Raw genomic sequence first — 70,000 nt, forward strand, 5'->3', positions numbered from 1 at the left:
AAAAGTGGCTTTTTCTTTGCAATTCTTCCCATAAGGCCTAAAGAGTCTTCTCTTTACTGTTGTACATGAAACTGGAGTTGAGCGGGTAGAATTCAATGAAGCTGTCAGCTGAGGACATGTGAGGTGTCTATTTCTCAAACTAGAGACTCTGATGTACTTATCCTCTTGTTTAGTTGTACATCTGGCCTTCCACATCTCTTTCTGTCCTTGTTAGAGCCAGTTGTCCTTTATCTTTGAAGACTGTAGTGTACACTTTTGTATGAAATCTTCAGTTTTTTGGCAATTTCAAGCATTGTATAGCCTTCATTCCTCAAAACAATGATTGACTGATGAGTTACTAGAGAAAGCGGTTTCTTTTTTGTCATTTTTGACCTAATATTGACCTTAAGACATGCCAGTCTATTGCATACTGTGGCAACTCAGAAACAAACACAAAGACAATGTTAAGCTTCATTTAACGAACCAAATAGCTTTCAACTGTGTTTGATATAATCGGAAGTGATTTTCCAGTACCAAATTAGTAATTTAGCATGATTACTCAAGGATAAAGTGATGGAGTGATGGCTGCTGGAAATGGGGTCTGTCTAGATTTGATCAAAAATGACTTTTTTCAAATAGTGATGGTGCTGTTTTACATCAGTAATGTCCTGACTATACTTTGTGATCAGTTGAATGCCACTTTGGTGAATTAAAGTACAAATTTCCTTCTGAAACTGCTAAATCTGTACATTATTCCAAACTTTCGTCCACCAGTGTGTGTACAGTTATGCTCAAAAGTTTGCATACCCTTGGAGAATTGATAATATACTGTCTGTACCATTTTAAAGAAAACATGAGTGAGCAGGCTAAACACATTTCTTTTATTTCTTATGGGATTCATATTCAACTGTAGGTTATAACAGAATGGCACAATCATAAAACAAAACATGGCAACAAAGAAAAAAATGAAATGACCCCTGTTCAAAAGTCTGCATACCCTTAGTTCTTAATACAGTGTATTGCCCCCTTTAGCATCAATGACAGCGTGCAGTCTTTTGTAATAGTTGTCTATGAGGTCCCAAATTCTTGCAGGTGGTATAGCTGACCTTTCGTCTTGGCAAAATGCCTCCAGGTCATGCAAAGTCTTTGGTCGTCTTGCATGAACTGCACGTTTGAGATCTCCCCAGAGAGGCTCGATGATATTAAGGTCAGGAAACTGTGATGACCACTCCAGAACCTTCACCTTTTTCTGCTGTAACCACTGGAGGGTCAACTTGGCCTTGTGCTTAGGGTCATTGTCATGCTGGAAAGTCCAAGATCGTCCCATGCACAGCTTTCGTGCAGAAGAATGCAAATTGTCTGCCAGTATTTTCTGATAACATGCTGCATTCATCTTGCCATCAATTTTCACAAGATTCCCCGTGCCTTTAGAGCTCACACACCCCCAAAACATCAGTGAGCCACCATCATGCTTCACAGTGGGGATGGTATTCTTTTCACTATAGGCCTTGTTGACCCCTCTCCAAACATAGCGCTTATGGTTGTGACCATAAAGCTCTATTTGGGTGTCATCACTCCAAATTACAGTGTGCCAGAAGCTGCGAGGCATGTCAAGGTGTTGTCGGGCATATTGTAACCGGGCTTTTTTGTGGCATTGGCGCAGTAAAGGCTTCTTTCTGGCAACTCGACCATGCAGCTCATTTTAGTTCAAGTATCATCGTATTGTGCTCCTTGAAGCAACCACACCGTCTTTTTCCAGAGCAGCCTGTATTTCTCCTGAGGTTACCTGTGGGTTTTTCTTTGTATCCTGAACAATTCTTCTGGCCATTGTGGCTGAAATCTTTCTTGGTCTACCTGACCTTGGCTTGGTATCAAGAGATCCCCGAATTTTCCACTTCTTAATAAGTGATTGAACAGTACTGACTGGCATTTTCAAGGTTTTGGATATCTTTTTATATCCTTTTCCATCTTTATAAAGTTCCATTACCTTGTTACGCAGGTCTTATGACAGTTCTTTTCTGCTCCCCATGGCTCAGTATCTAGCCTACTCAGTGCATCCACGTGAGAGCTAACAAACTCATTGACTATTTATACACAGACACTAATTGCATTTTAAAAAGCCACAGGTGTGGGAAATTAACCTTTAATTGCCATTTAAACCTGTGTGTGTCACCTTGTGTGTCTGTAACAAGGCCAAACATTCAAGGGTTTGTAAACTTTTGATCAGGGCCATTTGGGTGATTTCTGTTATCATTATGATTTAAAAAGGAGCCAAACAACTATGTGATAATAAACGGCTTCATATGATCACTATCCTTAAATAAAAGACAGTTTTTTTGCATGATCAGTCATATTTTCAAAATCAATGCCAAAATTTCTGCCAGGGTATGCAAACTTTTGAGCACAACTGTGTATTTTATATATATATATATATATATATATACTGTATATACATATATATATATATATACACATATATACACACACACATATATATACATATATATATATACATACATATATATACATATATACACACACACACACATACACTCTGTATATACATGTAATGTAAATATACATATTTTTCCCCACATTAAAACAATGAACATCACTCAAAATGTACTAAAACGTGAATCATTTTAATTGAAGCATGATGTTCATATTACATTATTACTAAAGATAAATCATGATTATGACAAATCCAGTCTTCAAATTTTAAAGATGGCTTCTAAAATCAAACAGAGACCTAAAAAGAGATCAGAGCTAGTCTTGATTTGGTTATGAGAAACAGTCTTTTAATATAATATGGGTAAATGGATTTGCAAATGATTTTGCACTTGAAAAACAACACAGAAACACTGATAAACAAATTTTACATCCAGCAAGCTGCAGGAACAATCATCATGCTCAACTTCACATAAAAAAAAACAAACAAACAAAAAAAAAAAAAAAACAGTGATGCCTACATTTAAGAAACATCAAATCATGACATTTCAACATGAGTACCTCTATTTCTCTATGTCTGCAAAGCAAATAAAGCAAATAAAGCAAAAAAAAAAAAAAAAAAAGTGCACATGCGTGAAGAAAATACTTAAACGTTTCAAAATCGGTAATCACTCAACAGTGGACAACCTCTATGGAATAATTAGAGTGAACGATCCTCTCTGCCCATGTTTGGATGACTTCCACCTCTGGTTGCGGCGATCTGAATCCTAATACGATTGGTTTAGCGTTCCATGACACTGGACAATGTACTACATTATTTCCAATTTAGTCATCTGATCCAGGAAAGCTAACGTGTTTTTAGCCAGATAGCACATTATGTGCTGTGTGCACATTGTGCTTTGTGTGGATTTTCTAATGATATGTGCATCCGATTACGTTGTGTGTGGGCTCATTTTAAAGATAATCACCTCCTCTAAGTAATGGTATGTGATATTTTTTGTTCTGTTTATTTTTCGTGAAGTTATAAGCAAAAACGTGGCATATAAGCAACACCTGTTTACATGTAACGTATGTCAAAGACAAATACTTTGCTGTTACTTTGCTATATTTTTGTTTGTGAGTAAAACAGATAAGCTAGTTGTATTCTACTCTTCGAGAGCTTTTCAATGACATATGACACATGGCTATTTGATCAGTATGCTATTTTTACCAATTACAATCTTTCACTTTTGCTTTAAAGTTTACTTCAGTTTTGGTTTTGCATGGTTTGGGCTCTATTGTTAATTTTTCAAATGTATATTTTCATGGTTTACCAAGTTAGAAGGTTTCCTGTATAATTTACAGCATTAACTGAGATGGAATTTCTTTCATATGTAAGCAAAATGGACATTATAATTGAAATATACCCAAATTAATCAGAATCTAGTTGAATGGGGTTAAAATCAGAATATAAACGAAAACTTGTGAATTGGAACTGAACAAAATCCAGATACCTAGTCCTGCATTTAATGCAACCATGTATGCAAGTATGGTTTTATGAATGATGAAAACAAATTCGTTCTGCCCTTGTTTCATGAATAAGGCCCAAAAAAGTGATGGATCTCCAAACTCTACAAGCATTTAGTGGAAAGCCAGTCAGTTCAAAATGCATTACCAGATAAATGCAAAACAAGCCTTTCCCTAACCATATAACTTTGTTAAAGTTAGAAAGTGGGTATAAGTTGTAAAGCTTGTGGTTAACTTATGATCTGTGAGCTCAGCATTACAGTGAGGATTTCTTATCATTGCCCAACACTTCAGCCTTGTCAAGACTGCCTCAATTTTTGTTAAAAATGTATAATGGTCAACAAAGCAAGCTAGGAACAGAATAATTTAGACATCAAATTAACGTCGTCAATGTAGTCACGGCCATACACACACACTGTATCACCAAACCATTCAAGCACACTAGACTCTTAATACAGAGTGGCACAGACAGAGGAAGATAAACAGGACTGCCTATGGAGAGGGCATGTACATTGGCATCGGGGGCATCCAGGCAAATACTGATGCAATGAGCACACCTCATTGCCAGGCACATCTCACACGGCACATACGAGAAGAACGTACTCAACTCACGTGCTGAAGTGCCGCAATATCACTCAAAAACAGCGCTTGACCAAAGGATGAGTGAGAGAATTCAGCAGTTAAAAGCCAATTTTCCCCCTTGTCATTGAGTAACCCAGCTTGGCTTCATTGTTGATAAAGGACAAGATGCCTAGGTAAGTCTCGATCAGGAGTGGGCACTCAAGAATCAACACGCCATTGGCTCATCACGGGATGGGGTATTCTTTATGAGCTTTCCTCACAGCCTGGACGAACTGCATTTTGAAGTTCTCAGGCTGAAACATGAGACAGTGGTGTCACTGGAGGATTTATTAGGAAATCTTTAAAGATAAGGAAATCTTCTATATGCTGAAGAATGCGATGCAATTTCAAATCAAACAGCCAAAATAGGGCTAGGGTTATCCTAACGTGAAAAAATACTAATTGTAAAGTGTAAGTCAATATCAAATGTACTGAAACAAATGTACTGCTAAACCAATTATTAATGCAACTTGAACAAAGCATTATGGGTCATTCCGTGTCAACTAAACCAGAGGTCCCCAGCTAAATTGTATTTTTTTCAAAAACATTAAAGAAATACATAAATGATGATGAAAACCAAAAAGGTAAATCAAATATTTACTGAGAAATCAATTATTTTATAGAGGTGGATTCACATAAAATCTTAGAAGCGATATGATCCGTGTGGTTGAAAAACAGTTCAATATTTAATTCCTTTTTTACTATACATTCTCTTCCCTGCCCAGTAGGTGGCGATATGCACAAAGAATGTGAATCCCCAAAAACAAAAGAAGAAGAATGTGAAAGTGAAAGTGGAGATTTATAGTAAAAAAGGACTTTAATATTGATCTGTTTCTCACCCACACCCATCATATCTGAAGATATGGATTTAACCACTGGAGTCGTATCGATTACTTTGCTTTTTGGACTTTCAAAAGTTCTTGCCACCATTCACTTGCATTGTATGGACCTACAGAGTGGAGATATTTTTCTAAAAATCGTTGTGTTCAGCAGAAGAAAGTCAGTCATACTCATCTGGGATGGCATGAGGGTGAGTAAATGATGAGAGAATTTTCATTTTTGGGTGAACTATCACTTTAATATACATGCAAATACTAAGAAATATCATGAAAATTTTAATAAAAGTAAACTTTTTTTAGTAATGGACCAACCTATCTCTCTATAAAAATAAAACAATGAAGCTGGCACCTTCTAAGTTTATTATTATTTATCTTTTTTCACCTGTAATTTTGCTCCAAAACCATAGGTGAAAATTGTCATTTTGACCCTCCTCTACATAACAATGGATAAATATTGATCCATGGCATTTAATATTTTGGCTTTGAATACAATCTCTATGTATCTTCATTTACAAAAAGTCAAAAACAAAACTTTCACCTGCGGAAGTTTCTAAAGTTTGGTTGATTTGACATGGAATAATCCCCAAATCTTTCAAATTAAGCTTCCTCTTACAAACTTCCTGAAACTCTGCTCTAGTTAATATAATTTATTTTTTCCACTATAATTTGATATGGCTAAACGTCAGTTTTTACATTGCACAAGCAGAGCAAATACATTGCACAAATTAAAAAATCTTCAACATTGTAGAATGTTAAAATGCTTAACACCCCATTCACACATCGCTTGAAGTCACTAGTCTCTGTACTGTGAAGTCGCTAGTGGGCGTTCCTACTGCTGTCACTCTCACGTTATTGGTGCACTGCACGTCCGGCCATATCTTTTGAAAATATGATCACAGATGACCATTGTTCAAAGGTGTCCAGGTTTGTTCCTGGCAGGCAACAGGTGCCCTAACCCCACCCCTGCCCCTAATCCTAACCATATGGAGCCTGTAAGGCTGAGTAGCCTCTTTAAGTAGGGTTGCGTGGTATATCGGTACTAACGAGATATCCCAATACTAAAATTTTTCAAACAATAAGATAACATCTTGTTGCTAATTTGGGTACCATACTCCAGTTTAGTGCTATTAGCAAACTTTTACAGGATGTGACATTTTTTAGATTAAATCAATGACAATTTGACAAATAATCCAATTCAGAACTCGAAATGGCCAAATGTGATCAATGAACAGCAGAAGGATGTCATTTAATTAAATAATATACAGTCTGCATGCGCTGCACGCTTCAGAATGTTGGAGAGCTGCCACTGTGCTCTCCGTTATACTTCGCAAAGTCTTTCTAGCAAGTCAGTCCATTCGGCGGCCATCTTTGGAATGCTCTCAGGCAGCTATTTTTCTATGTAAACAAGCAGCATACAAGAGCAGCTCCTATCAACTTGAATGGGGAAAGACTGAAATCTCCAAAATGGTTGGTCAAAATTACCATCAAAGAACATATTAAAAATCAGCAGTAAAATCTGACAACACTGGTATCATAAATTGTGCTTCTTTACCTCAGATAACACTAAACAAACACATTTTTCCCTGCTAGAATAGCTAATGCACTTGCACATTCTCAGGTTGATTCCATCTCTAGTGACATTTTAGCTTGTGAGTATTTCAGCATTTCATTTGGAATGCGGAGCATATTTAAAAACTACCTTCAAAACATACAGGAAAACTCAAATGTCCCTCAAAATAAAAGTTCCGTCAAAATAAAAGCTCTCTTTAAATGTATGTGTAAAATTAAATACATCAGAAAAATATTACTACTGTACAGAAAAATTTATTATTCAAAGTAATAGCAATAACACTACTAATATTAATAATTTAGTAACATATTTTATTATGATAATTACTATCATTATTAATCATTAATTTTACTATAATAATAATAATAATAATAATTAAACTTTACATGTGTGTTTAGATGGTATTTTGTCAAGCTCAAATTTCTGATGCAATACAATATAACCCTGAGGGGATATTTCACCCAAAAATGAAAATTCTCTCACTCTCATGCCATCCCAGATGTGTTTGACTTTCTTTCTTCTGCTGAGCACAAACAAAGATTTTTAGAAGAACATTTCAGCTCTGTATGTCCATACAATGCAAGTGAATGGTGGCCAGAACTTTGAAGGTCCAAAAAGCATATAAAAGCAGCATGAAGGTAATCCATAAGACTCCAAAGGTTAAATCCATATATTCAGAAGCAATATGATAGGTGTGGGTGAGAAACAGATCAACATTTAAGTCCTTTTTTACTATAATCTCCACTTTCACTTCCACATTCTTCTTTTGTTTTTCGTGACTTGCATTATTCGTGCATATCACCACCTACTGGGCAGGGAGGAGAATTTATATTATAAAAGGAATATTGATCCATTTCTCACCCACACTCATCATATCACTTCTAAAGATATGGATTTAACCACTGGAGTCGTATGGATTACTTTTATGCTGCCTTTATGTTTTTTGGACCTTCAAAGTTTTGGTACCCATTCCCTTGGATTGTATGGACAGAGCAAAAATATTCTTTTAAAAATCTTTGTTTGTGTTCTGCAGAAGAAAGAAAGTCACACATATCTGGGATGGCATGAGGGTGAGTAAATGATGAGAGAACTTTCATTTTGGGGTGAACTATCCCTTTAAAGAGAGTAAAATGTGGCTGGATAACCCTTACAAAAAGGTACTGTGGCAGTACCATGTATCACTTTGATATATATACCATAGTATTGGCATTATTACCATAATTATATCATATTCATGTGACATGGTATTTACATGGTACTCCAAGATTACTTAAAAGGTATCATGGTAAAAAAGTTTATAAACCATGGTAGCATCAACTGAAGGAAATTCAATGCATTTGAAATAGCAAGCAATGTTTAAATTAATACCAACAATAATACGGTGCTCCAGCCTGGGGATGTATTAAAAAAAGAGAGACTCACTCTGCTAGGAGCCACACACTAAGAACTTCACCATCTTCTGAAGGCAAGGCAACTGTGCGTATATCATTAACTGCCTGCTCTATGGTTCCTGGCTGAAACAAGAGCAAAACATTTTAGAAACTTAAACTAGCATGAATGTTAAAGAAGCTGAAAACATTGTGGTTAGAACGTAATGAAGCCAGTATCTACTGTTTAGTTAAAGGAATATCCCGTGTTGAATACAAGTTAAGCTTAATCGACAGCATTTGTGGCATAAAGTTGCGTGCCACAAAAAAATAAAAATAAAAATAAATAAATCCGGCTTGTCACTTTTCTAAAAAAAATAAAAATAAAATCCATTCCAGTAAGTCATTTACAATGGAAGTGAATGGGGCCAATACGTAAATGTTCTGAAGTACGTTCTAGATGTACTTCAGAAGTATAGCCACAAGACTTAAACTATATGCATGTTAAAATGCTTTTAGTGTGATAAAATCACATACTAACCTTTTCTGTGTAATGTTATATCCAATCTAACAATTTCATTGCTATGACGATGTAATGGCATAAACCCTAATACCCAAAACGCAGTGGGTCAGAAGTTTAAATACACTTTGTTAGCATTTGGTAACATTGCCTTTAAATTGTTTAACTTGGGTCAAACATTTTGGGTAGCCTTCCACAAGCTTCTCACAATAAGTTGCTGGAATTTTGGCCCATTCCTCCAGACAGAATTGGTGTAACTGAGTCAGGTTTGTAGGCCTCCTTGCTTGCACACGCTTTTTCAGTTCTGCCCAAAAATTTTCTATTGGATTGAGGTCAGGGCTTTGTGATGGCCACTCCAATACCTTGACTTTGTTGACCTTAAGCCATTTTGCCACAACTTTAGAGGTATGCTTGGGGTCATTGTCCATTTGGAAAACCCATTTGTGACTGAGCTTTAACTCCCTGGCTGATGTCTTGAGATGTTGCTTCAATATATCCACATCATTTTCCTTCCTCATGATGCCATCTATTTTGTGAAGTGCACCAATCCCTCCTGCAGCAAAGCACCCCCACAACATAATGCTGCCACCCCCATGCTTCAAGGTTGGGATGGTGTTCTTCGGCTTGCAAGCCTCACCCTTTTTCCTCCAAACATAACAATGGTCATTATGGCCAAACAGTTCAATATTTGTTTCATCAGACCAGAGGACATTTCTCCAAAAAGTAAGATCTTTGTCCCCATGTACACTTGCAAGCTGTAGTCTGGCTTTTTTATGGCGGTTTTGGAGCAGTGGCTTCTTCCTTCCTGAGCAGTCTCTTCCTTGCTGAGCAACCTTACAGGCTATGTCAGTATAGGACTTGTTTTACTGTGGATATAGATACTTGTCTACCCGTTTCCTCCAGCATCTTCACAAGGTCCTTTGCTGTTGTTCTGGGATTGATTTGCACTTTTCACACCAAACTCTGTCTCCTAGAGATGAAAGTAATGCGTCTCCTTCCTGAGCGGTATGATGGCTGCGTGGTCCCATGGTGTTTATACTTGCGTACTATTGTTTGTATAGATGAACGGGGTACCTTCAGGGGTTTGGAAATTGCTCCCAAGGATGAATCAGACTTGTGGAGGTTCACATATTTTTTTTCTGAGGTCTTTGCTGATTTCTTTTGATTTTCCCATGATGTCAAGCAAAGAGGCACTGAGTTTGAAGGTAGGACTTAAAATACATCCACAGGTACACCTCCAATTCAGTACACCTCCTATCAGAAGCTAATTGTCTAAAGGCTTGACATCATTTTCTGGAATTTTCCAAGCTGCTTAAAGGCACAGTTAACTGTGTATGTAAACTTCTGACCCACTGGAATTGTGATATTGTCAATTAAAAGTGAAACAATCTGTCTGTAAACAATTTTTGGAAAAATTACTTGTGTCATGCACATAGTAGATGTTATAAATGACTTGCCAAAACTATAGTTTGCTAATATTAAATCTGTGGAGTGGTTAAAAATGAGTTTGAATGACTTCAACTGTATAAGCTTCACATTTCTGCCTTTAAAGGTGCACTCATTAAAAAAAAAGTTTAACTCCTAAAGACATGACTTGTTATTTTGCAGTACATGTGGGAAATCATGACCACTCACATTAAAATGAAGACTCCAGTCATATCAGTTACCTTATAAAAGCAGTTTTATTCTACTTGGAGAGGGTCTGCACATGGGGACTGCCATGTTAGAATCACATGACCAGCCAAATACTACTGGCTTAATCTCAGTAACCGTCCTGTTATTTGACACTTCCACTCATTGAGTAAAGTAATCATGGCTGACTGTGAATACTACATTTCTACAATGGCATTTGAAACTGAAAGCTGTTGATTTTAAATGATGCTGCATCCAAGCTGCTAGGTGTCAGTAGCTGAGTTTCCATCAAAATGTTTCACATTTTTAATGCACATTTCTGAACATTCGACTAAAGAAAATACGAAACACCAGGCGTTTCCATGAACTGTAAATGTGCATTATCTTGAGAGATCCCACCTTTTTGTCATGGAGCAGCTGAACGACCTCTTTGCTACGAGGAGAGTTGTATTTGCTGTAATAAAGCAATTTTACATTATGTTTTTAAACCATAAAAAACCTGCCAGGAGACGTCGCAGAATAAGTGCAATAGCTCACATAATGAGGGCTCAAATGGCTATTCCCATTTGCAGACAGCCTCTATATACCTGGGAGCACCCGCGCTCAAAACAGTTCTGAGGACCCATTTTAATGACGATCTGTGGGTGAAGCATTTTCAACTAACCAGGGCTACGTTTGAAGAACTTAGCCTTTCGTTGAGCCAGTCATGTCAAGCTCTCGCACACCTATGCCATCCGCATTGCCATTGCGCTTTACAAATAGTCAGGACATGTCATCATTCATGCAAATAAGCCGTTTCCATCACTTTAATGTGCATGTTAACTAACACAAAACTCTAGAAAATCCACCTCCTCCAAGCGCAATACATTTTATGTGAATTTTGAGAGTTTATTCACATATCAAGCGTTTCCATTCAGGATTTCTTATCAAAATAGTTGGATGGAAAAGCAGTCATAGTAAGTCCAAGATGACACAAAGACAAAAGTTACTGAGGCCCCAAAATTCGGCCCCATTCACTCCCATAGAAAGTAGAGGTCGACCGATATGGTTTTTTTTAATGGCCGATGCCAATGCCGATATCCAGAGAGCAGGGTGACCGATGTGCTCATACAATATCACAAATTTAATATAGTAAATATCATAAACATAAAAACTCTTATTTAGCACTACATTTACTCAATTACACAACTTTTTCACTTAAAAAAAAAAGTATCTAATATATATATATATATATATATATATATATATATATATATATATATATATATTGCATTTGAAATAGCAGATAGCCGTTTCTTCTGATTTCTGTTTAGTCATTAAATTTGAGTCATTTATTTGCACATGAAGAATATATATTAATATATTAGGAAGAGTTAAAGAATCTTAATCAATCAATACCTAATATACTACTACTACTATTACTACTAATGCTAATATTGCTCTCCGGACCCACGCTGTCATTCAACTGCAGCATCTTACCGAGAAGTCGATGAAAAGCTCCAGATATCTAAAAGCAGCGATTCCGCTCGGCTTCAGCAGTCGTGTTGAAAACTTGTGCCCACCTTTCGATTTAAAGAAATATAGGTCTCTGCGGAACAGTAATGGGTGTTTTCATATCTGTAGGTGTTTTCAAACCGGGATGGGCGTTTCTTAACAATCCAATAAAAGTAGGGAATCTCAGTGTGGTAATAAGTGGGTGTTTCCAAACTGGGATGGGCGTTTCTCAACTATCCAATGAAAGTAGGGGATCTCAGTGTGGTAATCAGTGGGCTTTTCCAAACCGGGATGGGTGTTTCTCAACTATCCAATGAAAGTAGGGGATGTAAGTGTGGTAATCAGTGGGTGTTTCCAAACCGGTATGGGCGTTTCTCAACTATCCAATAAAAGTAGGGAATCTCAATGTGGTAATCAGTGGGCGCTTCCAAACCAGGATGGGCGTTTCTCAACAATCCAGTGAAAGTAGGGGATCTCAGTGTGGTAATAAGTGCGTGTTTACAAACTGGGATTGGCGTTTCTCAACTATCCAATGAAAGTAGGGGATCTCAGTGTGGTAATCAGTGGGCGTTTCCAAACTGGGATGGGCGTTTATCAACTATCCAATGAAAGTTGGGGATCTCAGTGAGGTAATCAGTGGGCGTTTCCAAACCGGGATGGGCATTTCTCAACTATCCAATAAAAGTAGGGAATCTCAGTGTGGTAATCAGTGGGTGTTTCCAAAATGGGATGGGCATTTCTCAACTATCCAATGAAAGTAGGGAATCTCAGTGTGGTAATCTGTGGGCTTTTCCAAACCGGGATGGGCGTTTCTCAACTATCCAATGAAAGTAGGGAATCTCAGTGTGGTAATCTGTGGGCTTTTCCAAACTGGGATGGGCGTTTCTCAACTATCCAATGAAAGTAGTGAGTCTTAGTGTGGTAATCAGTGGGCGTTTCCAAACCGGCATGGGCGTTTCTCAACTATCCAATGAAAGTAGGGAATCTCAGTATGGTAATCTGTGGGCTTTTCCAAACTGGGATGGCCGTTTCTCAACTATCCAATGAAAGTAGGGGATCTCAGTGTGGTAATCAGTGAGCGTTTCCCAACCGGGATGGGCGTTTCTCAACTATCCAATGAAAGTAGGGAATCTCAGTGTGGGAATCTGTGGGCTTTTCCAGACCGGGATGGGCATTTCTCAACTATCCAATGAAAGTAGGGGATCTTAGTGTGGTAATCAGTGGGCGTTTCCAAACCGGTATGGGCGTTTCTCAACTATCCAATAAAAATAGGGAATCTCAGTGTGGTAATCAGTGGGCATTTCCAAACTGGGATGGGCGTTTCTCAACTATCCAATGAAAGTAGGGGATCTCAGTGAGGTAATCAGTGGGCGTTTCCAAACCGGTATGGGCGTTTCTCAACTATCCAATAAAAGTAGGGAATCTCAGTGTGGTAATCAGTGGCCGTTTCCAAACCGGGATGGGCATTTCTCAACTATCCAATGAAAGTAGGGAATCTCAGAGTGGTAATCTGTGGGCTTTTCCAAACCGGGATGGGCGTTTCTCAACTATCCAATGAAAGTAGGGAATCTCACTGTGGTAATCTGTGGGCTTTTCCAAACTGGGATGGGAGTTTCTCAACTATCCAATGAAAGTAGTGAATCTTAGTGTGGTAATCAGTGGGCGTTTCCAAACTGGGATGGGCGTTTCTCAACTATCCAATGAAAGTAGGGGATCTCAGTGTGGTAATCAGTGGGCGTTTCCAAACCGGTATGGGCGTTTCTCAACTATCCAATAAAAGTAGGGAATCTCAGTGTGGTAATCAGTGGGCGTTTCCAAACCGGCATGGGCGTTTCTCAACTATCCAATGAAAGTAGGGAATCTCAGTGTGGTAATCAGTGGGCGTTTCCAAACCGGCATGGGCGTTTCTCAACTATCCAATGAAAGTAGGGAATCTCAATGTGGTAATCTGTGGGCTTTTCCAAACCGGGATGGGCGTTTCTCAACTATCCAGTGAAAGTAGGAGATCTCAGTGTTGTAATCAGTAGGCGTTTCAAAACCGGTATGGGCGTTTCTCAACTATCCAATAAAAATAGGGAATCTCAGTGTGGTAATCAGTGGGTGTTTCCAAACCAGGATGGGCGTTTCTCAACTATCCAATAAAAGTAGGGCATCTCAGTGTGGTAATCAGTGGGCGTTTCCAAACCGGGATGGGCGTTTCTCAACTATCCAATGAAAGTAGCAGATCTCAGTGTGGTAATCAGTGGGCATTTCCAAACCGGGATGGGCGTTTCTCAACTATCCAATGAAAGTAGGGAATCTCAGTGTGGTAATCAGTGGGCGTTTCCAAACCGGGATGGGCGTTTCTCAACTATCCAATGAAAGTAGGGAATCTCAGTGTGGGAATCTGTGGGCTTTTCCAAACTGGGATGGGCGTTTCTCAACTATCCAATGAAAGTAGTGAATCTCAATGTGGTAATCTGTGGGCTTTTCCAAACCGGGATGGGCATTTCTCAACTATCCAATGAAAGTAGGGGATCTTAGTGTGGTAATCAGTGGGCGTTTCCAAACCGGTATGGGCGTTTCTCAACTATCCAATAAAAATAGGGAGTCTCAGTGTGGTAATCAGTGGCCGTTTCCAAACCGGGATGGACATTTCTCAACTATCCAATGAAAGTAGGGAATCTCAGTGAGGTAATCAGTGGGCGTTTCCAAACCGGTATGGGCGTTTCTCAACTATCCAATAAAAGTAGGGAATCTCAGTGTGGTAATCAGTGGCCGTTTCCAAACCGGGATGGGCATTTCTCAACTATCCAATGAAAGTAGGGAATCTCAGAGTGGTAATCTGTGGGCGTTTCCAAACCGGGATGGGCGTTTCTCAACTATCCAATGAAAGTATGGGATCTCAGTGTGGTAATCAGTGGGCATTTCCAAACCGGTATGGGCGTTTCTCAACTATCCAATAAAAGTAGGGAATCTCAGTGTGGTAATCAGTGGGCGTTTCCCAACCGGGATGGGCGTTTCTCAACTATCCAATGAAAGTAGGGAATCTCAAAGGTTTGAAAACGCCCACTGATTGGGAAAAGCCCATTTTTGTTCTGCAGAGCTATAAGTCTAAATTTAAAGGGACCTTTCTGTTTATGAGTTCCCAGCAGCATTCACGATTTGCTCACCCCAATTATTATCATGATTTACTTACCCTCATGTCATTCCAAATACGTATGCCTTTCTTTCCTCAGCAGAACATAAAAAGAGAAATTTGGACGAATGTTCCCACTGCTTTTTGCCATATAATAAAAGCGCAGGGCAGGTTGCACCAGCTAAAGTTTGAACAAATGAGAATGGCTTCTGATGATAATCCAATTCATTTTGCGCCACAGCACCATCTAGTGGGGACATACTGATTTTACAGCACACTAAAATCTCTTTGAATGTTCCTAAACAGGTCTAACCTGCACGTATACCCATACAAACACATATTTATTTAAAGGAACAAACGCCATTCATATAAAAAGCACACAGGTTTTTATTGCATATCAATTTCATGTATAAATTCTTCATAGCATTGGAAAGATTACATTTGGTATACATGTCTATTCTACAGAATTAACATCAGAATCATGTCTTTTCCATGAAATTGCTCTAAAGTACATCTTCAGTAATCACAAGCATCAAAAAAGAACTTCAGAATTTTCAGTATTATTCTACAATCCTTAAAATTTTGTCATTATTTCTCTCCCACAAGCATATTGTTCAGTTCAATAGCCATCTGCCCATTGTATTTAAGGCAGTAAACAGAACTTAAAGTCAAACCAACTAACCTAACCACATGTACAATAAGTGCATCTACAAATTCATATTTTTTTTTATTCTTTTTTTTTTTTTTTCATTTCTTTTTAATTTAAGATACACATTTCACAAATGGACACCATTATGACCTCTAAAACACAAGTCATGCACAATATCTTTTAATAAACATAACAGAAGCAATATACAACTCAGATCCAAATGAAACAAGCACCATCTATTTTCCAACCCATGTTTTAAGTGAATTTTCGGACTTATGCAATGTCATCATCATCATCATCATCATCATCATTATTATTATTTTGAAATTCTATAGTCTTTTTTTTAATTTTTTTATTTTTTTTTTTATAAAGAAACCATGTAATCTATGTTTTTTTATTTGATTTTTTTATATATATAATACATTTGTTTTTTTATGTAACACTGGGTCATGAATAACATCCCAGTTCATTGTTTGACCATTTGTCCATTTAGATTTTAAAAAAGTGGGTCAATTTCTTCTCCATCTACAGCGCTTGCTAAGTACAGTAGTATGTGACATGACTTTCTCCATACTCAGAATTCCATTAAATCCCCAGCATTTCTATGCATCACACAAGGCTTTTTACTCAAAGGCCTGAGTAAATCATATCGTAGGACGATACGGTATGAAACAGGGTACAAAGAGACAGAGCGCCACCTGGTTTTTACACTGTGTGATCCAGAAAATTCCTATAGGCCAGTAAAATGCATCTCATGTGGTGTCTGCAGTGGAAATAGAATATTCCTATTGTTCCTAAATGACAAGTTCTTCTGACAAAACTTGAACATTCTTTGCTGTTTTTTTTTTTTTTTTTACCTATGATCTAAAGTGCTTGTTAAAACCAGCCTTGCCTCAAAAGTTACATTTAAAATCCTAAAATAAGAGCTCAGATGAAACGGAAAGTATGAACAAGGCATGTATGTGTTAGGTATGACAAAGGTGAGCTCTAATTAAATCCTTATTTTAGAGTATGTGGTGTTCTCTGGGTGGTGTTTAAAGTCTTTAAAAATCCCAACAGAAGGTAGTGAGGAGAGTAGTAGTAAAGGTATAAATTCCTGATCAAAAATAGTCCCAAACAGACATTCACGAGAAGGTAACTTTAGCAGAAATTTTGCCTGGTAACCTACTTATTAAATCTACTCTACACATTCATGATATGCATTCAGTTGTTTACGATTCATCTGCTGGCTTCACAGTTCAGAGGAGTTGGATGAGGACTCAAACGGATCTATCAGGGTATCTCTCAGAAAGCTTTATGTTCTTGTGAACTTAACTGTCGCTTCTCACCATTTGATGACGATCCCTTTGTAGTCCTCTCAGGCCACTTTCACAATAATCAGTTTTCGTTTGAAAACGCATTGGTTTCGAGAACGCTCTCCCGTTACCGCACACTTCAGAAAACTGAGTTTTCAAATGAAAACAGATTAGTGTGGATGTGGCCTCAATTGTGGTGTCTTTTCTTTGAAGGTTAAAATGAAGTTGATACAAATGCCTATTGGTTATTATGATATTTACCACCAGCTGACCTTAATGGCTCTTCCCAGATATAAAACCAGATATACTGCACTGCATTTTCTTTATGAAGACATTTGATGTTTGACTTTGAGGGATAACATGTGTAAAAAGGTCAACATATAATGCCCCTCTATTTGAGTTACCTGATGTTTTAATCAAAACACTGGATTCAAGAATGTCAACCATTTTTTTAAAAATCACATATTCCCGATGTCTTAATGGATGTATCAAAAACCAGACTTCATAGACACATTTGATGCCTAAAGATTACGTGGTCATAAATGAAACACATGATTTGGTAATTCAGATTTTGGCAAACTTGTTGCTCTATGATGAAAAATTCAGAATCTCCATGATATTTCAGTCATTTCATTCCTTCAAAAGAGTGGGTAGAACATTTTTTTTCTTCATTTTTTTTCCATTATTCCAAAAAAATCAAACAAGAAAAAGTAAATAAATAAAAGACAAACACTCATCAATGCTAAGAAATCAACAACAAAGAAAATACTACTAACAGTGGAGGCGATCACTTGGGGTCGAAAAATGATTGTCAAAGAAAAGGGGGTTATTTGGCACACAACACTCTGCTACAATCTGTTAACTTATTTTGTACATCATACAACAACATTGTACAAATTTGGTCCTTCACTAAAGAATTATATTAACATTTAAGCACAGATGTGCCTGAAAAGAAACAATACTGTTTACTGAGGAGCAAATCACATATAAAGTATAATATTACTGAATTCAAGACGGAGGAGGAAAGGTATTCCAATTGCCTCCACTGGAGAATAATTTAACTTTAAAAAACAAACTTTCAGTTTGGACTAAAGGCCCGTATACAGCTAAAATACTAACCATAACAATACTTACAATGTCAATGACGCTATACACTTTGAACAACCATGCTGCGTAATGTATCGTATGAACATTTGCCTGCTCTTACGGTTGAAGGGACGAGACAAAATTGTGCGGTTTAATTAAAAAAATCACAAGGTATCCCAGTGACTTCCAGCATTGACATTTTGATGGTGGCGCTCGAATGGAGGTTAGCCTCAGGGGGAAGTTAGCATGCTAGTTATGGGCTTAAGTGCTTCTATTGCCATTAAAATGAATGTTTATTTGTATTCTAATGATCTAAGACTTCAGCTGTGAGTTTATATAAATGAAACCTTTGAACAAGAACAACTTGAGGATGGAATGCTGTATAGAAACTGTTGAAATGTCCACTACCCAACACAGCTCGGGCTTCTACAGGAACATGGATGCTTCATTTACATGAAAAAACATACAAGCCTTGAGAGCAGTCTCTGTTAAATGCATATAATTGAAAATGAGGTGATTTTGAGTCATTCAAATGCAGTATCTCCTCTAGATATGAGCTGCTATTGAGAGAACATCACTATTGTGGCTAGTTGCAGACAGAAAATTTGTTGTATGGCTGGGAATAGATGATTTCATTCTTGTTTTACTGCTTTGGAATACAATCTCCCATCTGTGACTGGATCCTGTGTCTGTTTCACCCAACAGTACGGTCTGCTATCTCTACAGCCCTTCCCTCCTTACACACATAGTGGTGGTTCTACTGTGGCACCGTTGGACTTCACAAGCTCTATCTTCCTCTCTATCTTCCTCCACTCACTTCTCACTTTTCTTTTGCCTTGTTCGTGTTCTCAGATGTTGTTGAGGGGGTGAAAGGAGCTTGTTTCTGAAGACCCTCCTCCTACGTTGAGCCAAGCATCCAAGGAGTTCTGGGAGGGTGCATGTAGATTGTTGTTCTCAGACAAAGAGAGCATCATTGCATAAGCCTGGGTAAAGAAAAGGAGGATCAGTCAATCTCACATATCATTTATTTTCTTTAGTATTATAATGTATGTGTACTGACATATAAACACTACCGGTCAAAAGTTTTGAAACACTTACTCATTCTTTATTATTATTATTTTTTACATTTTAGAATAATAGTAAAGTCATCAAAACTATGGAATAACATAAATGGAACTATGGGAATTATGTTGTGACTAAACAAAATCCAAAATAAATCAGAACTGTGTTATATTTTAGCATCTTCAAAGTAGTCACTCTTTGTCTAGAATTTGCAGACATGTACTCTTGACATTTTCTCAAACAACTTCTTGAGGTATCACCCTGGGATGCTTTTTAAACAGTATTGAAGGAGTTCCCATCTATGTTGGGCACTTATTGGCTGTTTTTCTTTATTATTTGGTCCAAGTCATCAATTTCAAAAACTTTTTTTTTTTAATTTTTATTAAATTTTAGTTTTATAATGAAATAAATTAATATGGTGGCACAATTATATTTTTGTCTTCAAAACTAATTTCAAACATTTAAGCATACGCCTTCAGATCAAAAGATTTTTAAGATCATGAGAAACATTTCAGTCAAGTGTTTTGAAACTTTTGACCGGTAGTGTATATTAAGGGCAGGGGCATAGATTCCAGGGGCGATGGGGTGGAGGTAACCCCCTAATAATCAAAACAACAAGTACAACCCCTCAAAGTTCAAGCCAAATCTATGCCCTTGATTAAGGTACAGTAAACACTGTAATACAAACAGTCCTTCAACCAAACATAATGGGAGACTCATAGGCAGACTGTAGTTGGACAATATTAAACACAAAACCAATAATTGGGATTGCACATATAAAACATGTAACAACTCCACATGAAATGTTGAGATCTGACAACCCGATCTTATCACAAGTCGCAATAATATTACGAGATGGTGAAATCATAAGACATAGAACGAGTTTCTGCTTAAAAAACGTAAAACTTTTATTCCCAAGACAAAAATATACGAGCCAATGAACAATGTAAACACATTGTTTCCTCATTTTAACCCCTAACCTAAACGTAATCATAAAGTCTAACCCTTACCCAAACCCTAAACCTAACCATAATTTTAATTGGAAAATAACTTTTGTGTACCATGGAAGAAAGAAAACAGGGCTTGGATCGAGACGGGGGAAGAGTATTATAGGTTACTGACATACATCAGTCATTTGTATTGTATGAATAAATGTAATGAAATGTGTAACCAGATTTGTTCACAAAGGTTTCGTTTCTTAAAACAAAGTGTTGCATAGGAGGCTAGCTAAAATGTCATGCCTGTATTGTATCGGTTTTAAATTCTGTTTGTTGACTGATTGGTCTCAATGGGAATAAATGCGGTACCTTTTCAAGTCAAGTCATGCAATATCTTACAATTTCGCCTTCTCGTATGAATTATTACATGTTGTTGGACCAGAGGACAATTTTAAAGATAATAAACTTTATATGATAAAGAAAACTAATACTGTTAGTTCTGTTAATGTCATTCAATTAATATTGAGTAGTAGAGCAGTGAAAATAATATTTATAAAAAATATTAGGTGACAAAATAAAAATGACAGTGATTAGGTTATGCAAAAGTTGAATGTGTTCCCACCTGTTTTTCGGCATGGACTATTGCCAAACCTCTATGTTTTTTACTTGAAGTACACCCCTAAGATTGTATGGAACGTTAACCTTTCAAAAATTATAATGAATTTCAAAAAATCTTCACATGTTTGCAAATACTTATATTGTTATTTTTTCATTCTTATTACATTTTATTTAATATAGCAACTTGACTAAAAGCGTCCATTAGGCACATGAGTACATAGAACAACAATTAAAAATAGCGCAGACAGAAGTAGGCCAATTATAGGGTTACGTTCAATATGGAAATAAAACAAACAATATTCTGACATCTAATGCCACTTTTAGTATTGTCTGAATGCTTAACTTGTCTGCTGCCACAATATACTCTATGTGTATGGTTAAATGTGTTTAAATTGTTAGAATTATAATATTTGTTATATATAATCTTAAATGTATAATTAATTAATTTATTATATACTAAATTATCTTTATTTGTCAGCTTTGTCATTAAATATGTGATTAATTATGATTAATTCAATTAATTAATCGGCACATCATGTAATTAGATAATTTTTTTAATTTAATTTACATCCTTATATATATATATATATATATATATATATATATATATATATATATATATATATATATATATATATATATATATATATACACTGATCAGCTACAACATTAAAACCACCTGCCTAATATTGTGTAGGTCCCCCTCGTGCCACCAAAACAGCACCAACCCACATCTCAGAATAGCATTCTTCTCACCACAATTGTACAGAGTGGTTATCTGAGTTACCGCAGACTTTGACCTCTCTCATCAACAAGGCATTTCCATACACAGAACTGCCGCTCACTGGATGTTTTTTGTTTTTAGCACCATTCTGTGTAAATTCTAGAGACTGTTGTGTGTGAAAATCCCAGGAGATCAGCAGTTACAGAAATACTCAAACCAGCCCGTTTGGCATCATCAAACATCCATGCGATTATCTAATCAGCCAATCGTGTGGCAGCAGTGCAGTGCATAAAATCATTCAGATACGGGTCAGGAGCTTCAGTTAATGTTCACATCAACCATCAAAATGGGGAAAAAATGTGATCTCAGTGATTTGGAGCATGGCATGATTGTTGGTGCCAAATGGGCAGGTTTGAATATTTCTGTAACTGCTGATCTCCTGGGATTTTCACACAACAGTCTCTAGAATTTACTCAGAATGAAGCCAAAAACATGCAGTGAGTGGCAGTTCTGTGGACGGAAATGCCTTGTTGATGAGAGAGGTCAACAGAGAATGGCCAGACTGGTTCGAACTGACAAAATCTATGGTAACTCAGCTAACCGCTCTGTAAAACTGTGGTGAGAGAATATGAAATGATTTTCCTGGTTGGGAAACCTGGACTATTGTAAGAAATCCTGAGCTTTTTATAGGGAGTTGTCCATATTCAAAAACATGCTCCTTAATATTATCTGTCCCATTCTCTATGTTTGAGTAATACGCAAAATATGAGCTTACGTCAAGGCATAGCAAAGGTTCTATAGAGCAGGTACAGTCACATACCTGGGTTTTAGCCTGCCTGAATAGAGTTTCTTTCAGTGCCTCCGGCTCTACTGAGGTGCTAAAAATGTCTTTAATGTCATAGGGCTCCTCGCCAGCTTTATGGAATTCCAGGCTTTTGGGGAAATCAGCCAGAGGTTCCAGATCTAATAGGCCTGCATCCTCCTCAATACACCTGTACCAGGAAGGGGAGGGGGAAAGGGCCAGGGGTGTGGACAGGGGAGGGGACCCTCAGTTAGCCCAACCACAACTTGAGTTTAAATATCGGAACTGGATGCATTTGAGGAGCATGCAGTGAATGATATTGTGAGGGGGCATGGAAAATGGGTGGTCATCGTATTGACGGATGAGAGCACAAAACAAATGGAATAGGGGACATTCATGGTCAAGGACTCACTCTGCATCGCTCCATCGCTCTGTCCATGCAAAATTAAACAAGATCCCTTTTTGTCCAGCTTAAACCAGCTTTGGTGGTTTGAAAAGGTTTTGGGCACTTGTCATCAGGTCAGGCTGGAAGACCTGCTGGCTGATCAGCTAAACCATCTGAACACCAGCTTGGCCAGCCTGGGAGACCAGCTTAAATCACCTTAGACCTCCAAACATTTTAGGCTGGATTAAACTGTTATCAACAGGACTTCCTTTGCCTTTAATAAAGTGATGCCACAAAATATTGATCATGGAAACATCTGTTTTTTCTTCATCAGTGGTGAGGACAGAGTAACAGTCAATGAAAATGCAACAACTTCAACAACTGAACACTTTCAATCCCTTTATCCTACGGAGTTGGATGGGTGCAAAGTTGTAGAATACTGTTGCACTGCCCATTTCACTTTGTTCTAGCAAACCAAATTTTGTGTTTTAACACACGTTTTAACACACATGTACAAGGACAGATGATTAATTGCTGGTTAGTTGTGCTAGTTAATGTAAGAGGAATGACAGACATAGGCATCACAGAACAAGTGGCAAACACTATGGTACACATTTCATCTTGAACTGATTCCAAAAAAGTTGGACATTGGCACTCATTTTGATCAATAATTCTTTTTTGGGTTTGAATGAAAGCTATTTAAAATGGACAATCCTGTTGTTGGCCTGTTGTTCTTGTGCTACCTGATAATGATGATAATGTGTGTGATTAGGGCTGGGTATTGATACAGATTTATCGATTTCATTCGATTCTGATTCACAAGCTCTCGATTTGATTCAATTCCGATTTCGATTCATATGGTAAATGTCAATTAAATTGTCCATTTTGCTTACATATTAAATAAATTCTCTCTCAGAAATGCTGTTAATTATACAGAGGACCTTCTAACTTGGTAAATTACAAAAACATAAATTTTACAAATTATATTTTATTCATTTTTCCTAGTTTTGGTCACATTTTAGCTTTTTAAAAATGTACAAATTTCATGTATTACATCAATAAATATGACTTCTTGAAATTGCATATATTGCATGTGTATATTTTGTTACATGTTCATTGGTTACATGCATAATTTGTACTATTTACAAGTATTTACATTGACATGTAGAAAAGTGCTTTTTTAGAGATAAAACAGTACTGTCTCTTTAAGAATAGTGGCAGTTTAGCTAAATGTTCTATTTTAGTTGTTTTTGAACAACTCACTGTAAAGAACAAAAAGAGTATTGAAAGAGACATTACTTAACAACAAACTTCTTTGCTACTCAATCATGGTGAGTGAAATCTGAAAATTGACCTGCCAGTGGCTAATCACAGTAATTTTTAGTTAAACAGCACAAAATTTGGTCGAATATGCGAGTGATTTACTCGTATCGTAGAGAGTTGCACATAAAGTAAAAGATCAATCTTGAGATTTTAAGAACCGATATCGTGATCGTTTAAATTAAGTTGCTATATTTTTACCCAGCCCTTGGTGTAATATCTATGCTTATACCGTGCAATACACATCTTCTTAAATGAACACTCAGTCAAAGTTTAATCCTTTCCACACTGTGACAATTGAACTTTATGATAAATCTTGTAAAATGGTTGAGTGTTCCTTTAAGTCAATGTAGCTCTATTTTAGTTCTTCTCAAATTAAAAATAGTGTTTTGTTGACCTGCGCGTGTGTTCGTAAGACATTGGGAGAGGGGTCGGTTCCTCTTCGTCCTCGTAAGTGCCCTGCACCATAGTGGCGGGAGAAGCCGTCTCGTCCTGTGACTTTTCTGTCAATGAGCCTTCCTCATCTTCATCATCTCCCTCCATCTCCTCTTCCTCATCCTCCAGTTTGGAGGCAGTGTGAGTGTGACATTGAGGATGCTCTTCCTCTGTCAGCTCCGTCCTGTAATGACCACATGAACATGGGTCAGTGCACATGAGTCATGCTGACTTGTGGCAACATGTTTGCTACATTACAAGATATTACAAGAATCGTTACACGTATCGCGGCAGTTCTGATGTGAAATGTCCACTGTGTGGCGCTAAAAGCGAGTTAAATGTAACAACAGATGAGGTTTTTAAGGTCAGTGCTCTATTGTGTTTTAAATTAACAAAACCTACCTTCCTACCCATAACCATAAATTTAAACCTAACCAAAAGTGTCATAAAAAGCAGTGGTGAGATGAAAAATGCAATTGCTAAACTTTATTATAATTACTACACACATTTTGTGGTGCTTCTATGACACTTTCGGCTCACGTGTCGACTCGCGTGCTCTTCAGGACTCGTACCCCAATCATTTAAAATGAAACTGCTGCGATGAAAACAATGAGCTACGTAAAAATCATTTTGCAAAAATGTAGGTATAGTAACATGCTTCTAGATACCAGGTAACTGTTGTGATTGGCCAACCTCTGTATTCGAAATGAGTAAAAACGCCTGAATACTAATTTGCCTAGTGTGCTCGTAGTTCTGATGACAATACTTGTTTTGCTTAGTTTCAATAAATGATCTGGGAGGACTGGGGAGGGAGCTTTGCATTGTGAACTTTACTGCCATATGACTACAGCAAAGAATTTTTGCTGCATTGCATCACATCCCTCTCAGACAAAATGCTCTATATATCCTGTGTCTTTCAGTGTATATTTTTGTTTTTGTGTCACTTGTGTTTTTTCCTACTATCAATTGCTACCAACTCAAGAATAAAACTTCAATCTAAGCAGGTTAGCAGTAACACAAATGTGCATTGAATATGTGGTTACATATCTTGGGAATTCTTGTACATATTCCTAACTAATGTAAGATTTCTAGCAAGACCTCATAACTTTGACGGTCTCTGGCGTTGGGCTTTTATGCCCTCAATAAACGCCACAGAATATGCACTTTTAGACAATTATGACAACATACAACACCTTCCCAAAATATTGGATGAAAAATAAGCTATTTTCACCCTCAGATTCCACTGCGGTAATTCTTTCATCATAATCTCACTGCCAAATATCAGTGCTGTGCCGCTCTCTGGGTTGCCATCCATCATTTTGGATTGGCCCGAGCTTGAAAACACAGATCCACGAATGACAAACACACAGGTTTCGCAATTAATGACAGACGTTTCTTGCAAATGCGGCAATGATGAATTGGCTAATTTCGGAGAGGCGAGACAGAGCGAGCGAGACAGGTCAGGAACAATCATCATGGTTTGTCTCAGTGCCATTGAGTTCCAGAGAAAACGTTGTTCTGTGAAGCAGCTATCAGCACCACGCCATTCCACTACTTTGCTTTTTCCAAACGTTTCGGCTACTTGCAAGTTTATGATGTAATTGGACGTACCCCACCAAAGTCATTTTCTCTTCACCGCTCTGAAACAAACTTCTATTAAGGCAGACGAATGTCGAGTGCACCGGGAGGGGTGGAGGGAGGTCGGTCGTAAGGTGGGTGGTTAAGCTATGCGAGGTGTAGACTTACAAAAAAAAAAGGACAAGAAGAACTGCTTGTTTCCCATTTTCCATCATGCTTAAATATCCCATAATCAAATTTGCCCTGGCCTGAGAGAAAGTCCATGCCACGTGGGAGACAGCAGCAGTCCTGCCACAGACCTGTGCTTTGTCTCTCAGTCTAAACATGTCAGAGCGCTGTTTGCGTTAGCTGCAAGGGAGGAGGGGCTTCATCAATGCAGCGCACAGATAAATGTCTCAATGTGAGGGTCCCCTGATAGGGGTAAACCTGTGGGTCTGTCTCGAGCCCTCAGCCCTCTACAGACTCAAACTGACAGTCAAAGTCAGACAGACCAGACGCACACTCTTTGAAACACCATTAACCCAGCAGTGAGGAAACCCCCATCATGCCTCGCCTGTATATGGTGAAGTATGGGAGAACAGATAACTTCTTTTTCCACTGCCATTCATGGAGGAAACGTTTATTGCTCAGAGGTTGCAGTTCTCAGTTAGATGTAGGGTTGCCACTTTTGAAGTTTTAAAATAAGGGACACTTAAATTTTTTTCCTTCACCTGTACTTGTCTTTATGATTGTATTCATACATTGTTTGACCTTATTGAACATTTATATAGAAAAATCTCCCCAGTTTTACCACATTTGTGAACTTTTCAGACGGTCCCTTACCACACCCTCCACAGTATAAGCACGTTTTAGCACAATGTGTGGACTTTTCAGACGGTCCCTTACCAACCGTAGGCAGATTTTCCAACTTATATCAATGTTAAATTAGCGTTCTGGAACGATTTCACCGTGACGCCATCTGACCAGCTTAAATACGGGACAAATCGCATCATTTTATCTTTAAATTCGGGATGATCCCGTATTTTACGGGACGGGTGGCAACGCCAGTTAGATGCCAACTTGGTCTCAGATGTTTTCCTAAAATTGCATATTTGACAATTGTTGATTTACAAAAGCAGTGAAGAGCTATACACTGAAAAATGGCGAGTAAGATTTGCTTAATGTTTATTTCGCTTTTAACTTTTATTAAGTTTTTGCACACAGTTTTCTAAGTAAATTTTAATGGTATAAAATTAAGTAAAATCTACTTAAATTCATGACACTATTGATTGAAGTGAGAAAGTAAATTTAACTTAAACATTTCAGTAACTTTTACTTACATACCTGATGCACATGTTATTTAAATCTGCACTACGTAACTTTGTGCTCTCTAGCGACATCTGTGGTTAAAACCTAAAATTGCAAGCAATTTACGGAAGAATACATTACGTCAGTCGTGTTCTGGCACTGCTCTTCTGGAGGATTAATCTCATGATTTGAGCTTACCTCATGCTGATATTATTTCATATGATTAAACATTTGAAACGGAACCATTACTTGCTTTGATGAAGATAAACAACACTCTTATTTACATATTTTAATGAATTTTACACTTAAATCGCTTTTCTGACACTACACTGAAAGCACTTTTAAATAGGGAACAGGGGACTCTCCTCAGCCACCACCAGTATATTTTAATATTATTCTAGTGTTTTATCTACTATTAATATTTGAATTGTACGACAGTTTTCAATTTAAGAGGTTAAAACAATGATATGGCTGATATGAGTTCAATAGAAAATTTTATTATTTTTATACTATATTGTCCAGCCTCAGTTACTACAATAGCATGTCTATACAATGCACACAATAACATCGCAAACCTAAAACCTAAAACGAGGATCCAATAATGATGGGGATAACATGTACTTTATTAAATGTGAAAATAATATGCTTAAATATGCAATATATCAATTACAAGAAGTCAATTTCATATCCAAGCATTATAGGATAACAGATAAACATATATCTAGACTGCAGCGATGCTGTCCTGAACTGTGTGAGTGTGACTGAACTGAGCTGAACAGCGTAGTTAGTTATCTCCAACCGGAACATTAGACAGCCGGCACTTGTTTCCTGTGTGTGCGGACATGACGTAATGACGCAAGGATGAATGTCATAAGCCAGCGATTTCATGCCAAATCGAAGCCGACCGCTCAAAATACAAATAATTTTTATAGGCTTACCGTAGTCAATCGGGGTAAGGTAAGGACATTGTTTTGAACACTGATTGTTAATGCCAATTTGTCATGTTTAACCAAAAAATCTTATATAGTGCAGCTTTAAGTAAGCTAAGTAAAATTTAAATGAGCATTTTACTTGAACTTTCCAAATTTTAAACTTTTATTATTAACATGTTACACAATATACCAGATAAAATACGAAAACTTTCAACAGAAAAGCGTCATGCATGCTACTCCATGTAGTCTATTTGACAATATAACCTTGCTTAACTAGCAATGGGATCACAATATGGTACTGCGCACGCAGACCTCAACACTTGATGCACAAAACACAATGATGGTAACAGTTAACAGATATTTTATTTTATTTTTATTTTTATCATGAATGGGTAATTTTGAGTAGAAAATTAACTTGCAAACAGTGACACTAAGCTCAATGATCATTCAAGCCTGGTGCATGCTGGGAACAACAGTTTAGAAAAGTTAAATAGAATGTACTTAATTTATTTACCACTGAAATGTACTCAAATTAGCGAATAAATACGACAAGGTTTACTACTTTAGGATTGATACATGATGACGCATTGCATATATTTTTTTAATAATACCTTTATATTTAATAGTATTTACTTATAGGCTAAAGCATTATTTTTTACATGTTTGAATTAAAAACAAATATAGTATTTACTTAATATTTTCAAGTTCACGCTTAAACGAACTTATTCAATGTAGAATACTACTTGTTTTTTGTAGCTCAGATAATGGAGTTTATGTCTCAATTATGTCTCATTTAATTATCAACTTTGTCTCAGATGTTTCTCCTAAAGAAGAAATAAAAATAGAAACAAATGAGGCAATTGTAGACTTAAAGTAATATTATAGAGTAATATTATGAAGCATAGCTCAGATAACTCAGGTCTCAGTTATGTCTCATGTAAGTATTAACTTTGTCTCAGATCTATCTCCTAAATGGTATTTGAATTTGGAAATATTTGATTTCAGTCAATCTCAATATCAAAAGTTGATATTGAAATCTCTGACATTTGATTGCAGAGTTTGGTATTTTTGCAAATCTGAGCAATATCTGAGACATTTGAGATCCATTAAAAAACTCTAGAGGAGATATATTTGAGATTACTGGGGCCTTTTTTTCAGAAAATATCTGAGAAGCATAAGTTTTCATATGCTATCCATATAACATCATTGCTGTCTAGAAGAAACAAATGAAATTTTTATATTCTATGTGGTAATAAAGAGAGAATTTGAAATGAAGGAGAATTAAAACTTTCCACCATGGTCTGATTGGTTGCATGACAACACTGAAAAAAATGTGGAATGGGGTTTTCTTAGAACAACCTAAGAAACAATTTCCACGCAAAAAATGCTAGTAAATTAGCAGACCATATGTTCAAGTAAAGCCTATATAATTCTTGGTGGCTTTAATTAGAAATTCTCAAGTAAAGTTTACTCACACTTTGTTTGTACATTTTACTTAAGCTATGTAGCACTGAATTAAGCCAAGCTTTTAAACGTGTACTAGCATTTAAATGCGTTTTTAACACACTTAGTCAAGTAGCACATGACACACGGAAGCCTATTTGACAACGTCCCCTTGCTTTAATGGTGACAGAAACAAGATCCGTAGGATTGATACATGATTATGCATTGTAAAGATAACAAACAATCATAAGTAATATTTACTTATAAGCTAGAGCATTCTTTTTTTTTTTATTGAGTTCAAATGTAGAATTTACTTAATATTTTCAAGTTCAAGCCTAAACCACTTTATTCAATATAGAAAAAGTACTTAATCTTTTCTGCTATATTTACTTCACCACAAAATCCTTTTTTTTTTCTTTTTTTTCAGTCAAGAGTGACAGAAAGTGAGAGAGAAAGTGGGAAAAAAAAGTCATGAAATAGATGCATGACCGCATTGGGAAAAAGTGCAGCTGTCTGTCCATTTAAAGCGGGTGTTTCGGAGAGGCCGATTTGCAGAGAGACAAAACAGAGCACTTATTTGAATTACAGATATTAAAATGCCAGACCTGCTTGTACAAGTCAGGACAGGACTATTGATCCCAGATGGCAACGTTCAAGACCACGCTAGAGCTTTCATGCGACAAGGCAGAGGCATCAGTTCTTCACTGCCGTTTTGAGGAACCGGCAAAACTGAGGAGGACCATTACACGTCCAAGAAAGAATTCATGTGTTTGGCTCTGCATAAGTTCGTGCACATTTGTCTTTGCAAATCAAACTCCTTGGCACCTAAACCAAACTCTAAAGCAACATGAACCTGGCCACACACAGACAGGTGTGCTGACGGTTCTCATATTTGGCAGTAATGAGCTTTGTTTGGTGTTTTCATAAGGCGTTGGAATGTGCTCCCTGATGTGTATCTTGCTGGGCTTAATGCAGAACAGAACTCAGAGAAGGTGAAATGAGCCATTCAGATGTCCTGTCCCTCTCTCTGCTGGCTGAAGGCGAGGGGTGTAATAGGTGCCACCACAGGCATGGCTGCTCAAAGTGAAGCAGTACCACAGTCCTCCACTAGAGGGCAGACTTGAGCTTTACAACAGAGCGTGTCTGACTCTTCAGCAAAAAGTTTTGCTTCAGAACTCAACACATTACCAAATATGTTTATCGTACAGAAGTTAACAAAAATCAAACATTAAAATGTATTAATATTACCATAAGCTTCAATTTTGTTCTTTTTCGTGGATGAAGACAAGCCATGCAACTTGGAACCATGCAACCATCTTGGCATCAGTGGCGGTTGAATTTGCATCAAATTATGCCTTCGACATCAACAACAAATGATATAAGTGTTTCCTCCTCCCTTTTATAAGCCTATTTATGTTGCTAACCTAACTATGCACATTTTAATATTTGCATTTACAATAGTTTTTGTCAAATGGGTTGCAACCAACAAGTTGAGAACCACTGGTCAACATGTTGTGTAGTGTGTTGCCATAGCTTCAAAACACCATCTGTGCATGTGTGTGTGTGTGCTCATACCTTTTCTCTGAGGAGCTGCAGGCTTGGTTCATCTCACTTTTGGAGATGAAGTTCCTGATCTCTGAGAAATACGAGTCCTCCTTCTCATCCAAAAGTGCATGATTGTCAGACTCCGAGTTTGGTGAGGAAATATTTGTTCCTAAATTTGAGAGGATCCCAGACTGCTGACTCACTGCAATGAATAAAAAACAAAAACAAATATATATATATATATATATATAAAATTAAACAAGAATAAGTGTGGCAGATCAGAGATTTAATTTCCTCTGGCATCATGTAAACACTATGATTTCAAGTTACAATGGAAATAAATTTTACCTGGAATATTTTCATGTTCATGTTTCTTTAAGTGGCGGTCCAGATTAGTCTGTTGACCAAAGCAGCGATTGCAAAGGTGGCACTTGAAGGGTTTTTCCTTGTTGTGAATGTTACGAACATGTCGCTGGAGGTTGGAAGAGATGCTAAATGATCTGTCACAGTATTTACATCTGTGTGAGAGGGCCAAAGAAAGAGAAGCAAAGATCTTGGATGAGGGTTTTGTCTAATGTACACATCGTTTGTGTCTCAAAATGCATCAAAATAATGCCAAAAAACGCAATCTTTGTAGACAGCTCACTAGGTTTTAAAGGGATAGTTCACCCAAAAATTAAAATTCTCTCATCATTTACTCACTTTCATGCCATCCCGTCATGAGTATGACTTTCTTTATTCTGCTGAAAATAAACGAAGATCGCAGCTCTGTAAGTGAATGGTGACCAAAACTTTAAAACTCCAAAAATCACATAAAGGCAGCATTAAAGTAATTCATAACTTTAATATTCATGCCTTCTGAAGCTAAATCACTTTGGGTGAGAAACAGATCAATGTATGATTTTGTTTTTTGTTTTTTACTATAAATCTCCACTTTCACTTTCAGAATATGAAAGTAGATATTTATAGTAAAAAAGGACTTAAATATTGATCTGTTTCTCACTCAAACCTATTATAATGCTTATAAAGACATGTATTTAACCACTGGAGTATGTATTTAACCACTTACTGATTGCTTTTATGCTACCTTTATGTGATTTTTGGAGCTTGAAAGGTCTGGTCACCATTCACTTACATTGTTTGGAACTACAGAGCTGAAATATTCGTCTAAAAATCTTTGTTTGTGTCCTGCAGTAGAAACAAAGTCATAGACATGTGGGATGGAATGAGGGTGAGTAAATGATGAGAGAATTTTCATTTTTTCCATACTTTACTACAACTATCGCTTTAAGACACAATCATTACCAACACATTGCAGGCAACTGCAGTTCTTGCAGTAGTAATCAGTGGTAACTTTTACACTAAGCCTTATTTATGCATAACCCAGTCTGTATTATATAATTTTAAGTGAATTAAAACTGTTTAAATTGGATTTACAACGATCAGCCAAAATATTAAAACCACCTGCCCAATTTTTTTCTAGGTCCCCCTCGTGCCGCCAAAACAGCGCCAACCTGCATCTCAGAATAGCGTTCTGAGATGATATTCTTCTCACCACAATTGTACAGAGTGGTTATCTGAGTTACTGTAGACTTTGTCATTTCGAACCAGTCTGGCCGTTCTCTGTTGACCTCTCTCATCAACAAGGCATTTCCATCCACAGAACTGACACTCACTGGATGTATTTTGGTTTTGGCACCATTCTGAGTAAATTCTAGAGACAGCTGTGCATGAAAATCCCAAGAGATCAGCAGTTACAGAAAAACTAAAACCAGCTCGTCTGGCACCAACAATCATCCATGTGATTATCTAATCAGCCAATCGTGTGGCAGCAGAGCAGTGCATAAAATCATTCATATACGGGTCAGGAGCTTCAGTTTATGTTCACATCAACCATCATTTAGAAATATTGTAACTGCAATGCCTTTTGTTTGCATACAATATGTACTGTATAGTGGCATAGTATTGGAATAAAAAAATACAAGCAAAAGTGGTAATCAGCAATAGTGTTTCCTAACAAAATCACTAATAAAATACTCATCTCTTTGAGATCTATCTGCACTTTCCAGTAAAACTTAATCAAACATATGCTAAATACAATTAACAGACTTACAGTACAAGGAATATCATAATAATTGTCCAACAATGTTTGGAACCACTTTGAAGATGTGTGAGTGGTGAGATATTGATTCCATACTTAAAGGAAACTTAAATTTTGACTTTGCCATAAACTTTTTCCTCTTCATTGTAAGTAAACCAATGAAATAGTCCTTGCAGGCTTGTAAACTTGATGTTGGCCTTAATCATTTACTGCTTTCAGAAGTTTGTTTCAACTTAAGCGATATGTGATATGAGCTGTCCTTTTGGGTCTGTGTCTCTGTGTGTGAATGTGTGCTATAACAGCCACATCTCGGTTTCCATCGCTGGATCTCTGTGGCTCGCTTGTTTTTAATGTCAGGCCAGCCAGAATAGGCAGGAGAACATCAATTTAATGTGCTGATAAACAAACATCGCAACGGGGCAGTGTCAGGAGTTCGGTGGACAGTGCCTCTTTTGTTGGGTGGCCGCTGCAAAGTTGACTTTCAGGGCTAATTGCGTTGGGAAAATCGCTCGTCATCAAGTGCTTGGAATCAAGATGCAGGCCCATTTTCATGTTCCAGTTTATTTTGTGAGCAAATGTGTGTGTGTACATCTGTATGAACCCATTTACCAGACTTGCACATCACGGTTCATAGAGAATGGTAGAACGCCAAGACAAAGTTCCTTGTTTTTTTTTTTCAGCCAGTCTTTTCTAACCCCCATTTTGTTTATTTTCATTACCCGGTCCAAGGGGACTATAAATTACTTCATCATCTCAGTTCTTTTTGCCTTTTTACAAGCACTGTACATGAAGCGTTACAATCCGAATGGGGTCCTTTCAATGGTCAGACCTAGTGGGCCAATTTCGCTGCATAGAGTAGCTGATAGCATCTACAGCAGGCAAATCACCTTCTACAATGAAGCCTGAAGCCTGCCGAGCGCAGCACTGCTCTGATATTGGCCTGACTCGGCCCTTTTTGCTGAGAGTAAGACGGGGAGATGCTGATGATGTCTGCTATTTGTTAGGGTAAATTGTTTCTAAATGAGCTAATCGGGATTGTTGCGAAGGAGCCAAGCATGTAGCGCTCGCGTCCCATGGGAGGCTCTCTATCTCGTCGAGTGCGTTCACAGGGCTCTATGGTAGATTAGTAGAACTGAAAGAGGGCCTTGATTCTGTCTGACCCTTATTTGTACGCATGGAAAAACTCAGGTCAACCGATGTAAATGTTACAGAACTTCAAAACACTTTTAGTAAAATGTCGTAAAAGTAGTACAATTTTTACTTTTTCTGAAGAAAATATAAGTGTTTGCTAGGTCATTGCTATGTGACTGCCAAGGTGTTCTGAGTGGTTGCTAGGTTATTGCTATGCAGTTACTAGGGTGTTTGAGGTGGTTGCTAGGTTGATGCTATGCAGCTGCTAGGGTGTTCTAGGTGGTTTCTAGGTCATTGCTAGGTGATTGCTAGGGTGTTCTATGTGGTCGCTACGTAGTTGCTGGGTGGTTGCTACTGTAAGTCATTGTTATGCGGTTGCTAGGTCATTGGTGTGCAGTTACTATAGTGTTTGGATTGGTTGCTAGGTCATTGCTTGGCAATTGCTAGGGTATTCTGGGTGGTTGCTACATTGTTGCTATGCGGTTGCTAGGGTGTTCTTAGTGGTTTCTTGGTAATTGCTAGGATTTTGCTAGGGTGTTCTGGGTAGTTGCTTGGTCATCGTTATGCAGTTGCTATGGTGTTCTGGGTGGTTGCTGGGTCATTGCAAGGTGGTTGCTAGGGTATTCTGGGTGGTTGCTAGGTCATTGTTAGGTGGTTGCTAGGGTGTTCTGGGTGGTTGTCAGGTGGATGCCTACTGGCCGAAGTCAGATAAGCCCAGTTCTCTAGGATATTCTTGTCTCTAGATATTGCTCTGGTCCCTCCTTCAATAAAGTCTATGGATTTGACACACATCTCAGTAATATTAAACACCACTCCTCAACAAGCGCCATATGATTTGGGGTATCATTCATGTCCATAAACTAAACAGTGCAGGCCACGTTATGTGCCAAAGCTAAACTTATAGTAAGTGTGAACAATAGTAATACTGATGCTTGCCTTACCAAGCTCCACTAACATGATATTTTCCCTCAAAAAATGCCTTTACTTGAATTTAAACAGTCTCTAGTAGTTAAAAGTCTTTTTCTTTAACATCTAAGCTATGTCCGGGTCAAAATATCACTTAAAACTTTGAAAGCCCCAATGTCCCCTCACCCTCATAGAGGACTTTCCACAGCTGGTCAGAAGCCAAATCAATGATAATTAAGCCTTTCTATAAACAGACCATGTATGTCTCCAGGGTGCTATTACCAGCCAACATTGTCCAGAGCTCGCTCTACCTCCAAAACATCTGCGGAGACAGAATCAATCGCTCTGCCTCTCATGTCTTTCATTTCTTTTATCTCAAATTTCTCAGAATGACCAGCATTAGATAACAAAATATCAAATAAAGTGCGCTTTGTTTTGAAGAAATATATCACAAACACTCTTTTCAAGCAAACCATGTCACAAAAAGAAGTTAGGTTGTTAGGTTTCAAATTATAAAAGAATATATATACTATTCAACATTAAGAGGAAAAGTATTTGGAAGCCTTCTGGTTGTTAAATGTTAGTGGAACATGCCCACATAGTTAATGTGATGAACTACACCTAACTTCATACAGTATATCCACTAAAAATCACCTTGGGACCAGTTGGCACCAAGTAAATGGTTTAGAAAAGTGAAGTTAGTTCTGAGAAAAAGGTCTAGAAACATTTGTTTGCAGATCCCACTTAGTTTGATATTTTGTATCTAGTGCAATGATATTCATACATTCTTAAATGTGACTTAAGTATTCAAATACTTTTAGGTCCACTGTAATGGGAATAAACCTTAGATTATGGAGTGATGTTGAAACTTGGATTTAAGTCTGCCCGTGTTAGTTGAGAATGTGGCCTTGTCATGTAAAGCTACTTGAATGTATGTGCATGCAGTCAAAAATACTCCTCTTTCAATACTGCATTAGTGCGTGTGTGTATGTGTGTGTGTGTGTGTATGTCTCAGAGAGGCTTACCTGTATGGTTGTTCTCCTGTGTGTGTTCGTAAGTGCCTTGTAAGATTAGCTGACCTGGGAAAGATTTTCCCACAGTACCTGCAAAGTTTGAAAACAAGACTTTGATACAATCTCCCAGCACCTACATCTCTCATATACAGGGAGTTCTAGATACAGCATACATACAGATTCAACACATCACAATATCACAGAACACGTCATATTTAATGCAAGCTTTAGACAAATGCTATAAAGCTAGAATTATGTGAACAAAACTAGAATTAAAGGTAAAGTTCATCATATACTCACCCTCACCCAAAAGAAAAAGAGCAGAATGTTAGGGACTTGACGTAGACCTTAGTTTCATTGCAATCATTTTCCGTACAATGAACGTGAATGGTGACTGAGGCTAACATTCTGCCTAACATCTCTTTTTTTTGTTCCATAGAAGAAAGAAAGTTAAAATTTTTGGGCAAACTATCAATTTAATGACATAGCTAACATTACTTCTCTAAATTCTCTTCTATTGAGGTGACATGTGTGTTTTAGTATGTTGGTGCAACTTTAACTATAACAGAATGGTAGTAATACTTTAACTAGAGCTGTAGAGTAAAGAATGTGTTTTCTCCTGTTTCACGACTGCTTCTCACCTGCAAGTGTATCGCTCCTTGCCTTTGCGTAAGATAGCGTCGGAGAGAGAGGGAGGCGGGGAGCGGAAGTCAAAGAGGTGGTGTGAGGAGTGCTGGAGGGAATTGGGAGCATCCAGTTTCAGAGCACTAAAGCTTTCCAACTTCTCAGTCATGTTTTCCATGGCAGACACCTGAGGAGAGAACATGAGGAGAGTTCAGAGACAAATACTGTGTTTGATGCACAGTATAATCAGAATCTCCTCTCAAATTGATTTTGTGTGGGATTAGGGCCCATCTGGGACAAAAAAAGGTGTTGTATTTGTTTAGGGCAGATACATGTGGAACAGAACATCAGAGATGGTGATGAGCTCTGACAGTGAGCCTGGGAGTTTTGCATCATAACCAGACAGGATGGAAAGCCGGAGGAAGTTATATATCAGAAGGTCGAGTCTTGATTGTGCTGTTCAAGATTGACCTCCCTAACCTATGGCACATTGGCAGCCACTCGAGCAGCCCCCCGGGAGCCTCCGGCTCCTACTTTGTTCCCAACAAATCTCTGAGAGAAGCATCTGAATGAGCCATTCACCTCTGTGAGCGGTAACCATACAATGCAGTTTAAGATACCCCTTGCTGATAGTAGTTCCCCTGTTACAGAACAAAGGCTTTGCTATGTGGCTCTATAGCCAAAAACAGCTTACATCCTTCCTACTTATGGAATAAACACAGAGACAGACACTGTGTCTTAATTTATTTAAACATGTCTGAGTATTACCTTGATTCTGTCAGTTTTTTAGTTGAATATCGATAATCAAGTTCCTGATAATGCTTGTTTTTTGGTGATGTTCAAACCTTTTAAAAGCTGCAATAGTAATTATAGTTTGATAAATCTTCAGTAGTTTTCTCTAATACAAATTAATATACAATAAAAACTGTACTATTAAAGAAAAAAATTAAAAAAAAACAAACAAACAAAAAAGCCTGGATGTGGATGGATGGATAGATAGATAGATAGATAGATAGATATTTCTCAGAGTATTTAGAATAAAGACCTTTGTGAATAGGGATGTGGATAGGGGAATAAAAGAGAGAAAGGAGAAAAGGAAAGAGTGAGGTTTGGATTTGGAGAGAGGTAGGTCAGCATTGATAGAGGCCAGATTTATAGGTCAGATAAGACAGTTCCCAAAAAGAGAGGCCATTCTATTACACACAAACACAGGAAGTCACTGATCGACATGCAGACATTATCTAGGCAGCCAGAGCAAAAAAAAAATGCTAGGAAGTTATTAGCGGTGGGACTCAACTGAGAACTTCCCAGAGACAATGGTCTACTCCAAAAGTATGTGGCATAATTTGTTTCAATTCAAAAGGCAATTATTAATAATATTTTCATTATTGTTGTCACCACTCAAAGGTGGGAAAGGTTTAAAATACTGACTCAAACAATGGTGGTTGTTTTATAAAGCAAAAGATAAATAATTTTGAATGCACTGCATGCCAGATCAGGCAGTACCTCTTTTGAGATTATCTTCATGATGAAAATAATCTAATGATAACAAATACCATCAGAAGTTGGGAAATTTTACAACAACTCCGCTTGACTCCACTTCAAACAAAAAAGGGCCTGAAGTGGAGAAGATTGGGAAAGTGTTTTGCCATCTCGGCATACTCAATTGTACTCAACAGATATTGCAATACTGAGAGGGACTTTTTTTTTACCAAGATCCTACTTTCACAAGTAAAGCAAACATATGCAAGTAGAATACCTGAGGATGGAAGAGTAGTGGTGCCGGCCTCAGGTATTTCTCCTTTAGAGCTCCTACTGGGTCTAAAATCTTCCTCTTCTCCACCCTGCTGGACAACAACACCAAGGGTTACGTACCAACGAAGGGTGATTGTAAACCTCCAAATGGGGCCTCAAGTATCTACATTTCTGGCAACTGTTGTAGTGTCTATCTTGGACTTTCCTTGTGTTGGGTCTTACAGTAAGACCTACTCGGGTTAAAATACCTGTAGATGGGGTCCATGAAGAACGGCGAGGGCTTGGCGTAGTGGAATGATGGCTGCTGCTGGGAAGGAGGTGGCTGGAGGAGGGATTCTGGAAGTTGAGGCATCTGGGGCTGGTGCAAGCTCTGGGACTGAGTTAATGTTGGATGCTCATCTTTAGATGCTTTGCAGTTTGTGCCGTAGACGTGATTCTTGCGCTGTTCAGGTGTGCCACCATTCTGGCTAGCTCGGCTTCGACTACCTATACTGAGGTCCAGAGGTTGCTCCTCGCCTGGGGCCAGGAGTGTGTTGGATGGCAATGTGGGCTTGCTGGGAGGCGGAGGGAGAGGTTTGACCTCCTTGGGTTTGGTGGTAAGGTCGAAGGGGGAATCCGCAGTGGCTGTAGGCAATTTCTGTTTGTGCTCACGAGGGGATTTGGGCTCAGGTTTGAAGAACATGCCAGGATTGAGTGCTCTGTCTGTGAAGGGGTACAAGGAATGTGGGAAGTTGGGCAGAAACTGGAAAGGGAACATGGAATGGTAGTTCAAGGAGCCCATCTTTTTCTCCTGCAAGCCCATGAAGCCTGGGCCAAAATACTTTTCTGCAATTGAGGCGATGGCTTTAATGGAGTCAGTTGTGGCACTGGAGGGTGGAAGTGCTTGCTCTTCTGGAGGTGGGAAAAAGGAATGCTGTGAGGAGAGGAAAGGGCGCTCACAAGGGAGGTTCCCTGAACTGGAGATCGACATTGAACTGCTGCTGACTTCATCCTGCTTGCTCTCATGCACCGGTTTCCTTCTACTCTTGTCCCGTTCGCTCTCTGCCTCACTTTCTATGTCGGAGCCAGACACCGTGCCAGTTGTGGTGTCTAGATCCGTACCACTGGATGTGTTCACATCTTCTAAGTCACTACCATCAGACATGTCATTCATCTTCACTTTATTCTTGTTGTCTGGGAATGACAAGTCCAGTTTGGACTCTCGATTCTCTTCCGACAGGCTGCTGAGGCCACTTCCGACATTGCCGTTGCTGTTGCTAATGGACGAGACCATGGAAAGTGTAGGAGCATCAAGAGGAGGCAGCTTCCCATCTTGAGTGTTACTAAGTGGGCTCTTTAGCAGTGGACTAGGGGGTAACAATGGAGGTCTTGGAAATAATGATGGATGAAAGATCCCTGGGAAGCCGTGGGACATGGCTGGGAATGCAGGGGGCGCTGGGGAAAAGGACAGCCCTGCATGATGGTGCCTGGATGGGAAGTAATCGCCAAAGCCAAGTCCAGCATGATTCAGGCCGGGATGAGACTTCGACTTGCCTAAGATGGGACTTGAGGTCATTGGTATGCCCGATGTGAATATGCCTCCGGGGTTATAATGGTTCTTGCCCTCGCAAAAGCGCCGGTGCTTGTTGAGGGACGAGGTAGTACTGAACATTTGCCCACAGTCTTTACACTTGATTTGGGTGCGGCAGTCTGCATGCATCCGTTTGTGACGGCACAGGTTTGAGAACTGGGTATACGATTTGTGACACACCTCACCTGGGAGAACACACATGCCTGGTTAATTCTATTAACATACTTTTTATGTTCTTTTTGTCATTCAATAACAGCAATAATCCGGCAGCTGATCAGATCAACCAATCAACTTTTCATGCTGTATATTATGTTCAAAGACATGACACTTTTTGCAATGAACTCTCCTCTGTTTTGAAGTGTAAGAGAAAATTATCTTAAAAGCAAAACACTAGCTGCGTCCCACTTCTGCTCTAATCTACACCATTTTGTAATGGAAGTAGTGTGAGTAGTGTGTTCACATTGAAAATGCAAAGAAAAGTACTACAAGTATGCATATCATGTACAGCCGACATAACAGAGTGTGGAATGTTGGACACTTAAGCGATCAGCGATCAAGGCTTGCCCTACGTAGAGGAAGGGGTGGGGTTATCTGGCCACGATGCTGGCCTGACAAAACAATTGTAATTAATGATGAATGTGGCAACTAGTGAAACTTCTGTATAGATGGCTGTTACATGCCCCGTTGTGTGTTCTTATTTTTGCCTCTCTTATTTTTTAATGGTTTCACTACCTTGGTGGTGGCCTAAATGTTTTTCTTGGCTGTGTTGTGTCTGTGTCTTATTAGCAGATTAAGCTCACCTGTGTACCTGACACGCCTATAAAAGGAGTTCTATTTGTAAGCAGGAGTCAGCGGGTGAATGTGAGTTGAATGCTTTACCATCACCCCAAGCTGTGTGAATATGTACATTATTTGATATATAAGTGTTGGACTGAGGTTGGCTACTAAAGCTAATAGCAACACATCGCATGACTTTGAAACGTCACTTCCGTTAGTATTTCATTTGAGACAATACTATAAAATTCAAATTGCATACTGTAGTTTAAGTGCACAGTGTGGCATTTGGGACACAGCTACTGTAACACCATATGGTCTACCTATGATCAGCTATCATATTCATATCTTAAAATGTAAGATATGAATATATCTGATGAGAGAATTTTCCTTTTTGGGAGAACTTTCCCTTTAAGGTAAAAACTGCAAGTTACCACTTTTAACGATGAATATCAATTGCATTAAATAAAAAAATAAAAAATAAATTATATATATATATATATATATATATATATATATATATATTTTTTTTTTTTTTTTTTTTTTGTAGTAACAATTTGACTTGACTTGACTATTTCAATGAATATTGTATATATATAAATCCATGTACACTGATACAGCATACATGCATTTGGACATCGGACAGCAACATACAGAACATTGTGAAGCCAAGCAAAAAGAAGATGGTGTTTTTTTTCTTCTCAGTGTTGGTAAGAGGGCAGCTGAGACACTGCAGAGACATTTACCTTTAAACATTACATCTGCCTTGGCCATACACAAGCCTTACGGGCCCTCAAAAAATATGCACAGTTACAAAATAAAACAAGAAGGGTAAAATGGAGTAATAAAGAGAGCGATAAAGAGAGCACGAAAGAAAAGCGAAACAAATGTAGAACAAAACAAAGAATGGCTCTAGAATTTCATTTAGTTTCTCTGACCTATAAAACAACAGCTGTCACAATCTTGGGGTGGAGCTAGCCGGGAGGTCTTTGGACACTGGTAATTGTATCTGAGGCTTAGACAAGACTGCTCAGACTTACAGATGAAAGGCTTGACACTGCTGTGTATGTGCTTGTGCTGCTTGAGGCCTGAGGAGGTGGCAAAGGTCTTGCCACACTCAGGGCAGGTGTGGGCTCGGGCCCCGACGTGCTGAGAGCGGATGTGCCGCTGGAGGTTGCTGGGGTCTGTGAACACCTGAGAAACACATAACTATGACAACTTAGCACCAAGTGTAAATATATACATATAACATAGTGTAAAGGCTATATATAGCTGATTATTTAAGACCTAGAGTTGCAGTTGTTTAATATTATCATTCTAATTTAAAAATGCATATAAACCGATTATTCAATTTATAGTATATAAACTTGTGTTTAATAGTTTAAAAGTGGGGTCCAAAAGTCTGAGACCACATCGAAAATCTAAAAAAGGGATTTTTAAAATGTAAAATTAATACGAAATATTTAAGATTACGCACTATTTCTAGGTCACAAATCAAAATAAGCTAATTTGTTAAATTGATCATGTCAACTTTGTACAAAAGTTCAAATTTCCTTGCTTTGGAACATTCTCAAATCATTCTGGATAACAAGGATCATCAGGTTTTGCACAAACTTTGTAAACTTGTTAAACTCATTAAAAACAGAGAAATACCAAATACTAAGAAAGTCTGAAATTCATGTTAGTTTTCCAATTCAACTTCAAAATAATTTGTAATGGGGAAAAAAAAACTGTATTAAATCAGAAAAATGCTAAATTGAGGTATTTTCACCAGTGGTCTCAGACTTTTGTTCCCCACTGTATTAATCATTAAATTAAAACACAACATGAAACTCTGGACAGCCTATTCAAAATATCAGTGTCACAGAAGGTTAATATAGCCTACCTTATCACAGTTTTCACACTCAAAGCGCTTGCCACTGTCATGTGACATCTGATGACGAATGAGGTTGGATTTCCAGTTGAAGGCTTTGGGGCATTGGTCACACTTATATTCTCTCTCCTCTGTGTGTACGATCATATGCTGCCCGAGACTAAGAACACATAAGAGCATCATAAATATTTTCTATGCGACCATCATGTAGGCAAATAAGGCAAATAAATATTTAAATTAGTACAAAAGTGGTCCATGTTCTTTGACATAAAGTAACTCTGTGGTTAATTACACAACTTTGACAGCTTGATAGAGCATGCTGACCTGTACTCGCTAGGAAAGATCTTTTCACAGTCTTTGCACTCGTGCACTGGCTCATCACTGTCTTCGCACTCCTGTTTGAAGTCTTCGCTTAGCGAGTCAAAGATGGAGTTGCTGCTACTGCAGGAGTATTTCTGATGCCGCCGCAACTCCAGCTTTGAGGTGAAGAGCTCGTCACAGTGTTCACAGCGATACATCTGCTCATCTGTGGTGATGACATCACACAATTGCTCGTTAATAACAATTATATAGGTCATTTTCAAATAGACATGGTACAGCCTTGGAACCTAAAAATGTGCTTCATGCGGTATCATCTAATAAAACAATTTTTTTTTTTTTTAATTCAACATGACAAATCAACCTGACTATGTTATCTTACACCAACGAAAGTACATTTAAATTTTTAGATTATGTAGAAATCAAATCTTAAAGGGATAGTTAACCCAAAAATTCTCTCTCTTCTTTTAAAACTTTTTTACTCTAAATTCGCCTCCCTGCCCAGTAGGTGGCGATATGCACAAAAATGTGAATCGCCAAAAATAAAAGAAGCGTGTGAAAGTGAAAGTGAAGATTTAGAGTAAAAAAGGACTTAAATATTGAACTCTTTCTCACCCACACCTATCATATCGCTTCTGAAGACATGGATTTAATCACTGGAGTCTTATGGATTACTTTTATGCTGCCTTTATGTGCTTTTTGAACTTTCAAAGTACTGGCCACCATTCACTTGCATTGTATGGATATATATATATATATATATATTTAAATCTTCATTTGTGTTCTGCAGAAGAAAGAAAGTCACACATCTAGGATGGCATGAGGGAAAATGATGAGAATTTTCATTTTTGGGTTAACTTTCCCTTTAAGGTAAAAACTGCAAGTTACCACTTTTAACAATGAATATCAATTGTATTATATATATATATATATATATATATATATATATATATAATACAATTGATATTCATTGTTAAAAGTGGTAACTTGCAGTTTATATATATATATATATATATATATATATATATATATATATATATATATATATATATATATTTACTTAGTAACAATTTTATTTGAACTGTAAAAAGTGGTAACCTGCCATTGTTACCATAAGGAGTTATTTCTACATGATTTAACCCTTAAAATTCTGACTTGAATCAAGCTAATTAATTTAGATGAGGTACATTTTAGGTTATCATTATATTCAATTTAAATTCAACGCAATGCAGGAGAAAGTCAAGGAAATTCTAAAGTACTAAGATATGATCCATTATGATCGCCATCCTCAAATTCAAAATTCAGAGTACAGATAGCTCTGATACTACATGCACTACTCACTAAGATCAAGCTAGAAAGTGAGTATATTTCTACACTCCTCTTAAATTATACCAGTGCCTGGGTATTCTTATGACTCAATATTTTAAAAGCAAAGTCCATGAATAGGTTATAAGAACTGTATTAATGCTTTATTACTAGAACTACATTAATCCTGTTTTATTTTTCAGTTTCATTAAATGACTCATATTGATAGAACACACACACACACAAACACACACACACACACACACACACACACAGAATAAGTTTATACTTCTAGGAAAAAAAAAACTAGCATTTTGAATAAAATGCCCTTGCAACCTTTAAAGCGGCCTTGACTGGGAGAACTAAAGTGAAAAGGTCATGAACAGTTTCAGTACTGATTTAATGTGAAGAGAAAGTCAGAGCCAAACAACTGTTTTTTTTTTTCTTTCTTTTTTTTACAGAGAAGCCATAAAAAGAATTTGAGACATTATCTATCAGTCCCATCAGTTGCACTAATGACTAAGGGGGAATTTTTGGGGAAAAAGACAGAATGGGAAACTAATAGCTCTTGGAGAGACGTAGGGGGAACACAATTATGTGCAGTTTAGCGGCTAATCTGCGAGCATGGGTGAGGTCCCCCGAGACTCCTCGAACTCCACTTCAAATTCCACCACCGATAAGCCATGAGGCGGAGGTAGATGTAGAGAGCTCTCGTTTTGTCTTTCTGCCTGTCTATCTGTTTGTCTCTCTCAGTCTCTTGTCTTACTGTCTGCCTGTCTTTGATGACCATGTTCATTGTACTCTACAATTTCTTGTCCTTAGTTCTCTGAATTGCTCTGTCTGAGCCTGGCTTGCATCTTTTGGCGCCCCTGTCTACCTCAGCCAAGGTCTTTGTCTCAGAGTGCTTTCTTCTTGCGTTTTTGGCAGAGTTCTGAGGAAACATCTCTATCAGATAAAACATTTAGCTTGTGTTGGAGAATGACTTTTGTGCTGTCATCCAAGACACATCTCAGTGCTTTAGAAAATTCTTAGTCTGTATCAATACTCTCAGTCTCACTTCCAAAAGCAAAGGGTAAACCGCCAGATACCCTAGAAACAAACCAACCAACAGCCAATGCTGAATACAATATTCAAAGATGACTGCAGAGTTTGTGTTAGAAAGTGCCAACATTTAGCATTTTTTGAAGAGATGCTATTTCTGTGACCAGAAGCATGTTTAAATAAATTGCAAAACAAGGAACGACCAAAAATAACCTTATATACAGTGTATATATTTGTGTCACTGTCAAAAATGTAATTTCACCAAGGTAATGAACCACAAAAATAATTACATGTGTTGCAACTTCTACAGAACTTAAATATCCATTTTAGTATTGGTCAAGTGTAGTTCAATAGCCTTGTGTTTTAATATTTCTTTCATTGCCCTGACTTTTGCATAACAAGAAGACATGCAAGATGGGCCACATCTAGCATCTTAGTAATAGTTGGCATGGGTGAATGAGTGTGGTCTGTGTGAGTTTGTTTAAAAGAGTGCTTAATGACCTGCATTAATCTCACCTTCCATGTTAGGTGCCATTGAGCCCTGGGGGAAAACTCCGTCCTTCATGTAAAGTAGTAACTCCTCCCCTACTTCGATATCTCTAATAGCTTTATAATAGATCTGCAAAGAAAAGAGAAGAAATGCATATGGTATTTAAAACCACAAACAAAAAGTCCTTAAAACGACACGACATTTACTATAATAATAATGCATTTATAATATATTTAATAGCTTTAATATTTTAATATTTAATAATATTTTTTTTTTTTTTTTTGTGTACAGTATTGGGGATGACAAACACAAATATACACAGCCAATAATGACAATAGAGGGTAAAAAATTTTTTTTTAAAGTGAAATAGCGCATCATATTCCTTTATTCGATCAATTACTTACCGAAACTTGACAAAGAATAAATACAATCTTTCAAATAAAAACTCTCACACACAAAACACGCGCATCATGAGCATTTCGCGAATAAAAAAAAGAGGCAATATAAAAGACCATCAAATTTAATTATATAAATACAAAACATATTTTTAAAATACAATAAAACAATATATAATCACGATGTGTCCAATGTGATGATGTTTTCGTTGAGTTTTCGTTTTTCGTTTTCGCAGTGATAATAATAATAATAATAATAATAATAATAATAATAATAATAATAATAATAAAATGAAACACACACATACACATTTTTATTTGTTTTCAAAATAGAGCACTATAATTGCTAAAATTATCTCCGTGTGTTAATTACAATCGCGACAATAAATTTTAGCAATTTCGTCTGCCCGTTTTTTTATTATTATTATTATTTTTGTATTATTTCGTCTAGAGTAATTAGCATTTGTTATGTATTTAAGATCCATTCTAACTAAAGTTGTTTAAACTATAATCCGGGCTAATAGTTTTTTTTTTTTTTTAAGCAGGATGCTTCGATATGAAGTAAATTAAATGAAACGCAACAACAACAACAACAACAACAACAACAAAACTGTGAACTGTGTCCTTAAACTTGGACTTCTTATGACAAACCCCACTTAGCCTCTTCTTTTCTAACAGAAATACATGCAAAACACATTTAAATTGTAATTCAAAATATGAGCAATCTATATATTAACCAGGTCGAATTTAATACAAATAAAAAAGGAAGTAAATAGTCCGTTGCAGAAGCGCTTCTAAATGAAGACATCCCAGACTCGTCATGCACTGAACGTGACAGTACCGGTTGTGCCCTCATGGGGGCGCTCGGGGATAGGCAACAGCAGTTGATTTGGGCCGCTCTTCGAAATAAAGTCATACAGCAAAGAAATCCAAACCAGCACAAACTTCATCTCAGAGTTCTAATGCTGTGACAACTCTAATGTGTGTTACAAAAGTAGGCCAAGGCATTGCGCTTGTCGCTCAGGAGGGCTGGCCACAGCATAACAGAGCTATATTATTATCATTAGCATTCATATTAATATTAGGCTATGTTGCACATTTACAATTAAACGGAGGTAAGAGCAAATCTGACCTTTTTCTTTCCCGAGAGGTGATAAAGTTGGGCAAGGTGCTGAGCGGTTGATCTCAAAGCCTCCAGTTGTAATAGCAGTTCTGGTCCCGTCGAGTTCACCACGCAACCCATAGTATCATGACACTGCGCCCGACAGCAGCGCGAGACAGAGAGTCCGTACACACGCGTCTTTGATGAGGTGAGTCGCGCTCATTAGTGATTCTCTCTATCGGCCACTCCTCCTCTCTTATCTCCAACCAAAAGGATTGAACCCCTCCCCATGTCCTCTCCTCCTCTGACCACCACGTGAATCTATTATTGATGGAAAATGTATCTTTCCCGACTAATGAAAATGTAAAAAAAAAAAAAAAAATGCATCAACTGTTGGATCGAGCGCGTGCGCGAGCCGTGCCCTCTGCGCGCTCTGCAATGAAAAGTTGTGATGTTTTCCTTTACGCTTTAAATACAGCACGGCACCTGTTTTTACTCGCTGCATACCAGAAACATTTCTTAGCTGCTTTAAACGAATTACAGTTACGCTATGAAGGAATACATGCAACATTTGTGCAGACAATCGTTTCTGAGACAATAAACTGTAATTATTATCCTACTATTTAGTGTTCTTACTTTTATGTCGAATAACCAACTGGCAGAAACGACAAAATCCTCATAAATGCCACAACTGTTTGTTAAATGTATTATAATTTATATTATATTAGAACATAAATTAATAAAACAGAGGACACAAGATATTGCAGGTTGCTCTTCTCCATTATTCTATATGTAGGCTATAAATAATAATAATAATAATAATAATAATAATAATAATAATAATAATGAATAGAATAATTAATCTGCATACAATAATTTAAAACATGTATTAGTATCTGCATATTCAAACAGTTTCCTGCTCGATTCAATTAACGAAGTATAATTATCAGGGCCCTAGCAAGAAATTCTGGGCCCCCTGACTGTACATTGGTCTGGGCCCCTTTTGTATTAAAAAAAAATGCAGTTTAAAATTTGTTGTGGGGCCCCTAGACCTGTGGCCCCTAGAATCGTTACTGCCTTTCACCCCATTAGCTACAGCCCTGATAATTATCACATATGTTCTATGGATAATTAGTTCCTTTTTTTTTTTCTTAATGCGTATATATTGTTTTATTGATATTTATCCCGGTATAATACATCGAGGAAGTCGCTGATTTCATTTAAATGGAAAAATGATCATTTGTCCAGCTGATGTTTTCTATTCCTAATATTAAAATGGCTTGTTAGTGACTGACTTTAAGGAATTAACTATATCAGTTTTACATAACATTAGCCAACTCGCGATTTGTATTTATAGCTCATTGCTAAAAAATAAAATGTCTCAACGAATAATGAAAAACATAAATAAACAGCCATGTGCAAATAATCCCAATCATTGGGATTTCGTATAATAGTTTATTAAGTCACACATTTGAAACCTGAAACAACACCATAAACAACATTGTGGGAGCTAATGATATTTAATGACTCATATTGGTCGTTTTGCTATATTTCTTAAATGATAGGATGGTAAAGATATAAGTTGGATATCAAATTGTGCTGTAGTCTTTGGGCTAGTTTTCATTTGCTCTGGGTGCATGGTAATGTCTTCCTTTCACCCCTAAAGCAATCTATTATGATGGGGCTAAGCTGCCTCTACAGTAAATCTTTTCAGGATCTGACAGCATTGAGAAGGGCATCTTGACCCCCTCACATTGCTTTCAAGTGCTGGGGGCCGATGCATCATCCATCACTTACGTGACAATAATCCCCTGTCTGTCACACACATGGAGACACGATCACAAGTGCAAGCGGGCATAGACGTACATATGTAAAAAAGGATATACAGATATTTAGGAAATATATTTAGGAAAAGATGTTCTGTTTGTTTGTGCTTGTGTGTCCGCTTCTTAAAATGACATTATTTACTAAGACATGATCAGAACAAAGTTCATCATATGACAACACTTTGATCAAATGCCAAAACCAAATAAAAGTTGCTGTCTTGCAAACATCTACACTTATACAGCATATTTCGGTGAGCAGGAAATAAGTAATTGAATAAAGAGGGTTCAAGTATAGTTGGGAAATGCCATGAATGTATTACATATAGTGGCGTAGCCAAGGGTGGGCCTAGGCCCACCCAAATTAGACCCAGGCCCACCCAGATTATCAGAGATTATTCTTTGACTTCAAATATATATATATATATATATATATATATATATATATATATATATATATATATATATATATTTCAATTTTGATTGATAGAGATTATTTAGTCATCTTATAGTTGTGTGCAAAACTGTGTGTGTGCGCGTAGCCCTTCAGAAACAGACAGCTATGGCATGGTAGATCTGGCTGTGCACTTCAGTTGTTCTGACGAACAGTTTAAGTGCATTTTGAGCGATGAGGGAGGGGGGTCAGAGGTCAACAGGCTTGCTGAATGGACCACGCCATTGTGCGAAAGCCAGAATACGTCCACCAGCTCTGTGTCTATTGTCTCGGGGAACATAGCCTGCTTTTAGTTTAGTCTAAAAACTGGATTACACTTCCTCAGTGCAAGCAGATAACATCAGCTAGACGAATTATATACAATTCATTATTTGAAAATATCCCCTTATAAGCTCACATAAGCTGTATCTTTAAATCGAGTTGATTTTCTCAGCTCAGTTCTGATTGACACTTCTGATTGGTTCTCACTTTCAAAGTTAATTTGGACTGTTCTGAGGTCAGAAAAAAATATAACACTCCCTTGAGTATAATAGTCAAAAGCAACAAGATTGTGGGTTTTTTTTCTAAGGCAAAGTGTTGTAACTAACACGCTTGCTACAGCACATAGCTTACCTATTTAGAGCCATTCACACCTCGATTGACAGTCCTAACATAAAAAAAAAAAAAAAAACACATTAAAATGTAAGGCCTAAAACAGCGAAATGCACACAGTTGAGTCATGTTTTCAGGGGCCCGAACACAAAAAACAAATGCGTAAACAAGTAAATAAATGATCCAGGTTGAGTTTTAAAAGGTTACAGGCCCATCAGAATTTGATGGGCGTGTGCATATTTCCATACGGCTCATGCATTGTGCATGCTCAAATAGAACAGCAAAGTACAAAGTTCAATGAATAATGCATTTTTGCATTGTGTCGCCATTCTGAATAAATAATAGGCTGTTGTCCATAACACTGGCTAAACTGCGTACAAAAGATAGTAAAGGGTTAGAAAAGGAAAAACAAAAAACAACTAAGCATCCTGAAGAAAGGAGAAAGTAAAGAGAAACCATGTATTTAGTAGGGCGATTTTAGCTGGAGATATTATTCTCCGATGTACCCAGCGGTGGCCACTCATTGAAGGGAAAAGACTTTAATGATTGGGTAATGTAGTTGAAGTCAATTGGTGGTTGTCAGTCTCAGAGGTTGTTCCTCCTCTCCTCCTGTCCTCCCCTGTTTGTTAGGCTTGTGTTTTATGTGTCAGCCTCACAAACTATGCCAGCCACACCAGTTGCCCCCATTGGCCAAGAGACAAAAGCTATGACTTTGACTTGGCCCTTGAGTCAATCAGCTTTGGTTTAATGGAGACAAACTGCCTAAAACTGGCAGAATAATAACAAGGAAAAATTCTCTAGAGATGCACTCTGGCACATGCCCTACTAGAACTCCCCAAAACACCCTGCAACACTTAAAGGAATAGTTCACTCAAAAATGAAAATTTTATCATTTACTCACCCTCATTATTTTTTTTCTTCCATGGAACACAAAAGGAGATATTAGGTAGAATGTCACTCAAAAAAAATAAAATAAAATGATTTTTGCAGGTTGTTCAGTTTACATAAATACGTTTTGTGGCATCGATGAAACTGGGCAGGGGATTTCCATTTCCCAGCATGTTTTGGGGACTGAATAGAGTGAACAAATGTTGAAATTAAGTGTTATTTTATGCATTTTTTAGCAAAATGAGAATAGGAGGAGATTTGTTCATGTTTAATGTTCTTTTATAAAAGTGTGTCTGTTAAGATGGAGTTTTGGGGGTTACCATTGTGGTGAAGATTGGCACTTGTGCTTAGGTTGAGGATGGACTTTCAAGTTCAAGTGATGTTTGATTTGAGTGCTGCTTAAGGGTGTGTTCACACTTGGCAGTTTTGGTTGGATTAAAACAAACTCTGGTGTGATTGCTCTGTTAGCATGGTTCATTTGAACAAGTGTGAACACTGCCATCCGAACCTTGGTGTGCACCAAACAAGTGGACCTAGACCCCGCTTCCAAACGAACTCTGGGGTGGTTCGACTGATATATGAATGCAGCATGGACCAAAGACGTCTAAACGGACCAGTAACAGGATATGATGTCTGTACTGGACTTGATTCTTTGATTTCAAAGGACAGAATGCTCAAGCATATCATAGGAGCTATATTGCCCATTACAGTTCGGTACAGGCGTCGGAACCGTCGTCAGCCGTCCTTGCAGCATATCTTCGTTTGTGTGTGCAACAGAGGAATTCCTGGTGCTATTTTGACTCCTTTACACATTTTATTAGCTCTTCGTTTGTTCTCAGCTGGTAAAAATACCACCATATATACATAAATCCAACGAGCGCATTTAGCCCAGCAGCCAGCATTGTTTTGGATGTCTGGCAAGTTCTGTTGCAAAATATACATCATAAAAGCTGTCCAATCAGGTTGTGACCTTATATTTATGCCTTTTGTTTTGTATCTTTAGGTTCAGTGTTAAAAGTGCCAGACTAATTGTATCATTTTCTTTTTTGGTCCGGACCAAGAGAACAAAGAGAACTGAACTACAAGTGTGAACACACCCTAACTCTATAAGCAGTTGCTATCAAATTGACAGTGCAACATTTAGAAATCTGAATTGTTTTATTGTTTTGAGTTTAATGAACTTGTCTCTTTAAATTTACATGAACGATTTAACTGAAACTGGGCATGGGATTTCTATTTCCCAGCATGCTTTGCATGGTACTTGACAGGGAGTATTAAATTAAGTGTTATATAATGTGTCTCTGTGCAAGATGAGGAGAGACTTGTTAGTGTTTAATGTTTTGTTGTATTATTTAGAAGAGTTTCTGTTATGTTGGAGTTTTGGGGGTTACCATTTTGGTGAATAGTGGAGCTTGAACTTAGATTGAGAACAGGTACAATTTAAGATTGTTCTATTTTGCGTTACTCATTGAGTGATTGCTTTGCTAATCAAAGCACATTGTTACCAATTAGCATGCTAGCATTTATTGTACTAATTAGTTCCAATTAGTACTAACTAGGTTTTCTCTACTTGAAATACTTAAGTTGCAATTTCTTGTTAATTTTAAGTTCAGCTAAAGAGTTAAATTTAAAGTTAAGTGCTATCAAAATGTATGAATTAGCTTCCTCAATGTTTCAAGTTAAGAGTAATTCACATGCATGTGTAGTGCAACATTTAAATCTCAGAGTTCTATTAACTTAAATTTAGGAGTTTATTAACTTTAAAAAATATGTAACTGATTGCCTAACATTTTTGAGTTCTGCTAGCTTATTAGGGTTTACAGTATACACAGTCTAGTACTGTTGTCTTTTAGACCGATTTTCAAATATGTTTTTGGTTCAAGGCTTAAAACTCTTTTATGAAGGATATTATTAAATTCCTATGGAAGAAATTAATGGGGAAAATACTTCCGGAACCCACATGGCTAAAAAAAAAGTAAAAAAAAAAAATAAAAAAAAATAAGTGGACCTTTAAACAAGAAAGTGAACACATGCAAGATAAGGCAGCCACCAAGGACCTTCACTTCTGCACACTTATACAAACAGGGGGCTGTTCGCAATGAAAATCAGTTAGATATAATGTAAGCAAAGGAAACACTCCACCACAACTTCAATTACTACGCAATCAGATTACAACCAGCACAGATTCATCAACACAAAATTGGACTGGACAAAGCCCTCCATACAACAATCTTTCCTGCTAGACAGATACTAGACAGCAAGCTTGTTATGAGATCTTCAGCTTTATGAGAGTTCAGATATCTTATCTTAAACTGGACAACTGCCCGTTCTTTCAAAACTAAGTCAGTTATTGGAGATGGTGGATTACAAGATTCAGGAGTGTCCAAACTCACTTTCTACGTGACTCTTGTAAATGACTTCACTGACACACTTCCTCTGACACTTCCAGACTTCAAACAATAGGTTGTTTTTATCTATTGTCTAGGTGGTGACATCTTGACAGCAACAGGTCCTGTTCATGTCTTCCTCACAGTAACATGTGCTCACTGTCTCTTCAAGCTTCTCACAGGACGATCAGTGTACAGGCTCATGAGTTTCTCCGTTGATTGTCTTATAATACATTTAAGAATAAACTGAGATAAACCACTGAACTCTGACAACTACAAAGAAATAGTAGGTGATCATAAACTGTGCTCATGCAATATATATATTAACATCCTGCTTACATTTATGATGGTTGCAACTGCAATTCAGTAACTGCTGTATACATAGCAGAAGGTTCTTATTATGAGGACATGGTATTATTAATTCATTTCTATCATAACCTACATTATAAAATATGTGAGGTGATACATTTTTATATTTGAATAACCAATGACATTTACAAGCTTATTCAAACATGATCAAATTGTGCAGTTTCTCAGCTGACAGAGCCTTGCACTTGCATTGCAAAGGATCGGGGTACGAGTCCTGAAGAGCACAAGAGTCAACACGCGAGCTGAAAGTGTCATCTCACATTAGCTTTTTATGACACTCTCGATTAGGTTAAAGTTCAAGATTTAGGGTAGGGAGGTCAGTTTTGTTGAGTCACAACTCGACAGGGCATTAACCTTAAAAACCTCATCGGTTAGGGAGAAAATGTAACTCGCTTTTAGCGCCACACAGTGGACATTTCACCTCAGAAATGCTGCAGTAGGTGTAATGAACTATGTCATTTTGCAAAAATGTCACTACAGTCAAGTTATTATTAGCTCTGATTGGGTACATACCAGGGACAGTCAAAATAGAGTTCAACAGTGCCCACCCTCTTTTTTAGCCGTCTTGGTACTGGAAGTATTTTTTCCCATTCATTTCTTTCATAAAATCCTTTATAAAAGAGTTCTAAACCTTGGACCAAACCAACCAGCACCGAGGTGAATCACAACATTACAAACTTTGATTTAAAGCAAAAAAGTATTTGAAAATCGAATAAAAATACAAAGGTACAAGACTGTGTACTTAATGTCTTTAATGAGGGAATGAACTACAATCCCATGAAGCATTGCGAATGATGTAACGGAATTAAAAACAATTGTAAAATATAAAACAATTGATTTAAGTTGTTGATTTAAGTTATTGAAATGATATATTTTCATTTTATTGCAAAATATCCAGATATATGCAAATATACATGTAGTCTAAGAGTCTAGGGAGATCGACTCGATTACGTCGTTCGCACTGTTTGGCGTGATTCTCTGATTGGTGGATATTTTCTCTTCAGGATTCATGGGTAGTGTAGTTCTTTACCAGGATTTCCTCTATTTGACACAATTTTTACAAACTTTAACTTGAAATAACGTGGACTAATGCTTCGACGGAAGCATATACAATAGATTAAAAACCTCAGAGCCCACGGTAGATCTGTCTTTAAAGGTTTATAAGTTATAGTTACAAATCAATTCACCTTTAGAAGAAAATGAATGGGATTTTAATTTAGGAACCAGTCTGTGCACCACTGATTTGCACAGAATGCCCTTTCATTCACAAATCTAAAGGTGCCCTTCACAAATGTAAAAGTGCCCTTTTAAGCAGAGATGACTTTAAGAGCTTGGAGATTTAAGCGGAGGAGTCTTAACTACATCACAACCCCGCTCAACAACTATTGACGGCAGATTTCTCTTCACACTCTGTCCATTTCCTTTCGCCCCTGCCCCTACTAAGGTCTGTGCACGTCACTGCTGTGCGCTCTGTAACAGCTGACAAGTAGCTAGCCAATCAGAGAGCGGGAGTGACAGGAAAGTAAGGTTTGTGACAGTGACAGAGCTAGTTGACAGCTCACCTGATCTCCACTGATGTGGCATATGGTCAGGTTGTGCTCTTCGTGGGACGGGGCTGTGCGCACATATTTGAGCCAGCCCCCACTGGCCTCCAGAGCTTCATCCAGACAGAACTTCACATTTCCCATGTTGTCCATTACCTGTAACAAACAGAGTCACACAAAACATGATTATAGGTGCTGTTATTCAAGCATACCAGCAAACAGCGACCGTCAATTACAATGATAAGAGATGTACTATAGGCAAGGGCATAGATTTGGCTTGAACATTGCAGTGTGAAGCATTTACCCTTGCTTCCAAAGGTCATTGTATAAATAATGTTTTGATTACAAGTAGAACCCCTTGCCCAATCCCCTGAAATCTACGCCCCTGACTGTAGGATGCATATTGGATGTTGGCTAGTTTGGAGAGTGACAATTATGTTTTTATTGGTTGAGTCAATGTTGTTATGTCGGCTTGCTGGGATGCTCAATTAACTGGATTGAAACCCAACTTTATTTGCAGGGTTGAATTGAAAAAGCATGTGTTGCAACATCTTGCCCAATACTCTCCTTCAAACAATGGGTGTAAAAATGTACATGAATGATGAGACATATACTGAGTTTAGGAAATCTTATGACAGGATTCATCCATCCTCAAATTTAGCAAAGGGAAAAGGGCAATTCCTCACCAAACAGACTTGCATAAAAGGTTTTTAAAGGAGTTTTACAGCTGTAGTTTACATTTATGGAAATGTTTTTTTTCTTCTACTCATTCATGTCATAACCTTTTTTTCTGGAATAGATAGGAAGGGAGGAATTTAAAACATTGAACATGTCTTTGAGAAGTCTCAAAGGCTCACGTTGATTAACTTTGGTAAACCTAACACTACTATGGAAGTGGAGTTTGGGGTGTCTGGTTACTTGTCAAGGGAAACAGAGAGAGCGAGATGGAGGGATTGAGGCAGGGTGTCAGGAAATGACCGGAAGGAGAGTGGACGCTGTTCTCTCGTGAGATTTACGGCACTCTTTTGTTGATATATTACCCAGCAAATGTGAGAAATGCCACTGCAAACCGTGGCATCTCTCTTTGAAAACAGAAACTCTGAGTAAATGTTTGCTGCACCTCTATGAAGTTGAAACCGAATATCAAGTGTGCTTTGAGCGATTAAGAGAGAAATGGAATATCCACACAAGTAGCGTGAATCTGTGATAATAAATCTGTCTTTTGATACAGCTGAACACCAGAGTGATTATACGGCAGAACATTTACACAGGAACCCCCACAGAACAATTCAATTGCAAATTATTTTTTATTTCTGGGGTCAATATTAAATATATATATATATATATATATATATATATATATATATATATATATATATATATATATATATATATATCTTTGATTGTATGTTTAAACATGTGTACAGTATGTGTGTAGTTATAACATTTTAATAGCAGTTCATTATGTGCATGCGATCCCTAATTTTACATTTTGCACAAGCTAACAAATTACAGATTGGAAAGCTAATATGGTCAAAAAGGTGATTAAAGATACATGGATATCCCAGTGCTTTAAAAAAACAAAAAAACTTCATTGAATGCTGTTATTTCTGTCTCACACCTCTTTACTAATAACCCCTCTTCGTATCACTCTAAAGACTTAACCTTAAATACATTAATTTATTTTGTAGACAAATTAAAACTTTCTTTAGAACACATTATTTATTTATTTGTTGATTTACATGGATGAGTTGGAAGGGATAGTACAGGGAAAGTATTATTCTATCAAATGCATTCTAAAGGTATTCTTAAAGGGATAGTTCACCCTCATGCCATCCCAGATGTGTATGACTTTCTTTCTTCTGCTGAGCACAAACAACAATTTTTTAGAAAAATATCTCAGCGCTGTAGGTCCATACAATGCAACTGAATGGTGGCCAACACATTAAAGGTAAAAAAAAACACACAAAGGCAGCATACATGTAATCAATACGTCTCCAGTTATTAAATCTATAATGATATGATAGGTGTGGGTGAGTAAATGATGAAATCATTTTTATTTTTGGGTGAACTGTCCCTTTAAAGCATTATAAAGCTGCTTGTAATGTTTTTTTTTAATTATATTTAATCATTATAAAGCATAATATTATTTCATAAGTATTTGTAATCCAGTTATAATACATTATATTACTTAGCTGTTTGTGAATATAACTTTAAAGAGTATAATGCATCATAACACATGATATAACATGACAATGTGTGTTGATCATGTGTTTTAATGCATTATACTCTTTAAATGTGTAACCATGAACAGAAAACATTATAATGTACTATGTCTATGTATAGCTCATTATAAGGTGCTTTATAAGTGCGTTATAACACATTAATAATACATTTATAATCTATTACTCATACAGGCTTCAAGTAAAGTGTTACAAATTGGGTTTTCTGTTACATAATAACAATAATAATGAAATATTCTTGGCGAAATGCTAATTGACAAGTAAAACTCACACTTAATGTATAAGTATTTGATCAATTCCTTCAGAAATCACACATTTATTTCACATGGTATGATTAAAAGTATAGCACACATGTGAAGTGTGCTAAAGCTGCCTAGGATTACATGTTCATGTCTATTATGGCCTTCTGAACGTCGCTTTATAATTGCTGTTTTTTAAATAATTCACCCATATACACTTTTCAGGGATGGCATATAACATGTGAATATCAGTATTTAAATCAAGATGAATGACTCATGTCAGTCTGAGGTAGAAATGCAAAATGTCACATGTCACGAATTAAATATTGACAATTTAAAAGGTTTCATTCAAACTTTTCCTTATGTTTGCTAAGACTTCTCTGAATGAAATATTAAGATACATTTCTTTACATTACACTTGCAATAAAAGATTCATCCTGCTAAGTTAGAAGATGAGAAACTCAGGGCAAAAATGACCCCACAATTCAAAATGTGTTCATCTGTGTTTTATATGTAACATCTGATATATTTGTAATATTCTTTTCTAGGCCTCAGTATACATTATTGCATGAAACATACAATATGATTACTCAGATATAATATTTATGTTAATAAATAAATAAATTTAGAAAACACATGCGCTCATAAAAGTAAAAAAATGCATATGTCCAAGTCTCAAGTCCAGGGTGCAAAAATTGCCCCTTAATGGAAATTTTAATTTCTGACACTGGTGTGCACACTCACACACCCTGGTAATTGGGTGTCTGCTTTGACCACAATGAAAAGAAGGCTGTAAAAGTTTTTGCAAACACTCTTTCTGCAGGTGTAACAGTGATTTACACAGAGTGTGATGACAGAAGGAGAAAGAGAGAGAGAGACAGAGAGACAGACAGACAGAGAGACAATCTATTTATTATTAGCAGTGTTTGCTAAAGCATGCATCACTATTGCTATTGCTTGTATAGGGTTTGGGATTCGAACTAACCCCTAACCCTAGCCCTTAAACTTGTGCGTAACTTGCATAACTAGTCCCATTTGTGCTACGGACATGAATGATACCTTAAATCATGCTGTATTTTTTAGAGAGTTGTGCTAATACAAAACTAGTTCCCATTATAATCAATGAAGCTGTCTACAATGCATGCATACAACATGTTGCATGTGTAAACAGGCTGTGATACACCTAAATCCTAAGGTGACCTCAAATCTCTCTTGTTTCTCCTCTTATCTCGTTCTCCCTTCCTAAGTTTCAGAGCCATTTTCTCTTCCTTTCTCTGCTCTCCCAGAAGTTGCATAGGTCAAATACCAGAGGAATGGCTCTCGAGTCTGCTTTGGGGTTAAGGAGCCCCTCAGTGCCGTTTTAACAGCCCAATTACTCCCATCAGGTGTGAGGCCCGACGGGCTGATACAAAAACACCCTCAAATACACAAACACATGTGCCACAGGGGGAGTTTGTATCACAAGGCGATACAGCTTGAGCCAGCCATATTTCTGAAATGTCGACACCTCTACGGGATAAACGGGCATGAGTGAGTGTATTGTGGGGTAATGTAACGTCATGTCGGATGTGTTGTTCAGTCTTGCACCTGAAGAAGAACAGAAAATGGACCATTTCACATTTCTGGACTCATAACTCAGAAGTAAACTCTAGCGGGGTGAACTTCTAGAGCGATACAAGAGAGACCATAGTAAATATTATTTTTGTGTTCTCATTTGCTCCAACTGCAAAATAAATAACACATTCAATATTACGTTTCCACGACTTTTCAAAAGAGGAAAAAATAGAGAGAGAAAGAGAGAGAGAGAGAGAGAGAGAGAGAGAGAGAAATACTCTTTTTTTTCTTAGAAGCTGCATAAGAAACCATTGTAGCAATGTTGACCATTTTTCTTTTTTTTTTTTTTACATTATCAATGCCAAGGTAATTTAACACAAACTATATTGATTAGGGCTGTTGATTTAATGCATTATTTCAATGCGATTAATTATATAAAAAATAACTACGCTACTTGTGCGGAACTCCAGCTGTTAAGGCATCGCACAGCTTATACAGAGAACAAACCACACTCACAGACAGCAGACAACAAAATATGAGGACGTGTTCTTGCATTCAAACACTTGATGGAGCGCAAATATGAACGCAGGGATCTCAAGACGTGTTTTTCTAAGTTTCAAACTAGGTTTAACTTGACACAGTGACCTAAAAACTGTATGTTTATGACGCAATGCAACCAAAGTGAGATGCTCCAAAAGTGTCCATCTGACGCACTGATGTGACCTGGACTGATTAACGAATTCAATTGCAAAATAGATTGCTGTGAACTGTAGGCCAATAATTTGGTTCATGTTCAATAATATGGAAATAAACAATATATTTGATTCTAAAGCCATTTTTTGAGCTGTCTTATCAATGCTTTACTTATCTGCCACAATAATGTAATGCATTTTAATTATCTGAATTATTATTTTTGATTATATATACAGTATATATATATATATATATATATATATATATATATATATATATATATATATATATATTTGAGTGGCTTTCTCCACAAATATTTATATATATGCAATTAATTGTGATTAATTCTATTAATTAATTGGCATACCATGTAATTCATTCGATTAAAATTTGTAATCGATTGACAGCCCTAGTATTGATATAAATGTACACTAATTAAAAAACAATTTAAAAAAATTAAAAATGCTAGATTTTAGCTGCTAATTTAAGGCAGAAATGCATCATCACAGTCTGTGAAAAAGGTCCATAGGAAAGGAAAAAAGGAAGGTGAACCTGGGAGACGGAGGTGACCTTTGACCTCGATATGGAGCTAATCAGAGCCAGAAAGAGTGGATGCAAAGACAAAGAGATAGACAGAGACATAAATGACCTGGTTTCAGGTGCACATACACACCCAGAGATACACATACAAACACGCCTGCACTTTGATGTCACCTATAAATCTGAGGGAGAGTTCACAAAGGATGAATAATGTTTCCTTCACTGAAGGAATTATGCAAGTCTGGCAACGCTTGAAAACATGCCCAAAAATCTGCGCCGAATGCAATTTGCATGCCAAAATTCTCGATCTTGCAGGACAGTTCTGAGTGCTAGGTTGTGAAAGATGCAGCAGACCACTGTGTTCTGGCATATACTTTACTGGGACTGTACAGCATCAAGCAACCACTCCAATTCAGAAGACTGTAACGGCTCTTTAAAATGCAGAAAGAGTGCTCGACTGCCTGGCTCGTCTGAAAATATGCCAGGTTTTAAAACTTTATGAATTACTGTTGTACAAACATCTCTTTTAAATTAAATTCTGTTTACCTCCTGCTTTTTTGTGGGTGGTAATAGTGCGATATAAATCACGGCAGGCAAATAGTGCTGAGTTTTGTGAATAAGACTCATTCTATATCAAATCTTATTTACGCAGAAAGGACATAAATGACAATAACTTAATTTAAACACAGTGCAGCGTTATTTTAGCACATTTAGCATCTGTTGAAAACTGGTTTGTGGGTGCATAGTGAACAAGACACAGATTATAGTGCTGAAATACCTCATAAAAAAGTGCTGCAACTGTTAAGTGAATTCATCCCTGTGTCTCGGTCTCAGTATGTGTGTGATTTCCTCTCACTGTACAGAAGCCCAGCAGGACATATGATAAGATGTACCCTGAATTTAACACTTTTTCTGACAAAAGGAAAATAGGGAAATTCCTCTGCAAACCCTTTTATACCTACAGACGCACACACACTCACACACACACACACACACACACATATGCAGGCCAACTTTACTGCATACTGCTCCTCACTGCTGCATGACTGATGTAGTAACCAAGGCGAACATCTCATAAAACATCACCTGCAGTCAGGCCTACAAGTACCTGTAACATATCAATACTTTACAACACCAGCAAATGCCATTTCTGCAGCCATATACCACCGAGGACTGAAAACAACTCAAACGCAAGGCGTTCACACATTATTCATAGCTATAAGAGCCTGAAAATACAAATACAGTACAGTTTGTTTTCACATTATTTAAAAAATGAATATAGCTTCCTCTTATGATTTTGGCCTGTTCCACCTTAGCGGTCTTTACCTGAATCCAACAACTGTGGTAAAAAACGTAGTGATTAAATAATATGAATAAGTACAAATCCAAAACAAATTTAATGTAAAAGTGTTTCCTGCATGCCATTTTCTCAGTTTTTACAGACATTTTTGTGTTGACTGCTCTTGTCAAACTCAACTAATAAACTCTATTACCCAAGATATTGCAAGAAAAACAATCTAACTAATATTTTTCTTCAGTTTATGGAAACTATATATTTATCAGTAACTATAAACCAATGTCTAGTCTCAAAGGGTGCGTTTTCCAAAGGCATCATTAGCCAACCATGGTCGCAAGTTCCATCGTTACCAACATAGTTCAACAACGTGGTGTTTCCCGAAACCGTAGTTCGAACGAACATTCGCAAACAGCATCGCAAGTTGTGTGGTAAAGTACAGCTCTTTCCCTGTAGTTAGAAGCATAGTTCCTTGTCAGTTTGCTGCCTGGACATCATTTCACTTAGCCGAGGCTTCTATATCTTTTATTTCATATATATCTTTTATTCTTTTAAGACTTTGACCTCGTTTACATGCATTTAAGAAAACGGTGTACTTTGTAGAAAGCGGCATTCTGAAACATCACGTAAACGCAAATGCAACCGTTTAAGAGATTAAAGACTGTTAAGAGAAAGCACTTTATATACACAGTTTCTGTCAGAGGAGAACACGCAGCTTTTATGCGTTTAATTTAATGAATAAGTGCTGTTTATATGTTTCTGAAAAGTGCACATTTGCGTATGTGCTCATATGCATCGGGGGAATCCCGAAGTCTGATGTAAAGGGAAACCCCACTATTGCAGCACAATTATCTATCGCATTACACAGTGCACACCGCTTTCATGTCTGCAGCAACTTTTGTGGATTAAACAGCTTTCTGGAGTGTAAATGAGCTATTATAATTTGATATCTGCAGAGAGGTTATTACTCCACCCCCTATGTAACATCATTAACGACAGCTCTGTATTGTTGAACCAACGTGGTTCAAACAATGGATGTGCGACAAAGCTACAATGGTTGTGACTAGCTAGTTTCTCCAACGATGCATCGTACTATGGTGGTTAAGCAGTAAGTTACGTCGTTGTACGGGAAACGCACCCCTGGCTTTGCCCCAAATATCCCTATCCCCACCCCCCCACCCCCTAGCATAACTGAAGCAAAGGGTCGAATTGTATCATCATGGCACTTACCATAACTCTACCCCTACCCTTAAAGGCCAAAGTATCCTTCAGTTGTCCATGTTGCTGATCACTCCACACACAGGTTGTGTTTAGCACAGTCTGCGCGGGGCCCAGATTTTCTCAACATGTGGACAGTCCTCGTATGTGCGCATTATCCGTACATGCGCCTGCCATTGACTGTACAAAGTGCACATGCATCGTTCATATTTGCTCGTGCAGGGCTGTTTCTAGGCATAGGTGAACTAGGTGGTTGTCTAGCGCGCCATCAGCTGGGGTGGGGGGGCAACGTGTATTCCACCACAACAGCTACTCCCCTACTGAACCAACAATATCACCAAAAATGAAATCGCTCTTGTAAACGGAAGCGGCAACAACGAGATCACTGTGCAAGTCACCAATACAGGAGAGCACAGAGGAGCAAGTTGCCAATACCCCCTGTCAACTACAGCGAGCTCTTCTAGGGCAGAAAACTGGTCAGAAATGGCGCTGCACTCGTGGTCAAAAGAGTATACTTTGAAAGGCAACGCCGTCAACAGGGCGCGATCCATATCCGGGCCTGGTTTGACCTCCTTAGGTAGAGGGTAAACAAGGTTCAGCACCTTCTTCGCTGACTGATTACTTTTTTTTTGAGTTTAAGGTCCTATTTTGTACTCTATTTGTGTAAAGTGCCGCCACACTTCTTCTTGTGCCCCTTAAAAAGCACATGTTGATTGTGAATGATAGTGAGAGCAGGTCAGGGCATTTATGTAGGTGTGTGTTCACAAGGTTTGGTTTCTTGTGAAGTATTTCATTGATATGGTGATGTGTGCACTGGCCAGAATAAATATCACATTGTGTTGAAAGTTCTTATCTCTGTGAATGTATGTTTATGTGTATTTTGGTGTGCAGGAGGGTGTGTGTGAATTTGTATTTGTGAATGTGAATGTTCTTGAACAACAGGACTGTTTCTGTGGTGGTTTCTGAATCTAAACCACAGTGAGAAATTTTCTGCTTTCTGGTAGAAGATTACTGAGTGGTGTGAGGTCAAAGGGCGACATGAAGACCAACCATAACTTTAACATTACACCTAATAAATCCACACTGCTGTATGTGTTTGTTATCAGGTGGGTAGCTGTTATCTTATTAAGTACTAGAACCCAAAATGCTACAGTTTTAAGATATATTAAAGTGATAAGCCACAAGCTGCTACACTGTAAAAAAATATTGCTGTTTCAGCTTTAAAAAGGTGTTCATGCTGCCTTAAAATGTTAAGTTGTGTCAACTTAAGAGGGAAAGTTGTTTGAACAGAACATAAAGTTGACTTATCAATATAACTTGATAACTTATCAATAATATGACTTATATAAGCTTAATGTCTTTTTAAATAAACTTGACTTTTTTTAGTTCAGTCAATTTCATTCAAACTGAATATAGATGTTCAATCACTTACTGTATATTATTATTTAATATTACTGATAACAATAAAAGTAGTTAGGGCTATCCCATTGTCAGAGTTAAAATAAACTGCTATTTAATGATAGATTGCCAATTGATTTCCAGAGACCAACGTCTGATCTCTCAGTCATATTCAAATTTCAGTTTGTCAAGGAGACACGCATGGGCCCAGGGGCAGACTGGCCATAGGGAGAACCAGGTCTTTTCCCAGTGGACCGGCCATGAAACGGGGCCAAACGGTGCCTAACGGACAGTGATAAGCTAAAACATTATGCTGAAGCATTATGCTGAACGGGCCACGACTGGCTGAAGAGGGCTGCTAAACTGCGCCGTGATATGAAGGGGGCCGCGATATGCAGAAAAGGACAGCGACAACATTGTTATAACTCTACATATTAAGTTATGATAACTAAAAGGAAATTATTTTTACACAGTTCTATGTATTACAGTGATTATAACATGGTTAAAGAGTGTTGTTAGGCACAACTCAAAACAAACTGAACCATTGTAAAATCACTGTAACACAGCCTCTTGTCAATTATTGCTTTTAAAAAGGGCGATAACAGCAGTATGATAAAAACACCGTTGTATGATAAATAATTATATTATTTATAGTTGACCGATTTGAGTTTTTGTTGACGCCGATGTCTCATGAGCAGGGTAGCAGATGTGATATTTTACAGTGTGTGTGTGTGTGTGTGTGTGTGTGTGTGTGTATGTATATATATATATATATATATATATATATATATATATATATATATATATATATATATATATATTGTATTATAATAATAGATTATATAATATACTGTATATAACAGTTGTTATAACAATAGAATTATTAATAATATAACAATAATAATTAATTGTATTATAATCATAATTATTTTAATATAAATTTTATAATAAAGAAATGTATATTATAATATACTATATTATACGTATATATATATATATATATATATATATATATATATATATATATATATATATATAAAATACAATATAATTTAATATATTACAATTCAATAATAGCATATAAGATATACATTTAAGGATCTGAGATCAAATTTTTTTTTCAAAAGATTGCTTTACAGATAAGATTGCTGTCCTAATTCAGTCTCGGGCTCTTTATAAATGGGGGCCGCTGAAATCATTTTTGGTGCTTGTCACCCTCATTGTGTAAAACAGGAAGGCTTAGCTGACACCTCTGTAGAGAGCAGCCCAACACAATGGCTAATGCACTGACACAAAAACACACATACTCTCTGTGCTCATATCCTGGGGAAGTGTGTGTGTGTATCTCTGAAGTTAGAGGAGAGACAGGCAGAAACGTCTCAGATAATAACAGCAATTATTGTTATAGAAAAAAAAATAAGTAGATTTTTTAATTTTTGCAAGAATTTAGCAACACAATGCAAATACTGCTGGCCTGTGGAAAAGTCACTGATATGATGCAAGGGTTTTGAGTGGTTGCCAGGGCGGTCCTACGTATTTGGTTGCTAAGGTGTTGAGAACGTATTTTTAGTGCATTGCTAAATGGTTTCTTTAGTTTTCTGGGTGGTTTCTATGGCATTAGTTTGCTAGGGTGTTCTGGAAGTCAAAAGAGTCTGTATAATACTTTGTCTTTAGACATGAGATTTGATGTGTCATTCATGTCTGTAACACAAATGTTGTGGGATGAATTGCACAGCAAAGTTTAATATTTCAGGTTAGGGGTTTCTTTTTGTGCCTATGCTTAAAAACAAGCATTAAAAATAGTGATACTTGCCTTAACAAGAACCAGTGATTAATAATCCATGATATAGGCAAAACAACCTGGCCAGTAAAGTGTATTAGGTTATGCAGGGTTTGAACCTACAACCTTTTGGCTATCAGCTCATATTTTAATCCATTGTGCCACACCACCCTTTACTACAGTATATCATATAACATATAATAGCAAAATTACATTATCTTTAGCTTTTGATTTTAGAAGATAAAACAGAAGCAGAAAAAGCAATAAGATGCAATAATGATTGCAAATAAGCAATAAAAAAGCTAATGGATAGATCTTTTAAAGAGACAGAGAGGACAGAGAGGGAGGCAGGTGTCATATGGCAGCTAGAGGGCAGTCATGTACGGGACCCATCGAGACATGGGACACACAGAGGAGAGGTCAAACACATCCTCTCCACACACACAGTTGTCCATCAATTGACCTCCCACCTTAACAAGTGTCTCCCAGCTTTAATTAACAGCTCTGGTTATAGTTCATTAAAGTCAGACTCAGGATCAGTTTCCCATAATCAGATTCTTATCACACACATTGCACACTGCCTGGAATCATCATTGGCCATGTTTCAGAGGAGAAGCAAACCTCGTACAACAGCCACTTTTATTACACCACCCACTTATTCAGCCATCTTTGTTCCAGAGGTATTATTCCCATACATTTCTTTCCAAAGGGATTTCATAAAATCCTTTTAAAAAAAGAGTTCCAGCCAGCTCTGTGAAAGAGAATCACAACATTACAAACTTTGATTTGACTTGCCGCACTTTGTTGGCTGCGATTCTCTGATTGGTGGATCTTTCTCAGCAGGATCATGGGTAGTATATTTCTTCACTAGGAATTTCACTATTAACCTCCTGAGACCTGAGCGTGACTGCTGTGCGCATTTTCCATTCCCCTTTCTGATTTGTGACTAGTAGCCCCTAAGAAACATCAAATAGTTTTTCTAAAAATTGATGTTCACATATGTTGAAAGTGGGACTAAGTTGTGAAATTGTTATTAATACCAAGCTATAGAAAGTAAATTTTTTTTTAATCAAATTGTTTCTTATGTTTCCAGGAGTGTTGGTTATTCATGTTTTTGAGATGTTACAGACATACCATTACAAATTAGCATAATTAATTCTGATTCAAAGTAATGGCCAGCATCATCCAATCACTGCCAACCATGTTAAAATAAAATTTTGCATGAAAATTTCTGAATCTATTTACTGATTTCCATTGTCCAATGTCTACAAAACATGTTGAGTAGTTCAAAGATTATCTGCAGCCTAAAACGGAACTATTGACCGGATATTAGGAGTGAATGCACTTGGCTGTATAGGAAAGCTGTAGGATGCTCCCTTGCTCCCTATTTACTGAATGACTTAACCTGCAGTGTGCTGTCTGTCTGCACTGATCTCAGAACAGTTTGAAATGCACCCTATTTTCATCCCAACTCTGTATACAGCCTCTGAAAGCAAAATTTTTCAGCTTTTGGATGCATCTGTTGATACTCAATGTGATAATGCACAGTGAATATAGGATATTTTAAGGAAAATGAGCCTGTAGTCCACATGTGTTCATTGTGTTTAACAGCGTGCCATTTTGTAATAAATCAATAACATTTTGAAAACGGCATATTGGATGAAACTGGAGACTCTACTCTTTTGACTCAAACAGGTTTCAATGTAAAAACTTAATTAGGTTTCTTACCAGATGTAGATTTGTAGCCATTTCTCCCAAAGACAAACTCTATAGCAAAGCAAAGTTGAAATAACATGGACTGATGATGGCTTCAACAGAAGCATATACAGTACCATCGATTAACATCAATCAACCATACTATCATAGAGACTTGGAAGCTGGCTCTTTTGACTTGGGCCAGTAAGCAACCAACTAACAACCACAGAGACTTGGCCAAATGTGATTTCATGTTGCCTTTAAATTCACACCTAAGGCTAGACAATTTGCACTCATCTGAGTCTTTCCTACCATTATTCCATAGGGCAAATGGTTTATATTTATACATATTGTGGTTTCTTGAAATTAGCCCCCCACCACCCAACTCCTCGCCCAGAGAGACAGACACATATAAACACACTCATGTCCATTCATTATAGCTTATCTAGCCAGAGCTAACCTGCAACTGTGACACAGGATATCCTGCTGCCTTCATTACAGTGCCAGAAGTCATTACTCCACATCACATACACTCTAACACACAAACACACACATACACAGCCATACACCTCCTAACTCTTTCAAGCTGCCTTCAGTCCCGACTCATGCCACACATGCCAATGGCAAAGTAAGCATCAAAGTCAATGGTGTAGTCTGTGCTGCCAATGAGGTGAGACAGAAGAACTGCTGTTTTCAGAGTTGTAAGCAACTAGATTGACAGAAAAATACTGAGACAGAAGAAACATTATTAGGGAGAAAGTCTCACTCAATTTGTGGTCACAGCAAGATAATGGTGCAGTGATATGCTCATGAAATAAAGATGTGTGTGTTTTTTTGCCCACTTAGGACCATCAAGTCAACATGAAATAAAATTTTTCTTAATACACATTCATCAGCACATATTATTCCAAAGACAACAATGTTCGTCTTTGTAATCTTTTATCAAAATGTAATAACTTGCTCCTCTTGTAAAATGACTGTCCTTTTTGGCTGACATCCCCTTATGGCTACATATAGGGTACGTAACGCCCACTTTTCACGATCCAATTGAATCCTGAAGGATAAAATCAAGTCCTTCCCCTATATACTCCTAATATCCTGTTTAACTTAGAAATACATTAGTCTCCAAAAGTCTGAGACCACATTAAACATCTGTGTTTTTAGAATTTTGAAAAATATTAAAAAATGTTATAACGTAAAATGAATGGAATCCCTATATATTTTTATACATATTTTTAATTTTAAATGTTATTATTTATTGTGTATCTATTATTATTATTATATTTTTAACTATATATATATTTAATGTTTTTTCCCATACTAATCCCTGTATACTCTATATATTTTTATGCAATATTTTCTCTTTTCCTTTTTTATTTTTGTTATCTATTATTATTATTATTATTATTATTATTATTATTATTATTATTATTATCATCATCATTATAATTTTTAAAAATATATATATTAAATTGTTTCCCCATATGAATCCCTGTATGCTTTGTATATTTTTATAAAGTAATGTTCTCTTTTCCTTTTTAATTTAAATGTTCATTAATTATTGTGTATCTTCTATTAAATTATTATTATTATTATTATTATTACATTTTTAAATATATATATAATATTTTTAAATGTTTTTACCATGTGAATCCCTGTATGCTCTTTATATTTTTTTTAATATATTTTTCATATTTCA

The 70,000-nt window shown here is 37.2% G+C and overlaps 2 protein-coding genes across 2 annotated transcripts; both read right to left on the reverse strand.

Moving 5' to 3' along the window:
- Positions 1–4,613: 4,613 nt before the first annotated feature.
- LOC127414682 (tumor protein p63-regulated gene 1-like protein) lies at positions 4,614–8,483 on the reverse strand (the record flags this gene model as incomplete). Its single annotated transcript, XM_051652867.1, is given in 2 exon segments — positions 4,614–4,808; positions 8,391–8,483. Coding segments are annotated over 2 exon segments (288 nt in total), but the record flags the coding sequence as incomplete, so codon positions are not given.
- Positions 8,484–15,457: 6,974 nt separating this feature from the next.
- On the reverse strand, positions 15,458–55,809 carry LOC127414438 (histone-lysine N-methyltransferase PRDM16-like). Its single transcript, XM_051652446.1, has 14 exons — positions 55,666–55,809; positions 46,121–46,223; positions 43,265–43,466; positions 42,953–43,100; positions 42,108–42,261; positions 38,972–40,478; positions 38,728–38,812; positions 36,986–37,155; positions 36,357–36,434; positions 31,542–31,711; positions 31,224–31,395; positions 24,371–24,592; positions 22,287–22,458; positions 15,458–19,107 (listed from the first exon to the last, which is right to left on the reverse strand). Exons 1-14 carry the CDS (start codon positions 55,798–55,800, stop codon positions 18,973–18,975), a joined length of 3,453 nt encoding a protein of 1,150 aa, XP_051508406.1. The 5' UTR covers positions 55,801–55,809; the 3' UTR covers positions 15,458–18,972.
- Positions 55,810–70,000: the final 14,191 nt, after the last annotated feature.

This window comes from Myxocyprinus asiaticus, chromosome 24 (genome assembly GCF_019703515.2).
Source record: "Myxocyprinus asiaticus isolate MX2 ecotype Aquarium Trade chromosome 24, UBuf_Myxa_2, whole genome shotgun sequence".
Lineage (NCBI taxonomy): Eukaryota > Metazoa > Chordata > Actinopteri > Cypriniformes > Catostomidae > Myxocyprinus > Myxocyprinus asiaticus.

Excerpts from the sequence above, each read along its gene's own strand:
- LOC127414438 (XM_051652446.1), bottom strand. The coding sequence starts at position 55,800 with ATGGACAACATGGGAAATGTGAAGTTCTGTCTGGATGAAGCTCTGGAG. Across the intron at positions 38,813-38,971 it reads TTCATGGACCCCATCTACAG|GGTGGAGAAGAGGAAGATTT; the intron begins GTATTTTAACCC and ends GTTGTCCAGCAG. Across the intron at positions 36,435-36,985 it reads AAGGAGCGATACACTTGCAG|GTACTGTGGGAAAATCTTTC; the intron begins GTGAGAAGCAGT and ends CAAACTTTGCAG.